The sequence below is a fragment of the Staurois parvus genome, unplaced genomic scaffold (genome assembly GCF_062004578.1).
Source record: "Staurois parvus isolate SC_StPar_1 unplaced genomic scaffold, SC_StPar_1.0 ptg001829l, whole genome shotgun sequence".
NCBI lineage: Eukaryota > Metazoa > Chordata > Amphibia > Anura > Ranidae > Staurois > Staurois parvus.
Genome location: NW_028319625.1, coordinates 1 through 65,074, shown reverse-complemented (window position 1 = coordinate 65,074; position 65,074 = coordinate 1). Strand labels below are relative to the sequence as shown.

The 65,074-nt window shown below is 50.9% G+C and overlaps 1 protein-coding gene across 1 annotated transcript; it reads left to right on the top strand.

The window, feature by feature from the left end:
- Window positions 1–32,747: 32,747 nt before the first annotated feature.
- Window positions 32,748–60,750, top strand: LOC149434125 (transcriptional repressor scratch 1-like). Its single transcript, XM_089664076.1, has 2 exons — window positions 32,748–34,944; window positions 53,300–60,750. The coding sequence occupies exons 1-2, from the start codon at window positions 34,833–34,835 to the stop codon at window positions 54,022–54,024; spliced, it is 837 nt and encodes a 278-aa protein (XP_089520202.1). The 5' UTR covers window positions 32,748–34,832; the 3' UTR covers window positions 54,025–60,750.
- Window positions 60,751–65,074: the final 4,324 nt, after the last annotated feature.

The window sequence follows — 65,074 nt, the reverse complement described above, 5'->3', positions numbered from 1 at the left end:
TGTCACTCAGGGGTCGCAACCTGGTCCTGGTCTGCTTCAAGTCCATCCCCACCATCAAGGGCTCTGGTGAACCAGCAGACCTGGGCTTAGACTCCGCGCCCTGGGGGACTCCGGCCAGTGGGCCACTAGAGGTCACCATCAGTGTTCGTGACAGCCATGGAGGCCACAAATATTTCATGGATGTAAATGCTAATGTCATTGTCCCAAATCATCTTCCAGTATGACATACCTGAGAGCTGACCCCACCAAACAGAGACCTATAAGTTACTGCCTTTTATCACGTTGGTTTGTGAGTATATATCCTCTTTCATTTAATAAATACGTGGTATACCACGGTAATGCACGATGGGAGCGCGCCCTTGTTTGTTCTTTTCCACTAGTGGTCAGATTCCCCGATCTTAAAAGGGCAGCACGTCTTCGGTTGGCATTTTGGCATCGCCTTGGTTGTATGAAGACTGGAGCTCTGGTTTAGTTCGTTCATCTTTTAGAGACCTATAAGTGGCAGAAGCAAAGACCAAATTGTCCATTGAATCCTTCTTCTTTTTTTTTAATTCATGTTTTATATTTTTGGAGACACAACAATTTAAAAAGCTGCTTCTCTCACTGCTGCCCCCATCTGGTGTTTGCAGAACATCAGTAGACACAGCCACATGTGTACGATGACCTTCCTTCCTTGCTGATGGTCAAGTAGGGACTAGAGGAGCGGTGCAAACCTGGGGCTGGTGTAAGGGGAGCTGTGCAAACCTGGGGCTGGTGTAAAGGGAGCGGTGCAAACCTGGGGCTGGTGTAAAGGGAGCGGTGCAAACCTGGGGCTGGTGTAAAGGGAGCTGTGCAAACCTGGGGCTGGTGTAAAGGGAGCTGTGCAAACCTGGGGCTGGTGTAAAGGGAGCTGTGCAAACCTGGGGCTGGTGTAAAGGGAGCTGTGCAAACCTGGGGCTGGTGTAAAGGGAGCGGTGCAAACCTGGGGCTGGTGTAAAGGGAGCTGTGCAAACCTGGGGCTGGTGTAAAGGGAGCTGTACAAACCTGGGGCTGGTGTAAAGGGAGCGGTGCAAACCTGGGGCTGGTGTAAGGGGAGCTTTATGGGGTTTTCATGAGCTGTAAGCCATAATCATCACAATGATGACAAATCACGGCTTGAACCATCTTGCTTTGCATGGAATGAGTCTCATATATTAGTTTCACCTTTTAAGTTGCTGCACTGAAATAAATAAACTTTTGCACCATATTCTCATTTTTCCAGTTTCACCTGTACACTTGTAAAATGTGGATTTAACAGGGAGATATGGAATACCGGATGGATCTTCATATTCTTTGGTAGTATTAATTCAAAAGGCACAGGGTTAATCCTTCTCTTAATTGTAAATGGTCCCAGGTACCTTGAAGCTTCCTTGAAGGACTGTTCAATTTTAGGTTTGTGGTAGATAACCAGACCTTATATCCTGGTTTCAGATTTAGGTTGCCCCTTCTTTTTCTGTCAAAAACGTTTTTGTTACTTGCTTGAGCCTCTAAAATAGTTTTTTGTAGTATTTGGCCATTCCTACTGAGGAAATCCATCCTTTCTTGTACTGCCGGGACAGCGGGTTCCACCGGTATTTCAGGAAGGAAGGAAGGGTGATATCCATAGTTGGAGTAAAGAGGGGACTATTTGGCAGCAGAGTGGATGGAATTGTACGCAAATTCAGCTAACGGAAGGAGAGACACCCAGTCATCCTGTGAATAAGATGAGAAACATTGGAGGTATTGTTCCAGAGTCTGGTTTGTCCTCTCCGTTTGTCCATGTGTTTGTAGATGATACGCAGAAGAGAAGCGAAGTTCGATGTCTAGTGCCTCACACAGAGCTTTCCAGCACTTAGAGGTGAACTGCACTCCCCGATCGGGCACGATATTGCTAGGAACAACATGTAATCTTACTATTTCTTTGATAAAAGCAGTCTCAACGGCAGAAGGAGTCCCTTTCAAGGGAATGAAGTGAGCCATCTTTGACAGACCATCAACCACGACAAAAATAGTGGTGAACCCTTCAGATTGGGGAAGCTCTACAATAAAATCCAGAGAAATCATACTCCATGGCTTTTCTGGTACCGGCAGAGATTCCAACAGGCCCCAGGTTTTGGCTTTATCAGACTTGTTTCCAAGACATACTGAGCAAGATCTAACATAGTTCTTACAATCCTTCATTAAGTTTGGCCGCCAGAAGGAACGGGAGACCAAATTTGAGGTCTTGTGGATCCCGAAGTGACCAGCTAAAGGATGATCATGACATCTTTTAAGGATGAGAGTTCTGAGTTGTTCTGGTATGTAAATTTGTTCCTTGTGAAGGTACAGACCGTCTCATAGCCGAAGATGCATCTCCAAGGGGGGTGGATGATCATCAACCACTTCCCTTATTTGTGCTACAAGGTCTGTTTGTAGGAGTAAAAAGTTCTTAGCTGGCAGAATCGTGTCAGGTTCGGATGGTATTATTGGGTCATGAAACATGCGTGAGAGCGCATCGGGCTTGCCGTTCTTTGATCCTGGATGATATGTCAAGTAAAACACAAAGCGGGAGAAGAACAGTGCCCATCTTGCCTGTCGTGGCCTTAGGCATTTTGCAGTTCTCAAGTACTCTAGGTTCTTGTGATCCGTAAAAATTAGGATAGGATGGGAAGCTCCCTCCAGCAAGTAGCGCCATTCCTCAAGTGCCACCTTGATGGCTAACAGCTCTCTGTCTCCCACATCATAATTCCTTTCAGGAGAGCTTAACTTTCTAGAAAAGAAAGCAACAGGGTGAAGGAGGGATTTGAGTCCCTCTCGTTGTGATAATATAGTTCCCACAGCATTTTCAGAAGCATCTACTTCAAGGACATTGGTTAAGGCAGGGTCTGGGTGCTTCAGGATAGGAGCAGAGGTGAACAAGGTTTTTAATTGTTCAAAGGCTGCTTGAGCCTCAGGAGTCTACTTGAAAGCAACATGTTGCCTGGTTAACTGCGTGACTGGTGCAATGATACCAGAAAGGTTCTTAATGAATTTTCTGTAAAAATTGGCAAATCCCACAAAATGTACTACTTTCCTGTCTCTTGGAACGGGCCATTCTAATATGGAGGTCACCTTCTGGGGATCAATAGCAGTGCCATCGGGGGTGATCACAAGTCCGAGGAACTGAATAGTCTGTTTCTCAAACTCACACTTTTCAGCTTTGGCATAAAGGTGATGTTGGCGAAATCTATCCAGAATCTTCTTCACATGATCCCCGTGTCGTTCAATTGAGCTGGAAAAGACTAGGATGTCATCCAAATAAACGATAATAAATAAATCAAGATAGTCCCGAAATATATAGTTCACAAAGTGTTGGAAGGTTGCTGGGGCATTACAGAGGCCAAATGGCATCACCAGGTATTCGAAATGCCCAAAGCGTGTTCGAAAGGCCGTCTTCCATTCGTCTCCTTCACGAATTCTGACTAAATTGTAAGCGCCCCTCAGATCCAGCTTTGAAAAGACACATGCCCCTCATAGCCTTTGTGTCAAGGTCCTACCTTTTCCCAGAGATTGTGCTGCTTCATGTGCTGGCGTCCATCTTGGGTTTCTGCAGAGCATGGTGGGAGTCTTTTATGCCTTCAGGCCTCTGAGGTCCATCCCCCAGAGGGGTGTGGCTGATTACATATAAGCCTGTGATCCGCACATGCTCTTTGCACTTGTGTCTGGTGTCTTTGTGTTGCTACAGCTCTGTGTATACTCTCGTGACTCTCCTGGAATCTGACTCGGCTTGTGACTAGACCATTCTCTGTGTTTTCCTTCGATTTGACCTTCCGTTGCTGAACCCGGCCCGTGACCTGTGATTCTTGTCCACTGTTTCTGTACTGTTTTGTCCCGTTGTTGTCGACCCAGCCTGCCTGACTATGCTATTGTCATTCCTACCAGCTACACGCCATTGGCGGCGGCCATTGCCCTAGCCGGGGTGTCTCGGGGGCCGCAACCTGGTTCCTGGCTGCGTCAAGTCCATCCCCACCATCAGGGGCTCTGGTGAAGGGCATCCTGGGACTTAGACTCCGTGCCCTGAGGGACTTCGGTCTGTTGGTGGTGGTTGTCGTCAGCCAGTGCGTTACCCTGCCACTAGGCCTACCTGTCCATTCCACAGCCCCTGCCCTGACACTTTGGAACAATTCGGGAATCAGGGGAAGAGGATAGCGATTCTTGACTGTTATTTTATTCAGATCACGGTAGTCAACACATGGTCTGAGGGTATGATCCCTCTTCTCGACAAAGAAGATGCCAGCTCCCGTTGGTGATGTAGAGGGCTGAATAAACCCTTTTTCCAAGCTTTCATCTATATAACTCCGGAGGACCTCTAGTTCGGAGAGAGGGTAAATTCGCCCAAAAAGGATCTCAGCACCGGGCAGAAGTTCAATAGGACAATCGTAGGGCCGGAGTGGGGGAAGAGCATTGGCACTCTTTTTGTTGAACACATCCAGGTAATCATGGTAAGCGACAGGAACGAGTTTCATCGTCTCAGAATCAGGATGGATACTAAGAAGAGGAGTCACTGTGCATGGTTCCTTAGGAATGCAATGATTCTGACAATATTCGGAAGGGAAAAGGATCTCCCCAGGAAACCAATTGATGGATGGGTTGTGCGCTCTTAGCTAGGGCATGCCGAGGATGACCAGAAATATTGGTGAAGTTATGACAGCCATACATAGAAATAGGAGGAGTGGCAGAAAATTGGCATAGTCTCTTATGTCACAGGACCAGAACTGATACCAGAGCCACCAGCCAGATGAACCGAAAGTCTTTGTGTCTTAGTACGGAGGAGGATCTTATTTTGGTTAGCGAAGGTCAAATCCATGAAGCAGCTACAGGCACCAGAGTCTATAATTGCTAGAACAGTAATAGTCTGTTAGCAAATTGTAATTGAAGAAGGAAGGAGAGGTGCGTTTGACTCGTTCCTTGTGGGTGCTTCATATGGAACAAGCTAGAGGAAGACTTATGAAGTCTCACTGGACACGTCAGTACATAGTGACCTGCATCACCACAGTATAGACAGAGGGTTGGAGTCTTGTCATCGAAGACGTTCAGCAGAGGATAATGGTGGTCTCCATAAGCTCCTTCTAGGAGAATTATGATGCCTTCTTTTACTGGGGAGTATGTCTGATGTGACAGCAGTGGTTGAGGGAACAGGAGTCTCCATCTCTGAGCATATCAAGACACCCCTGTTAGTTTTTTCATCCCGCCTTTCCCGGATCCGTCGGTCAATGTGAATGGCAAGGTTTATCAGGTCCTCTAGCCTGGTTGGTACCCCAACTCGGGCAAGCTCATCTTTCAAGATGTTCGAGAGACCAAGGCGTAACTGATGGCGGAGAGCAGACTCATTCTATTGAGTGTCAGAACTCCATATACGGAACTGGGTGACATATTCCTCTATAGGCCTTGGGCCTTGCTGTAGCATAGATTCTGCAGTCTGACGATGGAAGGTGTGACATAAATTGTACAGATGTGAGTAGCTGAGAGGTGACCTGTAGCAATATGTAATCCTAAATGTAGTTTCAGTCCTTGTCTTTGGGGAAATGAGGTGTTCAGAGACAGTCATCAATTAGCATCTGAAAAGTCTAGCTTCCTCTGGAAGTGACACCTGGGTGCTAATAAGATTTTGTCACCTTCTGAGGAAACCAGGAAGGAAATGGCTGGAGAAAGGTTGGCTTCATGACTAGAGATGAGCGAATCGAAGTAGGCGAAGTGGAATTCGAATCGAATATTGGAAAATTTTCGATTCGCGCCGAATCCGAAAAATAGCCTACTTCGGACGCGCGAATCAAAATTTTTCCTAAAATGGCGGCGGACATGTGCGGCGACGGAGCGGGGATGTCTGGGAAGGCGCGCAGACAAGGCGCGCTGACCCATAATGCATTCCTTAATGACATGTGATCGCATTAGCCAATCAGCAGCCAGCCAGCCAGCACTGTGTAATGGTCGAGCTATAAATGGCGGCCATCTTAGAATTCTTCATTTGCCTCCAGTCATTCAAGAGAGACAGACCTGGCTGTATTCAGGGAGAGAGTTAGGGCCACAGAAACGTTACTCAGGGACACAGAATTGTTAGTGAGGGCCACAGAATTGTTACTCAGGGACAGAGAATTGTTACTGAGGGCCACAGAACTGTTACTTAGGGCCACAGAATTGTTACTCAGGGACACAGAATTGTTACTGAGGGCCACAGAACCGTTACTTAGGGCCACAGAACTGTTACTCAGGGACAGACACAGAATTGTTACTGAGGGCCACAGAACCGTTACTGAGGGCCACAGAACCGTTACTTAGGGCCACAGAATTGTTACTCAGGGACAGACACAGAATTGTTACTGAGGGCCACAGAATTATTACTTAGGGCCACAGAAACGTTACTCAGGGACACAGAATTGTTACTGAGGGCCACAGAACTGTTACTTAGGGCCACAGAATTGTTACTCAGGGACACAGAATTGTTACTGAGGGCCACAGAACCGTTACTTAGGGCCACAGAACTGTTACTCAGGGACAGACACAGAATTGTTACTGAGGGCCACAGAACCGTTACTGAGGGCCACAGAACCGTTACTTAGGGCCACAGAATTGTTACTCAGGGACAGACACAGAATTGTTACTGAGGGCCACAGAATTATTACTTAGGGCCACAGAAACGTTACTCAGGGACACAGAATTGTTACTGAGGGCCACAGAACTGTTACTTAGGGCCACAGAAACGTTAGTTAGGGCCACAGAATTGTTACTCAGGGACAGACACAGAATTGTTACTGAGGGCCACAGAACTGTTACTTAGGGCCACAGAATTGTTACTCAGGGACACAGAATTGTTACTGAGGGCCACAGAACTGTTACTTAGGGCCACAGAAACGTTACTCAGGGACACAGAATTGTTACTGAGGGCCACAGAACCGTTACTTAGGGCCACAGAATTGTTACTCAGGGACAGACACAGAATTGTTACTGAGGGACACAGAATTGTTTCTGAGGGCCACAGAACCGTTACTTAGGGCCACAGAATTGTTACTCAGGGACAGACACAGAATTGTTACTCAGGGACACAGATTTGTTACTGAGGGACACAGAATTGTTACTGAGGGACACAGAATTGTTACTGAGGGCCACAGAACTGTTACTTAGGGCCACATAACTGTTACTTAGGGCCACAGAAACGTTACTCAGGGACACAGAATTGTTACTGAGGGCCACAGAACCGTTACTTAGGGCCACAGAATTGTTACTCAGGGACAGACACAGAATTGTTACTGAGGGCCACAGAATTGTTACTGAGGGCCACAGAACTGTTACTTAGGGCCACAGAATTGTTACTCAGGGACAGACACAGAATTGTTACTGAGGGCCACAGAATTGTTACTTAGGGCCACAGAAACGTTACTCAGGGACACAGAATTGTTACTGAGGGCCACAGAACCGTTACTTAGGGCCACAGAATTGTTACTCAGGGACAGACACAGAATTGTTACTGAGGGACACAGAATTGTTACTGAGGGCCACAGAACCATTACTTAGGGCCACAGAATTGTTACTCAGGGACAGACACAGAATTGTTACTCAGGGACACAGAATTGTTACTGAGGGCCACAGAACCGTTACTTAGGGCCACAGAAACGTTACTCAGGGACACAGAATTGTTACTGAGGGCCACAGAACCGTTACTTAGGGCCACAGAATTGTTACTCAGGGACAGACACAGAATTGTTACTCAGGGACACAGAATTGTTACTGAGGGCCACAGAACCGTTACTTAGGGCCACAGAAACGTTACTCAGGGACAGACACAGAATTCTTACTCAGGGACAGACACAGAATTGTTACTCAGGGACACAGAATTGTTACTGAGGGCCACAGAATTGTTACTGAGGGACACAGAATTGTTACTGAGGGACACAGAATTGTTACTCAGGGACACAGAATTGTTACTGAGGGACACAGAATTGTTACTGAGGGACACAGAATTGTTACTCAGGGACACAGAATTGTTACTGAGGGACACAGAATTGTTACTGAGGGACACAGAATTTTTACTGAGGGACACAGAATTGTTACTCAGGGACAGACACAGAACTGTTACTCAGGGACAGACAGAATTGTTACTGAGGGCCACAGAAATGTTACTTAGGGCCACAGAAACGTTACTCAGGGACACAGAATTGTTACTCAGGGACAGACACAGAATTGTTACTGAGGGACACAGAATTGTTACTGAGGGACACAGAATTGTTACTGAGGGACACAGAATTGTTACTGAGGGCCACAGAATTGTTACTTAGGGCCACAGAACTGTTACTTAGGGCCACAGAAACGTTACTCAGGGACACAGAATTGTTACTCAGGGACACAGAATCGTTTAATTAAAGAGTATGTCAGACAACATGCAGAGGAGTGGCAGAGGAGGCAATGTTTTAGGAGCGAGCAGACGTGGCAGCAGAGGAAGGGGTCGAGGCAGCACTAGTCGCAGCCAGAGGCCAGTGCTCCCGGTGTCATCCAGTACAGTGAGGAAGAGCTAACAGAGGGCGGTCAGGAACGGGGGGAGACATCCGCCTCTTCAGCAGCCAGGCGAAGAAGTAGTGGCGAGGAGAGTGGCTCGGTAGCCGGTCTAGAGACAGGTCTGTCTCCTGACCCACACGCAGCCGAGGGGGCTAGTAGTGAGGCGGAGACCCTAATTGATGATGATGAGGTTGATCGCACTTGGCAGCCTCGTCGTCATCAGGCTATTGCTTCCGCATCATCAGGAGAAGAGGGTGGCAGCTTGGCAGTGAGCAAAACAGTCGGTGGGTTGTCTCCATCGCCACACTCTGCCATGTGCCACTTTCAGGTCTCCTCACACTGCTGGTGTGTTCCATTTTTTGTCATAGGGTGCTGGCAGATTACGGGCCTCACATTGCTGCTGCCAGGCCCGTAATCTGCCATGGGCCCCTGTACCGCCTCTTCATGCTGCTGCCAGGTCCAGAGTGTGTCATGGGTCCCTGTACGGCCTCCCATTGCTGCTGCCAGGAGGCAGCAGGGTCGCAGCAGTGTCAGTGGAGGCAAACGGCCATGGAGTAGAGCACCAGCTCCACTGCAGCCTACCACCACGGCCAGTAGTGGTGCCGGTGTGCACGGAGGAAGTAGCAGTCAGCCAGTGAGGAGTATCGGGGGCAAAGTTTCCTACTCGGCGGTGTGGCAATTTTTCGTCAAGCCGCCCGAGGAAGTAAACGTAGCCGTATGTCGACTATGTGGCCAGAAAGTCAAGCGTGGCCAGGGGGCCCATGTTGGGACTACAGCGTTGCGTCAGCATATACAGCGTCGCCATTCGGTGGCCTGGGAAAACCGTGATAAAGATACGGCGGTTCTGCCTGCCCCAGCCCAGGGTTCCATTTTGTCATAGGGTGCTGGCAGATTACGGGCATCCCATTGCTGCTGCCAGGCCTTAATCTGCCATGGGCCCCTGTACCGCCTCCTCATGCTGCTGCCAGGTCCACAGTCTCTCATGCCATGTGCCACTTTCAGGTCTCCTCACACTGCTGGTGTGTTCAATTTTTTGACATAGGGTGCTGGCAGATTACGGGCCTCCCATAGCTGCTGCCAGGCCCCTAATCTGCCATGGGCCCCTATATACCGCCTCCTCATGCTGCTGCCAAGTCCAGAGTCTGTCATGGGTCCCTGTACGGCCTCCTATTGCTGCTGTCTCCATCGCCACACTCTGCCATGTGCCACTTTCAGGTCTCCTCACACACTGCTGGTGTGTTGAATTTTTTGACATAGGGTGCTGGCAGATTACGGGCCTCCTATAGCTGCTGCCAGGCCCGTAATCTGCCATGGGCCCCTATATACCGCCTCCTCATGCTGTGACGTTGCAACAAGGTGGAATTCAACCCTACATATGTTAGACCGCCTTTACGAACAGCGAAAGGCCATCACCGATTTCCTGATGTTACAAGCGGATAAAGGTACTCCCTGTGTAACTTCGATGTCAGCCATTGGCAGCTCATGCGTGACACCTGCCGCTTGCTCAGGCCCTTTGAGGAGGCCACGCTATTCGTGAGTCGGCAGGACTATGGGATGAACGACGTCATTCCTCTGTTGCACGTCCTGGAACAAATGCTGTTAATAATGGCTGGTCAGGGTGCGGTAGACGTGGCGCACAGATCTCAACGCCACATGACCCCTGTGGGGGCAGGACAGGAAGAAGAGGAGGAGGTAGAGGAGGACATTGGTGCTCAGGAATTATTGAGTGAAATGGGTGGTTTTTCCACTCAGCGGACAGGAGTGGAGGAGCAGGAGCATCTGGTAGAGGAGGAGGAGGAGGAGGAGACAGAGGACACAGACGCACCGTGGCAGTATGCTGTGGAGATGGAGGCAGGGAGTCCCTCGCATTCCTTGGCACAAATGGCCCATAGCATGCTCGCTTGCTTGCGTACCGACAGCTGAATAATAACCATCAGACAGAGGGATGACTTTTGGCTGTCCACCTTGTTGGACCCTCGCTACCGTTCCAAAATGGTGGCCTTTTTCACACCTGCTGAGAGGGAGGCCAAAATAACGTACTATAAAAACCACCTATGTAGTCAGCTGGTCTCTGCCTGTCTGCGCCAACGTCCATCCTCAGACACTGTGGGCCCTGTGCGCTCGCGTTCCGCTGCCATGGCAGCAGGGGAGGGGTGGGGTGGTAGGAGCAGTGGCAGCTCCACCAGCAGCAGCTGCCTCAGTCTGCAGTCGATGATGAGTAGCTTTCTTCACCAGCGCAGTGACGAAACTACTAACCAGCAGCAGCAGCAGCAGCATCAGGTGGACCTGGAGCAGGACCTCAAACAACAGGCTTGGGCCTACTTGGACAGCACCCTGCCAACCGAGGTAGACAATCCCCTTGACTACTGGGCAACGAAACTTGACCTTTGGCCCCAACTAGCTGAATTTGCCCTTGAAAGGCTGTCATGCCCGGCCAGTAGCGTGGCATCGGAGCGCGTGTTTAGTGCGGCAGGAGGTATTGTAACTCCGCGGAGGACACGACTGTCCACCCAAAGTGTGGAGAGACTCACGTTTGTGAAAATGAATCAGGTGTGGATTAGTCTGGATTTCAAACCACCAGTTCCTGACACAACTGACTAAATCCGCCATGAATCATGCCCCAAACATGTGCCACTTTCAGGTCTCCTCACACTGCTGGTGTGTTCCATTTTTTGTCATAGGGTGCTGGCAGATTACGGGCCTCCCATAGCTGCTGCCAGGCCCCTAATCTGCCATGGGCCCCCGTACCGACTCCTCATGCTGCTGCCAAGTCCAGAGTCTCTCATGGGTCCCTGTACGGCCTCCCATTGCTGCTGTCTCCATCGCCACACTCTGCCATGTGCCACTTTCAGGTCTCCTCACACTGCTGGTGTGTTGAATTTTTTGTCATAGGGTGCTGGCAGATTACGGGCCTCCTATAGCTGCTGCCAGGCCTGTAATCTGCCATGGGCCCCCGTACCGCCTGGTCACGCTGCTGCTGGGTCCACAGTGTGACATGGGTCCCTGTACCGCCTCCCATTGCTCCCACTCTGCCATGTGCCACTTTCAGGTCTCCTCACACTCCTGCTGGTTTCATTTTGTCATAGGTTGCTGGCAGATTACAGGCCTCCCATAGGTGCTGCCAGGCCCCAAATCTGCCATGGGCCCCCGTACCGCCTCGTCACGCTGCTGCTGGGTCCACAGTGTGACATGGGTCCCTGTACCGCCTCCCATTGCTCCCACTCTGCCATGTGCCACTTTGAGGTCTCCTCACACTGCTGGTGGGTTCCATTTTGTCATAGGGTGCTGTATGGCCTCCCATTGCTGCTGCCTCCACCGCCACACTGTGGCTCCACACTCTGGTTTTGGCCCCGTGACTGGCCAAATGAGTGAAGTGTGCGGTGATTCTAAGATCGACGGCACTCATCTGCATGTCATACTGACTGACAGTATTATTTCTCTTCCCCAGCAGACTCCAAGGGCATTTAAATTAAAGGTACAGTGTTCTGCACTAATATTAAGTCTCTCTGAAGCCTAGAAACACCCTTTTTTAAGTTAAATTCACAGCGAATATATTCGACTCGAATCGAATATTGTCCACGAATTCGCCGAATCAGTCGAATCGAATTTTTGAATACTTCGCTCATCTCTATTCATGACAGCGGGAGACCAGAGCTTTGAAGTATATCAGGGGATCAAAGGAGTATGTTTCATCCCTCATAAAAGCTAAAATATTAGTTGCAGAGAGATGAAAATACTTCCTTCTGATGGGGCACGCTGTGTGTCAAATCGACATATAAAAACCGTATTTGTGGTTTAGGTAGAATGCCAGGAAAATGCAAGAAATGGTTAGGTGGCGCTGGATTGCAACAGCCGAACAGTGATTGGTACTGTCGCGATCGGACTGATGCGCTGGTGTCGGAAATCCAATCCTTGACTTGGTGATTCAAGTCGGTCTTGGTCCGATTGACCTTGGGCAGTTCGGCACCCAAAACATCCTGTGGGCAGGTACAGGAACACCCCCCAGGGTCAATTGGCCGAGTACTAATGTCCCGCCTATGTCCATATCCCCATAAATTGAGGACATGGACATTTAGGCATGGTAATTCATATGGAGATGGATCCATTGACTAACGGATTACTGATTCTCCCTGACTTGCTCCAGTCGCAGGACAGATCTCGGTAAAAGTTTTATTTCTGTTTTTTATCCCTTTTTATTTTATAGTAAATAGTCATTTGTGTGTCTTCTTGTATTTTTTGTATTTCTGTAACTTTTTATATTTTGTACATATTTTATGCTCCGCCCACTTTTGGGAAATTAAATCTTAAAATTAATTAGTGACTTCTGGGTACTTAAGCTCGGGCTCATATCTTCAGAGAGATTAGATTGTATTGTATTTTAGTGCCTTTAAATGCTCGGTCAAGCTCATTGCCAATCTGTATGCAATTGCACTGTGTGTGGGCAGATTGTGTGCAGATTGTAAAAGGTAACAAATCGGCCAGATGGAGATCTGTGTGTGTGGGGTGTCCCAGCAGACCGTTCTGCGGATAAACTGCTGGGTGGTGGCAGGCTACCGTTTGTGGTGTGTCTGGTGTGGGGTTGTGTGGACAGTGGAAGGGTGATAACATCGGGGTTCAAGCTGTAGGTAGCTGGAGGGACTCTAGAAGGGTGTGCTTACTAAGCTGCTCCTCAACCCTAATCAGTGCACCAGATTGTATGTAAGATTTGTATCTGCTAGTGTGTGGTCAGCCCTCTGGATTGGAGTGGAGTCTCCATCTGCTGGCGGTGGGCAGAGGTAGTGCGGCTGTGGAAGGATATCACGGCTGATCTTTTATATGGTTTTATATATTCAAAGTTAAGTCCCCTTTATTCACTCTTACCCCAAGTCACGGCCGCACGTGCGCGTCTCGGTTAGCTAGTCGCTGTGGGCGTGGCATGTGGGGAACGCAAGACAGAAGGAATCAGCATAAAGTTGTGACATCGCTGAGAAAAAAGTGTTGATTGAAGTCAGAGCCGGATCATGTTGCTCACAAAGGTGGTGTGCCGAGGATTGGGGTTCATTCTGAAGGAGTGAAATAATGAATCCCACTCTGGTGCTTTGTGATGCAAAGGTTCTTGGGAGCAGCGAAAAATATAGCTCACAGAAGTTACAAAAGGTTCGGAATGTCCTGCGGTCTCCCGTGAAATACTCGGGTATTGGCACCCGGGATTCCAGTAGGGAAGAAGTTCCATGAATCATGCTGAGCTCTGTCTGGGTAGTTATGTCTGAGACTGCAGAGGGACCCATACCTGATGAGACATCTGACTCAGGTATTGGAACCCAGGGTTCCGGTGGAGGAGAGGTTCCATGAATCATGCTGAGCTCTGTCTGGGTAGTTATGTCTGAGACTGCAGAGGGACCCATACCTGATGAGACATCTGACTCAGGTATTGGTACCCAGGGTTCCGGTGGAGGAGAGGTTCCATGAATCATGCTGAGCTCTGTCTGAGTAGTTATATCTGAGACTGCAGAGGGACCCATACCTGATGAGACATCTGACTCAGGTATTGGAACCCGGGGTTCCGGTGGAGAAGTTCCATGAAACATGCTGAGCTCTGTCTGGGTAGTTATGTCTGAGACTGCAGAGGGACCCATAGCTGGTGAGACATCTGACTCAGGTATTGGAACCCGGGGTTCCGGTGGAGGAGAAGTTCCATGAATCATGCTGAGCTCTGTCTGGGTAGTTATGTCTGAGACTGCAGAGGGACCCATAGCTGGTGAGACATCTGACTCAGGTATTGGAACACAGGGTTCCGGTGGAGGAGAGGTTCCATGAATCATGCTGAGCTCTGTCTGAGTAGTTATATCTGAGACTGCAGAGGGACCCATATCTGATGAGACATCTGACTCAGGTATTGGAACCCAGGGTTCCGGTGGAGAAGTTCCATGAAACATGCTGAGCTCTGTCTGGGTAGTTATGTCTGAGACTGCAGAGGGACCCATAGCTGGTGAGACATCTGACTCAGGTATTGGTACCCAGGGTTCCGGTGGAGGAGAAGTTCCATGAATCATGCTGAGCTCTGTCTGGGTAGTTATGTCTGAGACTGCAGAGGGACCCATAGCTGGTGAGACATCTGACTCAGGTATTGGAACCCAGGGTTCCGGTGGAGAAGTTCCATGAAACATGCTGAGCTCTGTCTGGGTAGTTATGTCTGAGACTGCAGAGGGACCTATAGCTGGTGAGACATCTGACTCAGGTATTGGTACCCAGGGTTCCGGTGGAGGAGAAGTTCCATGAATCATGCTGAGCTCTGTCTGGGTAGTTATGTCTGAGACTGCAGAGGGACCCATAGCTGTTGAGACATCTGACTCAGGTATTGGAACCCAGGGTTCCGGTGGAGGAGAAGTTCCAAGAATCATGCTGAGCTCTGTCTGGGTAGTTATGTCTGAGATTGCAGAAGGACCCATAGCTGGTGAGACATCTGACTCAGGTATTGGAACCCGGGGTTCCGGTGGAGGAGAGGTTCCATGAATCATGCTGAGCTCTGTCTGGGTAGTTATGTCTGAGACTGCAGAGGGACCCATACCTGATGAGACATCTGACTCAGGTATTGGAACACAGGGTTCTGGTGGAGGAGAGGTTCCGTGAATCATGCTGAGCTCTGTCTGGGTAGTTATGTCTGAGACTGCAGAAGGACCCATAGCTGGTGAGACATCTGACTCAGGTATTGGAACCCAGGGTTCCGGTGGAGGAGAAGTTCCATGAATCATGCTGAGCTCTGTCTGGGTAGTTATGTCTGAGACTGCAGAAGGACCCATAGCTGGTGAGACATCTGACTCAGGTATTGGAACCCAGGGTTCCGGTGGAGGAGAAGTTCCAAGAATCATGCTGAGCTCTGTCTGGGTAGTTATGTCTGAGACTGCAGAAGGACCCATAGCTGGTGAGACATCTGACTCAGGTATTGGAACCCAGGGTTCCGGTGGAGAAGTTCCATGAAACATGCTGAGCTCTGTCTGGGTAGTTATGTCTGAGACTGCAGAAGGACCCATAGCTGGTGAGACATCTGACTCAGGTATTGGAACCCGGGGTTCCGGTGGAGGAGAGGTTCCATGAATCATGCTGAGCTCTGTCTGGGTAGTTATGTCTGAGACTGCAGAAGGACCCATAGCTGGTGAGACATCTGACTCAGGTATTGGAACCCGGGGTTCCGGTGGAGGAGAGGTTCCATGAATCATGCTGAGCTCTGTCTGGGTAGTTATGTCTGAGACTGCAGAAGGACCCATAGCTGGTGAGACATCTGACTTGGTTGGTAGTTGGTTTTCCATGGGCTCAAGGTTTCTTTGCAAACTCTGCACCAAGTAAGACAAGGCAGAGGTTGATTGACAGATGTCCCCATTGCAGAGGCCTCCCTTTCAGACTCCATCACTGGCTGACTGGTACTGTCACGTACCTGATTGGAGACTGAAATGATGAGGTCGGCCTCACTTGTGTCACTAGCCCTGACCCCACTGGAGGTGGAACAGAGGGTGTCTAGGGACCAGGGGGACAAGAGCGCCAGCAGATGTTGTTTGCAGCTCTTGCAGTTGGTGACCTTGGAAGGCTGATGAACCTCCAATTCAGGATCAGTAGTGATATGCAGAGCTGGTATGGTAGGTCGCCAGGTGTGCACCAGAGCAAGGCAGGGATAGGAGACAGGAGCAGTGTCATAGGAATAGCCGGGGTCATCAACGGGCGGACAGCGAGGTACCAAATCATAAACTAGCCAAAGTCAGGAGCAGAGCCGAAGTCAGGAACCAGTATCAATCAGGAGAGGAATCAGAGTCAGGTCAGGAACAAGCCGGGTCAGCAACAAGGAAATCACAGAGGAACAAACAGGACATGGGGAAGAGCTGAAGACCAGTCAGCACTCAGCACAGGCACCTTTTTAAATAGTCCATCTGGCGCCAATATTTGCCATGCGTCTGCACGTACGTGTGCGCGATCACGCATTTCTGTGCACATGCGCACGTCTATTCTCCAGCCGTCTCGTGGGAATTCCCTTACACCCTGATAGTGGGAACAGAGGGCGCAGAGCCAGGAGTGGTACGAGTGTCGTGTAGACCTGGAGCTGGTGGCAGGTAGCTGGGGACCCAGGAGATCCAGATGCAGGCCAGGTGCGGATGCAGGAATGTAGGTGCAGCAGAAGGCAGGTATGGCAGCAATCAGGATGCGGACTGGACTGGAGACAGGTGCGGGGATGAGGCAGCAGGCAGTTATGACCAGGATGCAGGCCGGATACAGGCCTGGGGGTGCAGCAGCAGGTAAGTATAGCGGTGACCAGGATGTAGGACAGGTGCAGGACCGTGGGTGCAGCGGCAGGTAAGTATAGCGGTGACCAGGATGTAGGACAGGTGCAGGACCGTGGGTGCAGCGGCAGGTAAGTATGGCCATGACTAGGATGTAGGCCAGGTGCAGGACCGTGGGTGCAGCGGCAGGTAAGTATGGCCATGACTAGGATGCAGGCCGGATACAGGACTGTGGGTGCAGCAGCAGGTAAGTATAGCGGTGACCAGGATTTAGGCCAGGTGCAGGACCGTGGGTGCAGCGGCAGGTAAGTATAGCGGTGACCAGGATGCAGGCCGGATACAGGACTGTGGGTGCAGCGGCAGGTAAGTATGGCAGGGATCAGGATGTAGGCCAGGTGCAGGACCGTGGGTGCAGTGGCAGGTAAGTATGGCAGCCGTCAGGATGCAAGCCAGGTGCAGGTATAGGTAAGTAGGTGCAGCAGAGTCAGACAAGCCAGGTCAGTATTAAGCGAGCAGATCAAGTACAAGGGAGCAGGCGAGCGGATGGTCAGGGATAGCCGAGGTCGGTGCAGGCGGAGTTCTTTATTAGTCATATCAGGATACAGGAAACAGAATCAGGTTATGGAGTGCAGAACGTTATAGACCAGAAGGCATTGATTTTACTGTTCTGCAGGTTTAAATAGCCAACCTTGCGGTGACGTGTACGCTACTGCGCATGCGCACTCGCACCAACACGGTACAAGGGGATCCATCGCCGTCACACAGCTGCACGGCGACAGGATCCCTGACAGGTGGGGTGCAGCGTCTCCATCTGGTCTCGGCTCTGAGCCGCATATACAAGTGTTTGGTGGGACGTTGGTCTGGTGGGGTGCAGCGTCTCCATCTGGTCTCGGCTTTCAGTTGCAGATACAAGTGTTTGGTGGGACGTTGGTCTGGTGGGGTGCAGCGTCTCCATCTGGTCTCGGCTCTGAGCCGCAGATACAAGTGTTTGGTGGGACGTTGGTCTGGTGGGGTGCAGCGTCTCAATCTGGTCTCGGCTCTGAGCCGCAGATACAAGTGTTTGGTGGGACGTTGGTCTGGTGGGGTGCAGCGTCTCCATCTGCTCTCGGCTCTGAGCTGCAGATACAAGTGTTTGGTGGGACGTTGGTCTGGTGGGGTGCAGCGTCTCCATCTGGTCTCGGCTCTGAGCCGCAGATACAAGTGTTTGGTGGGACGTTGGTCTGGTGGGGTGCAGTGTCTCCATCTGCTCTCGGCTCTGAGCTGCAGATACAAGTGTTTGGTGGGACGTTGGTCTGGTGGGGTGCAGCGTCTCCATCTGGTCTCGGCTCTGAGCTGCAGATACAAGTGTTTGGTGGGACGTTGGTCTGGTGGGGTGCAGCGTCTCCATCTGGTCTCGGCTCTGAGCCGCAGATATAAGTGTTTGGTGGGAAAAAGGTCTGGTGGGGTGCAGAGTCTCCATCTGGTCTCGGCTCTGAGCCGCAGATACAAGTGTTTGGTGGGACGTTGGTCTGGTGGGGTGCAGTGTCTCCATCTGCTCTCGGCTCTGAGCTGCAGATACAAGTGTTTGGTGGGACGTTGGTCTGGTGGGGTGCAGCGTCTCCATCTGGTCTCGGCTCTGAGCTGCAGATACAAGTGTTTGGTGGGACGTTGGTCTGGTGGGGTGCAGCTTCTCCATCTGGTCTAGGCTCTGAGTTGCAGATACAAGTGTTTGGTGGGACGTTGGTCTGGTGGGGTGCAGCGTCTCCGTCTGGTATCAGCTCTGAGCCGCAGATACAAGTGTTTGGTGGGAAAAAGGTCTGGTGGGGTGCAGCGTCTCCATCTGGTCTCGGCTCTGAGCTGCAGATACAAGTGTTTGGTGGGACGTTGGTCTGGTGGGGTGCAGCGTCTCCGTCTGGTATCGGCTCTGAGCCGCAGATACAAGTGTTTGGTGGGACGTTGGTCTGGTGGGGTGCAGCTTCTCCATCTGGTCTAGGCTCTGAGTTGCAGATACAAGTGTTTGGTGGGACGTTGGTCTGGTGGGGTGCAGCGTCTCCGTCTGGTCTCGGCTCTGAGCTGCAGATACAAGTGTTTGGTGGGACGTTGGTCTGGTGGGGTGCAGTGTCTCCGTCTGGTCTAGGCTCTGAGCCGCAGATACAAGTGTTTGGTGGGACGTTGGTCTGGTGGGGTGCAGTGTCTCCGTCTGGTCTCGGCTCTGAGCTGCAGATACAAGTGTTTGGTGGGACGTTGGTCTGGTGGGGTGCAGCGTCTCCATCTGGTCTCGGCTCTGAGCTGCAGATACAAGTGTTTGGTGGGACGTTGGTCTGGTGGGGTGCAGCTTCTCCATCTGGTCTAGGCTCTGAGTTGCAGATACAAGTGTTTGGTGGGACGTTGGTCTGGTGGGGTGCAGCGTCTCCGTCTGGTATCGGCTCTGAGCCGCAGATACAAGTGTTTGGTGGGACGTTGGTCTGGTGGGGTGCAGCTTCTCCATCTGGTCTCGGCTCTGAGTTGCAGATACAAGTGTTTGGTGGGACGTTGGTCTGGTGGGGTGCAGCGTCTCCGTCTGGTCTCGGCTCTGAGCTGCAGATACAAGTGTTTGGTGGGACGTTGGTCTGGTGGGGTGCAGTGTCTCCGTCTGGTCTAGGCTCTGAGCCGCAGATACAAGTGTTTGGTGGGACGTTGGTCTGGTGGGGTGCAGTGTCTCCGTCTGGTCTCGGCTCTGAGCTGCAGATACAAGTGTTTGGTGGGACGTTGGTCTGGTGGGGTGCAGCGTCTCCATCTGGTCTCGGCTCTCAGTTGCAGATACAAGTGTTTGGTGGGACGTTGGTCTGGTGGGGTGCAGCTTCTCCGTCTGGTCTCGGCTCTGAGCCGCAGATACAAGTGTTTGGTGGGACGTTGGTCTGGTGGGGTGCAGCGTCTCCGTCTGGTCTCAGCTCTGAGCCGCAGATACAAGTGTTTGGTGGGACGTTGGTCTGGTGGGGTGCAGCGTCTCCGTCTGGTATCGGCTCTGAGCCGCAGATACAAGTGTTTGGTGGGATGAAGGTCTGGCAGGGTGCAGCGTCTCCTTCTGGTCTCGGCTCTGAGCCGCAGATACAAGTGTTTGGTGGGACGTTGGTCTGGTGGGGTGCAGTGTCTCCGTCTGGTCTCGGCTCTGAGCCGCAGATACAAGTGTTTGGTGGGACGTTTGTCTGGTGGGGTGCAGCGTCTCCGTCTGGTCTCGGCTCTGAGTTGCAGATACAAGTGTTTGGTGGGACGTTGGTCTGGTGGGGTGCAGCGTCTCCGTCTGGTCTCGGCTCTGAGCCGCAGATACAAGTGTTTGGTGGGACGTTGGTCTGGTGGGGTGCAGCGTCTCCGTCTGGTCTCGGCTCTGAGCCGCAGATACAAGTGTTTGGTGGGACGTTGGTCTGGTGGGGTGCAGCGTCTCCGTCTGGTCTCAGCTCTGAGCCGCAGATACAAGTGTTTGGTGGGACGTTGGTCTGGTGGGGTGCAGCGTCTCCGTCTGGTATCGGCTCTGAGCCGCAGATACAAGTGTTTGGTGGGATGAAGGTCTGGCAGGGTGCAGCGTCTCCTTCTGGTCTCGGCTCTGAGCCGCAGATACAAGTGTTTGGTGGGACGTTGGTCTGGTGGGGTGCAGTGTCTCCGTCTGGTCTCGGCTCTGAGCCGCAGATACAAGTGTTTGGTGGGACGTTTGTCTGGTGGGGTGCAGCGTCTCCGTCTGGTCTCGGCTCTGAGTTGCAGATACAAGTGTTTGGTGGGACGTTGGTCTGGTGGGGTGCAGCGTCTCCGTCTGGTCTCGGCTCTGAGCCGCAGATACAAGTGTTTGGTGGGACGTTGGTCTGGTGGGGTGCAGCGTCTCCGTCTGGTCTCGGCTCTGAGCCGCAGATACAAGTGTTTGGTGGGACGTTGGTCTGGTGGGGTGCAGCGTCTCCGTCTGGTCTCGGCTCTGAGCCGCAGATACAAGTGTTTGGTGGGACGTTGGTCTGGTGGGGTGCAGCTTCTCCAACTGGTCTCGGCTCGGAGCCGCAGATACAAGTGTTTGGTGGGACGTTGGTCTGGTGGGGTGCAGCGTCTCCGTCTGGTCTCGGCTCTGAGACGCAGATACAAGTGTTTGGTGGGACGTTGGTCTGGTGGGGTGCAGCGTCTCCGTCTGGTCTCGGCTCTGAGCTGCAGATACAAGTGTTTGGTGGGACGTTGGTCTGGTGGGGTGCAGCGACTTTATCTGGTCTCGGCTCTGAGCCGCAGATACAAGTGTTTGGTGGGACGTTGGTCTGGTGGGGTGCAGCTTCTCCAACTGGTCTCGGCTCTGAGCCGCAGATACAAGTGTTTGGTGGGATGTTGGTCTGGTGGGGTGCAGCGTCTCCGTCTGGTCTCGGCTCTGAGCCGCAGATACAAGTGTTTGGTGGGGCGTTGGTCTGGTGGGGTGCAGCGTCTCCATCTGGTCTCGGCTCTGAGCCGCAGATACAAGTGTTTGGTGGGACGTTGGTCTGGTGGGGTGCAGCGTCTCCGTCTGGTCTCGGCTCTGAGCCGCAGATAAAAGTGTTTGGTGGGACGTTGGTCTGGTGGGGTGCAGCTTCTCCGTCTGGTCTCGGCTCTGAGCCGCAGATAAAAGTGTTTGGTGGGACGTTGGTCTGGTGGGGTGCAGCGTCTCCGTCTGGTCTCGGCTCTGAGCCGCAGATACAAGTGTTTGGTGGGACGTTGGTCTGGTGGGGTGCAGCGTACATGGAGGAGACCGAATCCCCCCACTGCTCTGTATATGGAGGAGAACGGATCCCCCCACTGCTCTGTATATGGAGGAGACCAGATCCCCCCACTGCTCTGTATATGGAGGAGACCGGATCCCCCCACTGCTCTATATATGGAGGAGACCGGATCCCCTCACTGCTCTGTATATGGAGGAGACCGGATCTCCTCATTGCTCGGTGTCGGCACTTTCCTGTCCCCCCATCTCAGGGTCAGTCTATGGTATGACCCAACTGGGCCAACTGCTCTTATCTCAGCAATGTCGGACAGACACGCCCACTTCGCTTTGCTCCCAATGGGAATTCGCCTTATTGGGATGTAAACGACGAACAAAAATCAACCCACCAGAAATACCAACATAAGGCGTGGGTGTGTCCCTGACCTATTTCCACTGTAAAATGACCAGTGGGCGGGACTCTGTCATTCTGGGTGTCATGTGACACCCTCCCAGAAGGCACTTCATGCGCAGCCACGTTGTTGCACGATCTGTTATTGGCTACATCCACCGGACACAGCCGAGGACAGATCAGTGTACCGGGCCACTGCCAATACCATGTGATCGCTGTGACCAATCACATCAGATCACATGAGAATTGTCAACCGTGAATGGCTTCCTTCCTCCTGCCGGTGACCCCTCTAGTGACAGGATCAGTATAGAGGAATCGGGACCTCCTTCCTCCTGCCGGTGACCCCTCTAGTGATAGGATCTATATAGAGGAATCATGACCTCCTTCCTCCTGCCGGTGACCCCTCTAGTGATAGGATCTATATAGAGGAATCAGGACCTCCTTCCTCCTGCCGGTGACCCCTCTAGTGATAGGATCTATATAGAGGAATCGGGACCTCCTTCCTCCTGCCGGTGACCCCTCTAGTGACAGGATCAGTATAGAGGAATCGGGACCTCCTTCCTCCTGCCGGGGACCCCTCTAGTGATAGGATCTATATAGAGGAATCGGGACCTCCTTCCTCCCGCCGGGGACCCTTCTAGTGATAGGATCTATATAGAGGAATCGGGACCTCCTTCCTCCTGCCGGTGACCCCTCTAGTGATAGGATCTATATAGAGTAATCAGGACCTCCTTCCTCCTGCCGGTGACCCCTCTAGTGATAGGATCTATATAGAGGAATCGGGACCTCCTTCCTCCTGCCGGTGACCCCTCTAGTGATAGGATCTATATAGGGGAATCGGGACCTCCTTCCTCCTGTCGGTGACCCCTCTAGTGACAGGATCAGTATAGAGGAATCAGGACCTCCTTCCTCCTGCCGGTGACCCCTCTAGTGACAGGATCTATATAGAGGAATCGGGACCTCCTTCCTCCCGCCGGTGACCCCTCTAGTGATAGGATCTATATAGAGGAATCGGGACCTCCTTCCTCCTGCCGGTGACCCCTCTAGTGACAGGATCAGTATAGAGGAATCAGGACCTCCTTCCTCCTGCCGGTGACCCCTCTAGTGATAGATCTATATAGAGGAATCAGGACCTCCTTCCTCCTGCCGGTGACCCCTCTAGTGATAGGATCTATATAGAGGAATCAGGACCTCCTTCCTCCTGCCGGTGACCCCTCTAGTGATAGGATCTATATAGAGGAATCAGGACCTCCTTCCTCCTGCCGGTGACCCCTCTAGTGATAGATCTATATAGAGAAATCAGGACCTCCTTCCTCCTGCCGGTGACCCCTCTAGTGATAGGATCTATATAGAGGAATCAGGACCTCCTTCCTCCTGCCGGTGACCCCTCTAGTGATAGGATCTATATAGAGGAATCAGGACCTCCTTCCTCCTGCCGGTGACCCCTCTAGTGATAGATCTATATAGAGAAATCGGGACCTCCTTCCTCCTGCCGGTGACCCCTCTAGTGATAGGATCTATATAGAGGAATCGGGACCTCCTTCCTCCTGCCGGTGACCCCTCTAGTGACAGGATCTATATAGAGGAATCAGGACCTCCTTCCTCCTGCCGGTGATCCCTCTAGTGATAGGATCTATATAGAGGAATCAGGACCTCCTTCCTCCTGCCGGTGACCCCTCTAGTGACAGGATCTATATAGAGGAATCAGGACCTCCTTCCTCCTGCCGGTGACCCCTCTAGTGATAGGATCTATATAGAGGAATCAGGACCTCCTTCCTCCTGCCGGTGACCCCTCTAGTGATAGGATCTATATAGAGGAATGTTTCGGGTCAGCCAGCAAAAAACAGGTAATTTGAGGAAAGCCCCAACTACTGCAGAGTGGTGTCATGTGGCTCCCATTAGGCAGCAGCCAGTCACAGCCTGTGACACGGGACAGACACACAGAACACGTGTAATATGTATTTAGAGAAGCCGTGGCCAAGAAACATCACCTATTATAGACCCTGGACTGGTCCTGGAATACAGGGACCACATCATGCTGTAGGTTCCCATTATCACTGACTATGTAATAGCCAATTCAGTGACCTCCATGTGTTATAGTGGAACGGATACCCCCAATGCATGTCCCCCCCCTCCCAATCATGTGATTCAGGTGCCCCCCCCCCTCCCAATCATGTGATTCAGGTGTCCCCCCCCCTCCAAATCATGTGATTCAGGTGTCCCCCCCCCTCCCAATCATGTGATTCAGGTGCCCCCCCCCCTCCAAATCATGTGATTCAGGTGTCCCCCCCCCTCCAAATCATGTGATTCAGGTGTCCCCCCCCCTCCAAATCATGTGATTCAGGTGTCCCCCCCCTCCAAATCATGTGATTCAAGTGTCCCCCCCTCCAAATCATGTGATTCAGGTGTCCCCCCCTCCAAATCATGTGATTCAGGTGTCCCCCCCCTCCAAATCATGTGATTCAAGTGTCCCCCCCCCCTCCAAATCATGTGATTCAGGTGTCCCCCCCCCCCTCCAAAATATGTGATTCAAGTGTCCCCCCCTCCAAATCATGTGATTCAGGTGTCCCCCCCCCTCCAAATCATGTGATTCAGGTGTCCCCCCCCCCCTCCAAATCATGTGATTCAAGTGTCCCCCCCCTCCAAATCATGTGATTCAGGTGTCCCCCCCCCTCCAAATCATGTGATTCAGATGTCCCCCCCTCCATATCATGTGCTTCAGGTGTCCCCCCCCCTCCAAATCATGTGATTCAGGTGCCCCCCCCCCCTCCCCATCATGTGATTCAGGTGTCCCCCCCCCTCCATATCATGTGATTCAGGTGATCCAATCCCCTCCATATCATGTGATTCAGGTGTTCCAATCCCCTCCATATCATGTGCTTCAGGTGTTCCTATCCCCTCCCCATCATGTGATTCAGGTGTCCCCCCCCCTCCATATCATGTGATTCAGGTGATCCAATCCCCTCCATATCATGTGATTCAGGTGTTCCAATCCCCTCCATATCATGTGATTCAGGTGATCCAATCCCCTCCATATCATGTGATTCGGGTGTTCCTATCCCCTCCATATCATGTGATTCAGGTGTTCCAATCCTCTCCATATCATGTGATTCAGGTGCTCCAATCCCCTCCATATCATGTGATTCAGGTGTTCCAATCCCCTCCATATCATGTGATTCAGGTGTTCCAATCCTCTCCATATCATGTGATTCAGGTGTTCCTATCCCCTCCCCATCATGTGATTCAGGTGTCCCCCCCCCCTCCATATCATGTGATTCAGGTGTCCCCCCCCCTCCATATCATGTGATTCAGGTGTTCCTATCCCCTCCATATCATGTGATTCAGGTGTTCCAATCCCCTCCATATAATGTGATTCAGGTGATCCAATCCCCTCCATATCATGTGATTCAGGTGTTCCAATCCCCTCCATATCATGTGATTCAGGTGTTCCTATCCCCTCCCAATCATGTGATTCAGGTGATCCAATCCCCTCCATATCATGTGATTCAGGTGTTCCAATCCCCTCCCCATCATGTGATTCAGGTGTTCCAATCCCCTCCATATCATGTGATCCAGGTGATCCAATCCCCTCCATATCATGTGATTCAGGTGTTCCAATCCCCTCCATATCATGTGATTCAGGTGTTCCAATCCCCTCCATATCATGTGATTCAGGTGTTCCAATCCCCTCCCAATCATTTGATTCAGGTGTTACAATCCCCTCCCAATCATGTGATTCAGGTGTTCCAATCCCCTCCATATCATGTGATTCAGGTGTTCCAATCCCCTCCATATCATGTGATTCAGGTGTTCCAATCCCCTCCATATCATGTGATTCAGGTGTTCCAATCCCCTCCATATCATGTGATTCAGGTGTTCCAATCCCCTCCCAATCATTTGATTCAGGTGTTACAATACCCTCCCAATCATGTGATTCAGGTGTTCCAATCCCCTCCCAATCATGTGATTCAGGTGTTCCAATCCCCTCCATATCATGTGATTCAGGTGTTCCAATCCCCTCCATATCATGTGATTCAGGTGTTCCAATCCCCTCCATATCATGTGATTCAGGTGTTCCAATCCCCTCCATATCATGTGATTCAGGTGTTCCAATCCCCTCCATATCATGTGCTTCAGGTGTTCCAATCCCCTCCATATCATGTGATTCAGGTGTTCCAATCCCCTCCATATCATGTGATTCAGGTGTTCCAATCCCCTCCATATCATGTGATTCAGGTGATCCAATCCCCTCCATATCATGTGATTCGGGTGTTCCTATCCCCTCCATATCATGTGATTCAGGTGTTCCAATCCTCTCCATATCATGTGATTCAGGTGCTCCAATCCCCTCCATATCATGTGATTCAGGTGTTCCAATCCCCTCCATATCATGTGATTCAGGTGTTCCAATCCTCTCCATATCATGTGATTCAGGTGTTCCTATCCCCTCCCCATCATGTGATTCAGGTGTCCCCCCCCCTCCATATCATGTGATTCAGGTGTTCCTATCCCCTCCATATCATGTGATTCAGGTGTTCCAATCCCCTCCATATCATGTGATTCAGGTGATCCAATCCCCTCCATATCATGTGATTCAGGTGTTCCAATCCCCTCCATATCATGTGATTCAGGTGTTCCTATCCCCTCCCAATCATGTGATTCAGGTGATCCAATCCCCTCCATATCATGTGATTCAGGTGTTCCTATCCCCTCCCAATCATGTGATTCAGGTGTTCCAATCCCCTCCATATCATGTGATTCAGGTGTTCCAATCCCCTCCCAATCATTTGATTCAGGTGTTCCAATCCCCTCCCAATCATGTGATTCAGGTGTTCCAATCCCCTCCATATCATGTGATTCAGGTGTTCCAATCCCCTCCATATCATGTGATTCAGGTGTTCCAATCCCCTCCATATCATGTGATTCAGGTGTTCCAATCCCCTCCATGGACACAGGTGTATTCAATCAAGCCCCTAGGCATGCAGACGGCTTCTACAAACATTGGTGAAAGAATGGGTCGCTCTCAGGAGCTCAGTGACTCCAAGCGTGGTCCCGTGATAGGTGGCCACCTGGGCAATAAGTCCATCCGTGACATTTCCTGGCTACTAAATATTCCACGTTCAGCTGTTAGTGGGATTATAACAAAGTGGAAGCCACTGGGAACAACAGCCACTCAGCCACCAAGTGGTAGGCCGCGTCACATGACAGGGCGGGGTCAGCGCATGCTGAAGCGCACAGTGCGCAGAAGTCACCAACTGTCTGCAGAGTCAATAGCTAAAGACCTCCAAACTTGGTGTGGCCTTCAGATGAGCCCAACAACAGTGTGTAGAGAGCTTCATGGAATGGGTTTCCATGGCCGAGCAGCTGCATCCAAGCCTTCCATCACCAAGTGCAATGCAAAGCGTCGGATGCCGTGGTGTAAAGCACGCCGCCACTGGACTCTAGAGCAGCTCATCCAAGCCTTCCATCACCAAGTGCAATGCAAAGCGTCGGATGCCGTGGTGTAAAGCACGCTGCCACTGGACTCTAGAGCAGCTGCATCCAAGCCTTCCATCACCAAGTGCAATGCAAAGCGTCAGATGCCGTGGTGTAAAGCACGCTGCCACTGGACTCTAGAGCAGCTGCATCCAAGCCTTCCATCACCAAGTGCAATGCAAAGCGTCGGATGCCGTGGTGTAAAGCACGCCGCCACTGGACTCTAGAGTAGTGGAGGTGTGTTCTCTGGAGGGACCAATCACGCTTCTCTGTCTGGCAATCCGATGGACGTGTCTGGGTTTGGTGGTGGCCAGGAGAACGGTACTTGCCTGACTGCATTGTGCCAAGTGTAAAGTTTGGTGGAGGGGGGATTATGGTGTGGGGGTGTTTTTCAGGGGTTGGGCTTGGCCCCCTAGTTCCAGTGAAGGGACCTCTTAAGGCGACATTTTGGACAATTTCATGCTCCCAACTTTGTGGGAGGAGTTTGGGGATGGCCCCTTCCTGTTCCAACATGACTGCCCCCCAGTGCACAAAGCAAGGTCCATAAAGACATGGAGGAGCCAGTTTGGGGTGGAGGAACTTGACTGTCCTGCACAGAGTCCTGACCTCAACCCCATAGAACACCTTTGGGATGAATTAGAGCGGAGACTGCGAGCCAGGCCTCCTCCCCCGACATCAGTGCCCCTCCCCCGACATCAGTGCCCCTCCCCCGACATCAGTGCCTGACCTGACAAATGTGCTTCTGGAAGAATGGTCCAACCTTCCCATAGACACCCTCCTAAACCTTGTGGACGGCCTTCCCAGAAGAGTTGAAGCTGTTATAGCTACAAAGGGCGGGGCCAACTCAATATTGAACCCCACGGACTAAGACTGGGGGGCCATTAAAGGTCATGTGCGTGGAAAGGGCGGGGCCAACTCAATATTGAACCCTACGGACTAAGACTGGGGGGCCATTAAAGGTCATGTGCGTGGAAAGGGCGGGGCCAACTCAATATTGAACCCTACGGACTAAGACTGGGGGGCCATTAAAGGTCATGTGTGTGGGAAGGGCGGGGCCAACTCAATATTGAACCCTACGGACTAAGACTGGGAGGCCATTAAAGGTCATGTGCGTGGAAAGGGCGGGGCCAACTCAATATTGAACCCTACGGACTATGACCGGGGGCCATGAAAGGTCATGTGTGTGGAAAGGGCGGGGTCATCTCAATACTGAACCCTACAAACTAAGACTGGGGGGCCATTATAGGTCATGTGTGTGGGAAGGCCGGGGCCAACTCAATATTGACCCCTACGGACTAAGACTGGGGGGCCATTAAAGGTCATGTGTGGGGGAAGGGCGGGGCCAATTCAATATTGACCCCTACGGACTAAGACTGGGAGGCCATTAAAGGTCATGTGTGGGGGAAGGTGGGCGGGACAATACTTGGGGCAATATCGTGTGTGAAGTTCAGGTGTCCATGAACTTTGGGACATTAATTGTATGGCTGTGGGGGAGGGGCCTGCTCCCTATTATTGGCCCTGTTCTGGAATGGGATGTCCACCAAGCTCCTATGTACGATGGTGGGGGGGGGTCACTCTTGGTCATGTAGTGTATTGGATGGCAGATGGATAGACAGATATAGATTGGTGTGTGTATGGTGGCGCAGGGATCACTCGTTTCCGGCAAGAACATTTATCACGTTGTTTTATACTTACACCAGAAAATGTCTCCATTTCACTATAAAAAATAGCCGTTTATTTTTACCGTAAACCTAATACCGGTCATACACAGGCCAATTTTCCGGCAATTTCACCGACTTTCAGACACAAAAAGAAGCTGTTGGCGTTCCCTTGCCTTCATCTCTTTGGCCATGATGGAAATGGCGGCACATCACCAGGGCAGCCTGACCACACACATCGCAATCTGATTGTATGATCTCCTAGTGCGGGGGCCTATCGTATCATCAGACTGCTGAGGCAGACCTGAGAGACAGAGATTGTCCAATGTGATTGTGATGTGTATGGCCAATGTAAGCCTCCATGTGAATGAAGTCCCACACACTGAGGGGGTGATGGAGGCTCTGATGTGATAGCGATAGACACCAGGGGCGGACTGACCATTTGGAAACTGAGGGCCCGGGGTCAGAAGGGGGCCCCATGAGATGCCCCTGGTACCTTTTTCATAGGCTTTCTTGAGTTTGGTCAAGGACACAGGGGCCCCATGATCCTCTATTGCCCGGGGGCCCCATGAGTTGTCAGTCCGCCCCTGGTTTGGGCAAGGACACAGGGGCCCCATGATCCCCTATTTCCCAGAAGCCCCATGAGTTATCAGTCCGCCCCTGGTTTGGGCAAGGACACAGGGGCCCTATGATCCCCTATTGCCCAGGGGCCCCATGATCCCCTATTTCCCAGGGGCCCCATGAGTTGTCAGTCTGCCCCTGGTTTGGGCAAGGACACAGGGGCCCCATGATCCCCTATTGCCCGGGGGCCCCATGAGTTGTCAGTCCGCTGCTGGTTTGGGCAAGGACACAGGGGCTTCATGATCCCCTATTGCCCAGGGGCCCCATGATCTTCTATTGCCCAGGGGCCCCATGATCCCCTATTGCCCAGGGGCCCTATGATCCCCTATTGCCCGGGGGCCCCATGAGTTGTCAGTCTGCCCCTGGTTTGGGCAAGGACACAGGGGCCCTATGATCCCCTATTGCCTGGGGGCCCCATGATCCCCTATTGCCCAGGAGCCCCATGAGTTGTCAGTCCGCCCCTGGTTTGGGCAAGGACACAGGGGCCCTATGATCCCCTATTGCCCAGGGGCCCTATGATCCCTTATTGCCCGGGGGCCCCATGAGTTGTCAGTCTGCCCCTTGTTTTGGTAAGGACACAGGGGCCCCATGATCTCCTATTGCCCCGGGGCCCTATGAGTTGTCAGTCTGCCCCTGGTTTGGGCAAGGACACAGGGGCCCCATGATCTCCTATTGCCCAGGTTCCCCATGATCTCCTATTGCCCAGGGGCCCCATGATCTCCTATTGCCCAGGGGCCCCATTATCCCCTATTGCCCAGGGGCCCCATGATCCCCTATTGCCCGGGGGCCCCATAAGTTGTCAGTCCGCCCCTGGTTTGGGCAAGGACACAGGGGCCCCATGATCTCCTATTGCCTGGGGGCCCCATGAGTTGTCAGTCCGCCCCTGGTTTGGGCAAAGACACAGGGGCCCTATGATCCCCTATTGCCAAGGGGGCCCCATGAGTTGTCAGTCCACCCCTAGTTTGGGCAAGGACACAGGGGCCCCATGATCCCCTATTGTCCGGGGGCCCCATGATCCCCTATTGCCCAGGGGCCCCATGATCCCCTATTGCCCAGGGGTCCCATGATCCCCTATTGCCCAGGGGCCCCATGATCTCCTATTGCCCGGGGGCCCCATGATCCCCTATTGCCCGGGGGCCCCATGAGTTATCAGTCTGCCCCTGGTTTGGGTAAGGACACAGGGGCCCCATGATCCCCTATTGCCCGGGGGCCCCATGAGTTATCAGTCTGCCCCTGGTTTGGGCAAGGACACAGGGGCCCCATGATCCCCTATTTCCCAGAGGCCCCATGAGTTATCAGTCCGCCCCTGGTTTGGGCAAGGACACAGGGGCCCTATGATCCCCTATTGCCCAGGGGCCCCATGATCCCCTATTTCCCAGGGGCCCCATGAGTTGTCAGTCTGCCCCTGGTTTGGGCAAGGACACAGGGGCCCCATGATCCCCTATTGCCCGGGGGCCCCATGAGTTGTCAGTCCGCTGCTGGTTTGGGCAAGGACACAGGGGCTTCATGATCCCCTATTGCCCAGGGGCCCCATGATCTTCTATTGCCCAGGGGCCCCATGATCCCCTATTGCCCAGGGGCCCTATGATCCCCTATTGCCCGGGGGCCCCATGAGTTGTCAGTCTGCCCCTGGTTTGGGCAAGGACACAGGGGCCCTATGATCCCCTATTGCCTGGGGGCCCCATGATCCCCTATTGCCCAGGAGCCCCATGAGTTGTCAGTCCGCCCCTGGTTTGGGCAAGGACACAGGGGCCCTATGATCCCCTATTGCCCAGGGGCCCTATGATCCCTTATTGCCCGGGGGCCCCATGAGTTGTCAGTCTGCCCCTTGTTTTGGTAAGGACACAGGGGCCCCATGATCTCCTATTGCCCCGGGGCCCTATGAGTTGTCAGTCTGCCCCTGGTTTGGGCAAGGACACAGGGGCCCCATGATCTCCTATTGCCCAGGTTCCCCATGATCTCCTATTGCCCAGGGGCCCCATGATCTCCTATTGCCCAGGGGCCCCATTATCCCCTATTGCCCAGGGGCCCCATGATCCCCTATTGCCCGGGGGCCCCATAAGTTGTCAGTCCGCCCCTGGTTTGGGCAAGGACACAGGGGCCCCATGATCTCCTATTGCCTGGGGGCCCCATGAGTTGTCAGTCCGCCCCTGGTTTGGGCAAAGACACAGGGGCCCTATGATCCCCTATTGCCAAGGGGGCCCCATGAGTTGTCAGTCCACCCCTAGTTTGGGCAAGGACACAGGGGCCCCATGATCCCCTATTGTCCGGGGGCCCCATGATCCCCTATTGCCCAGGGGCCCCATGATCCCCTATTGCCCAGGGGTCCCATGATCCCCTATTGCCCAGGGGCCCCATGATCTCCTATTGCCCGGGGGCCCCATGATCTCCTATTGCCCGGGGGCCCCATGATCCCCTATTGCCCGGGGGCCCCATGAGTTATCAGTCTGCCCCTGGTTTGGGTAAGGACACAGGGGCCCCATGATCCCCTATTGCCCGGGGGCCCCATGAGTTATCAGTCTGCCCCTGGTTTGGGTAAGGACACAAGGGCCCCATGATCCCCTATTGCCCGGGGGCCCCATGAGTTATCAGTCCGACCCTGGTTTGGGCAAGGACACAGAGGCCCCATGATCCCCTATTGCCCAGGGGCCCCATGATCTCCTATTGCCCGGGGGCCCCATGATCCCCTATTGCCCGGGGGCCCCATGAGTTATCAGTCTGCCCCTGGTTTGGGTAAGGACACAGGGGCCCCATGATCCCCTATTGCCCGGGGGCCCCATGAGTTATCAGTCTGCCCCTGGTTTGGGTAAGGACACAGGGGCCCCATGATCCCCTATTGCCCAGGGGCCCCCTGAGTTGTCAGTCGGCCCCTGATAGACACCATTAGAGCGATTCCTGAGGCCTGCACCGCAGATCCTGCCCAGCTTTGCACCCCATTTACAGTGCGGCACGTAATCCTCGGGGGAATGTCGGGATCAGAAGGACACACAGATGTCGGGCCGACAGAGGAGACCACGAGACGGGAGAAGCCAAGACAAAGAGACGGAATGGTTCTTCGGGGAAATCTCCCCCCCGTTGGAGCTCCTCTTCCTCCCCTGGGCTCATTTTTGCCCCCTTCTGTTTTCCAGGGAAGATCCGTCTGCAGAGATGGGGAGGAAGATAATAAAGACGTGGGGCTCCCCGGGGATTCTGGGATATTATGGCAGGCCATCCCGCAGCAGCACCTGATCACAGCCCTTTAAATGGAGCAGCTGAAGTGGAAAGCCTTCACACATCCTGAGCACTGGAGCAGGAAGGTAGGAGAGGAAAACGCCTCGGAAAGGAGGGATGGAGCCGTGTGAGGGGATGACAGCTCTATAGAAGGAGAGATCACTGGAAGGAGGAGGAGCTGAGAGAAAACAGAAAGCCAGGAGGGGGAAAGACAGCAAAAAAAAAAGGAATGATGCAGAATTGATGAAGAGAGGCACAAATAGCAACAGACTGACAAGGATACCGAGACACAGCAACACCAGAGAGACAGACCCCCAACCAGGCACCTGGGAGACCACCAGGAAGGTGCAGGACACCACAGGTTCAGAGCAACACCAGAGAGACAGACCCCCAACCAGGCACCTGGGAGACCACCAGGAAGGTGCAGGACACCACAGGTACAGAGCAAGACCAGAGAGACAGACCCCCAACCAGGCACCTGGGAGACCACCAGGAAGGTGCAGGACACCACAGGTACAGAGCAAGACCAGAGAGACAGACCCCCAACCAATACACCTGGGAGACCACCAGGAAGGTGCAGGACACCACAGGTGCAGAGCAATACCAGAGAGACAGACCCCCAACCAGGCACCTGGGAGACCACCAGGAAGGTGCAGGACACCACAGGTACAGAGCAAGACCAGAGAGACAGACCCCCAACCAGGCACCTGGGAGACCACCAGGAAGGTGCAGGACACCACAGGTACAGAGCAAGACCAGAGAGACAGACCCCCAACCAAGACACCTGCGAGACCACCAGGAAGGTACGAGACAGCACAGGTACAGAGCAAGACCAGGGAGACAGACCCCCAACCAAGACACCTGCGAGACCACCAGGAAGGTACGAGACAGCACAGGTACAGAGCAAGACCAGGGAGACAGACCCCCAACCAAGACACCTGGGAGACCACCAGGGCACACAGCAAGGTGCGAGACACCACAGGTACAGAGCAATGCGGGGCTTGCTGGTCCTGGGAACTGTCCAGTGCTGAAGTCTGGAGGAGCATCAGGGCTGCTGTCCAGTGCTGAAATCTGGAGACATGTCCAAACTGCCGGCCAGTGCTGACATCTGGGGGAACATCCAGGCTGCTGGCCAGTGCTGACATCTGGGGATTATCAAGACTGAAGTCCAATGCTAACATTTGGGGGATCATCAAGGCTGGCCTCCAGTGTTGACATCTGGGGGACCATCAAGCTGCTGTCCAGTGCTGAAACCTGGGGGACCAGCAAGCTGCTGTCCAGTGCTGAAACCTGGGGGACCATCAAGCTGCTGTCTAGTGCTGAAGTCTAAGAGTCAATCAAGACAGGTGCCCAAAGCTGAAATCTGGGGTATCATCCAACAAGCTCCTGTCCAGTGCTGAAATCGTGGGGATCATTGCAGCTGCTGTCCCTTCCCAAGATCTGGGGGACCATTCAGACTTCCAGTCCCATGTTGGAATCTGGTGTACCATCCAAACTACTCTCTCTTACCAGAATCTGGGGGGCAATCCAAACTCCAGTCCAGTGTTTAAGTCTAGAGGGTCTTCCAGGCTGCTGTCCCATGTTGGAATCTGGTGGACCATCCAAACTACCCTCTCTTGCCAGAATCTGGGGGGCCATCCAGACTCCTGTCCAGTGTTGAAATCTAGAGGGTCTTCCAGGCTGCTGTCCCTTGTTGGAATCTGGGGGACCATCCAAAGTACTCTCCCCTGCCAGAATCTGGGGGGTCATCAAAGGTCCTGCTGGTATCTGGAGAAGCATCTAAACTACTGTCCAGTGCAGCCTTCCAGAGACCTGATGGTGCCCAGCAGAGGTTCTCCTTATTTTGAGGGCTGGGACTCTACCCCTTTCCCTCCACTGGTTCCATCTCTCTGACCCAGCAGAACATTTGGTGTCCCATTCCGGGGAGCGTGGAGGAGGAGAACTGCAGTTGATGTCCCTCTTTCAGCATCGTTCTTCATTCTTCTTTTCACTTCCATAACCCTCTCCTCCTCCCTGACCCTGCACTGACCTTTCACCTCTGGAGGGGAAGAGGAACAATGCCAAGGTCCTTTCTGGTGAAAAAGGTAAAGGACGGCTTCTGCTCGACTGACAGCGAGAGTGCTTATGTCAGGCATCGGTCAGACTTCACTGCACACATCTCCGACAAAGGTGAGCTCCATCCCTGGTCTCTAGACCTCATAGACCTTCAGGGGCCAGTACTGGGCATTGGTAGATGGGTGACCCTCAGGGGCCAGTACTGGGCATAGTGACCCTCATGGGGCAAACAGCTTTACATGTATGTGACCTAGAAGGACCAAGTAGAGGGCTTCACCTGGAGGAACCCAACACACCATGCCACATACACAGCAAAGGGGTAACTAAGTTCACACACATGAATGAGCATGAGATCACACAGTTGGGGGGACCGCGGCGGGGGGGGGGGCAGATATCCGACACAGCCTTTACCCCATGTGGTGATAATTGGGGGTCATCCCCGTGGAGCAGCAATGACCCCAAGCACCAGTTGTGCCCTCATTAGTGGATCTCCCCCAGGTCTGCCAGCACTGATTGGTGTTCTGAGGGACAGTCCATAATGACCAATGTTGGCCAATGGCCCTTACTGGACCCAACAGTGCTGATCACTCCCGGCCTAAAGTCCCCGCACTGCACATGTGAGAAGACAACTCTGCAGTCCCCAGCAAACAGCTGACTGCAGCATGTCCCGGGATCCACACACCATGTGCGCAAAGATATTACTCTGCAAACACACGCAGTGCTCTGCAATCCCTGACACATCCAGAAATCTACAGTCACTCCTACACCCGCACAGTCCTCCGCAGTGTTCTACATACCCCACCGCCTGCATACTCCACCGCACATGCAAAGCTCCGCCATGGGGCTCCTCTACAGAGAATACTCCGCCATGGGGCCCCTCTACAGAGAATGCTCCGCCATGGGGCTCCTCTACAGAGAATGCTCTGCCATGGGGCTCCTCTACAGAGAATGCTCTGCCATGGGGCTCCTCTACAGGGAATGCTCCACCATGGGGCCCCTCTGCAGAGAATGCTCCGCCATGGGGCTCCTCTACAGAGAATGCTCCGCCATGGGGCCCCTCTACAGAGAATGCTCCGCCATGGGGCTCCTCTACAGAGAGTGCTCCGCCATGGGGCTCCTATACAGAGAATGCTCCGCCATGGGGCTCCTATACAGAGAATGCTCTGCCATGGGGCTCCTATACAGAGAATACTCCGCCATGGGGCCCCTCTACAGAGAATGCCCTGCCATGGGGCTCCTCTACAGAGAATGCCCCGCCATGGGGCTCCTCTGCAGAGAATGCTCCGCCATGGGGCTCCTCTGCAGGGAATGCTCCGCCATGGGGCCCCTCTGCAGAGAATGCTCCGCCATGCGGCTCCTCTACAGAGAATGCTCCGCCATGGGACTCCTCTACAGAGAATTCTCCGCCATGGGGCCCCTCTACAGAGAATGCTCCGCCATGGGGCTCCTCTACAGAGAATGCTCCGCCATGGGGCACCTATACAGAGAATGCTCTGCCATGGGGCTCCTCTACAGAGAATGCTCCGCCATGGGGCTCCTCTACAGAGAATGCTCCGCCATGGGGCACCTATACAGAGAATGCTCCGCCATGGGGGTCCTCTGCAGAGAATGCTCTGCCATGGGGCTCCACTACAGAGAATGCTCCGCCATGGGGGTCCTCTGCAGAGAATGCTCTGCCATGGGGCTCCACTACAGAGAATGCTCTGCCATGGGGCTCCTCTACAGAGAATGCTCCGCCATCGGGCTCTCTACAGAGAATGCTCCGCCATGGGGCCCCTCTACAGAGAATGCTCCGCCATGGGGCCACTCTACAGAGAATGCTCCGCCATTGGGCATCTATACAGAGAATGCTCCGCCATGGGGCTCCTCTACAGAGAATGCTCCGCCATGGGGCTCCTCTACAGAGAATGCTCCGCCATGGGGCTCCTCTACAGAGAATGCTCCGCCATGGGGGTCCTCTGCAGAGAATGCTCTGCCATGGGGCTCCTCTACAGAGAATGCTCCGCCATCGGGCTCTCTACAGAGAATGCTCCGCCATGGGGCCCCTCTACAGAGAATGCTCCGCCATGGGGCCACTCTACAGAGAATGCTCCGCCATTGGGCATCTATACAGAGAATGCTCCGCCATGGGGCTCCTCTACAGAGAATGCTCCGCCTTGGGGCTCCTCTACAGAGAATGCTCCGCCATGGGGCTCCTCTACAGAGAATGCTCCGCCATGGGGCTCCTCTACAGAGAATGCTCTGCCATGGGGCTCCTCTACAGAGAATGCTCTGCCATGGGGCTCCTATACAGAGAATGCTTCGCCATGGGTCTCCTATACAGAGAATGCTCCGCCATGGGGCTCCTCTACAGAGAATGCTATGCCATGGGGCACCTATACAGAGAATGCTCCGCCATGGGGCTCCTCTACAGAGAATGCTCCGCCATGGGGCTCCTCTACAGAGAATGCTCTGCCATGGGGCTCCTATACAGAGAATGCTCTGCCATGGGTTACATATCCCTGCAATGCTCCACCATGGTTCATATACTGCAGCCGGTGACATACACACGCAATGCTCTGCAGCCGGTGACATACACACGCAATGCTCTGCAGCCGGTGACATACACACTCAGTGCTCTGCAGCCGGTGACATACACACTCAGTACTCTGCAGCCGGTGACATACACACGCAATGCTCTGCAGCCGGTGACATACACACTCAGTGCTCTGCAGCCGGTGACATACACACGCAATGCTCTGCAGCCGGTGACATACACACGCAATGCTCTGCAGCCGGTGACATACACACGCAATGCTCTGCAGCCGGTGACATACACACGCAATGCTCTGCAGCCGGTGACATACACACGCAATGCTCTGCAGCCGGTGACATACACACGCAATGCTCTGCAGCCGGTGACATACACACGCAATGCTCTGCAGCCGGTGACATACACACGCAATGCTCTGCAGCAGATCTGAGGCCTGTGTATTGAATGCAGAACTATATTTAGAGCTGAGTGAGGAGGAGGAGGTGGGGGGAGAATGTGCATCCATTGAAGGGCACAGGGAGTGTGTATGGGGGGGGGGATCCTGCCCCCCAGTAATAATGGGGACAATGACATCCCGGTCCCCGGCCAGGTGTTGTGTGTGGACATGGGGGGTCCCACCATTCTTCCTCTGACCTTGAGATATTCCGGAGGGGGGGATGGGAGGGAGGCGGAGGAGGGGGCTCACAACTGCTGGAATTTCATTGTTTTGGAGAGCCAGGCGAGATGCTATTTTGGGAAATTCGCTGATTGCGCAGCTTTGGGCATTGCAGAACAAACGTCACATGACCATCCAGATCCCGGAGCCGAGACCCCCTCCACCCCCCACTGGGGGGTAATACAAAGGGGACAGGGATTGCCTTTTGTGTCTTTTATGGAGAAGGAACAAAGATGGATGCCAAGGCAAGCAACAGGGCTCTGCTCTTCCTGCCACCCCCCCCCCCCAAGCCAAGGTCACCCCTTCCCCGGCTCTGCCTGTGTGTGTCCTGATTGCCCTCTGCTCTGCAGTAGGTGGACACAACACACCCCATGCAGACCATACATGGCGCACCCCTCCATCACATCTGGGGGGTGCATGCCGAAGTGGGTCATGGATGAAGGAGGGGACACCACTAGGGTACACGGCAGAGACGATCTGCTGAGGTGAGGGAAATCGAGAAGCAGCAGAGAGATTGAGGAAGGATGGGGGGGGGGAGCCAACATCTGCTGAGAGAGGACACCAGGGGGCAGTAGTGAGTGCGTTACATAAAGGTGCATCACACTGAGCCAGGCCAGGAATGTATGGATGACAGAAGAAATGTTCAGCTTCCTATCAAATTCAATCACATCGACCCCCATGTGTGTCCTCCTATAGGATGCCGTGTCACCGATAATACCGCCACGCATTGGGCCATGTGGGCGGCTCTACAATGCAGCCTAACCATTTCCAGATGTTCCACAGTTTTGTGGCCACTTGTCCACTTCTCAGGGTGTCGTGTGTCTACACAGCAGGATCTGTAGGATTCATCATCGGCAGGAAGGACATAGATACGGTCATTGAGCACACAGGGACCTCACAAGACTGTGACAACCACAGGACAGATCCCAGAAATGTCCCCAGAGAGGAGCACAACGCCTGATCTGGCTCTAGGTGATACTGCGCCTCTTGGATCTGTAGGATATGGGAGGAACAACTCAAAGGGAAAACGGCTTCAAAGATGACCGCCAACCAGGAATATTTACTGAGATGACAACCAACCATCCGAGATGACAACCAACCATCCGAGATGACAACCAACCATCCGAGATGCCACCAACCATCCGAGATGACAACCAACCATCCGAGATGCCACCAACCATCCGAGATGACAACCAACCATCCGAGATAGCAACCAACCATCCGAGATGACATCCAACCATCTGAGATAGCAACCAACCATCTGAGATAACATCCAACCATCCGAGATGACAACCAACCATCCGAGATGACAACCAACCATCCGAGATGACAACCAACCATCCGAGATAGCAACCAACAACTCAAAGGGAAAACGGCTTCAAAGATGACCGCCAACCAGGAATATTTACTGAGATGACAACCAACCATCCGAGATGACAACCAACCATCCGAGATGACAACCAACCATCCGAGATGCCACCAACCATCCGAGATGACAACCAACCATCCGAGATGCCACCAACCATCCGAGATGACAACCAACCATCCGAGATAGCAACCAACCATCCGAGATGACATCCAACCATCTGAGATAGCAACCAACCATCTGAGATAACATCCAACCATCCGAGATGACAACCAACCATCCGAGATGACAACCAACCATCCGAGATGACAACCAACCATCCGAGATGACAACCAACCATCCGAGATAACATCCAACCATCCGAGATGACAACCAACCATCCGAGATAACATCCAACCATCCGAGATAGCAACCAACCACCTGAAATGACTATCACCCATCTGAGATGACAACCAACCATCCGAGATGACAACCAACCATCCGAGATGACAACCAACCATCCGAGATGACAACCAACCATCCGAGATAGCAACCAACCACCTGAAATGACAATCACCCATCTGAGATGACAACCAACCATCCAAGATAGCAACCAACCATCCGAGATAGCAACCAACCACCTGAAATGACTATCACCCATCGGAGATGACAACCAACCATCCGAGATGACAACCAACCATCCGAGATGACAACCAACCATCCAAGATAACAACCAACCATCTGAAATGACTATCACCCATCTGAGATGACCACCAACCATCTGAGATGATCACAAACCATCTGAGATAACAACCAACCATCTGAGATAACAACCAACCATCCGAGATAACAACCACCCATCTGAGATAACAACCAACCATCTGAGATGACCATCAACCATCTGTCACGTGCCTTAGATAGTGAGCCTCACGTGAAGAGGCAGGCCTCCCGTACAGCTCCAGCTCGAGGGCCACTGGTGGAGGGACAGTAGCCACAGGAGCACGGTGTGGTATGAGTGCCTGTGATCAGTCCAGTAGTATGTGCGTGAGTTAAAGTCCACAGACAGGTGAAGAAGCAGGACAGGTTGAAGGTGGACAGCTAGTTACAGATCTTGCTGGATGGCAGGTTATAGGTTACAGCAGGAAGCAGAATCCAGATGCGGACTTGCCAGACTGATGGACTGTAGCCAGCATGATGACAGATGCGAAGTCAGACGAGCCGGGTCGGTAACAGTCGGGCAGATCAGGCATAGACAGCAGAAGGCAGAGAAGTCAGGCCAAGTCAGCAGCAGAGGTACAATCGGACAAGATCAGGAGACAGAAGAGTAGTCAAGACAATCGGGGGTCGGGGCAGGTAGCAGACAAGCGAAGATCAGGAACAAGCTGGATAATATCAGAGGTCGGGCACAAGGATCAGGAACACTCAGAAGCTGCAGACCAAACGGCAATGAGACAAGACTGCAGCCAGTTCAAATAGCCCTTTTGGCACCAGCATTAGTGACAGGCGCGAGCCTGGATGCATGTGTGTGCATACGCGCGCGCATTTGTGCACGCTTTTGCCCAAAACCATGCACATCTATGTGGCCCGTTATTGTTCTGCACATGCGCATATTTATGTGCCACGAACCCTCACTTGCACTATGGATAAGCCTTTCCTGACACCATCTGAGATGACTGCCAACCAGGACTATTTACTGAGATGACCACCAACCATCTGAGATGACCGCCAACCAGGAATATTTACTGAGATGACCACCAACCATCTGAGATGACCGCCAACCAGGAATATTTACTGAGATGACCACCAACCATCTGAGATGACCGCCAACCAGGAACATTTGCTGAGATGACCACCAACCATCTGAGATGACCGCCAACCAGGAATATTTACTGAGATGACCACCAACCATCTGAGATGACCGCCAACCAGGAATATTTACTAAGATGACCGCCAACCAGGAATATTTAATGAGATGACCACCAACCATCTGAGATGAGTGCCAACCAGGAACATTTGCTGAGATGACCACCAACCATCTGAGATGACCGCCAACCAGGAATATTTACTAAGATGACCACCAACCATCTGAGATGACCGCCAACCAGGAATATTTACTGAGATGACCACCAACCATCTGAGATGACCGCCAACCAGGAACATTTGCTGAGATGACCACCAACCATCTGAGATGACCGCCAACCAGGAATATTTACTGAGATGACCACCAACCATCTGAGATGACTGCCAACCAGGAATATTTACTGAGATGACCACCAACCACCTGAGATGACCGCCAACCAGGAATATTTACTGAGACCACCAACCATCTGAGATGACCGCCAACCAGGAATATTTACTGAGATGATCACTAACCATCGGAAGTGACCACCAACCAGGAATATTTACTGAGATCACCAAAACAACTCTATAAAAGTGGGACTATGTCCCTCCTCTGTTCTAATTTTCAATGGGAAAAGTATAACAAACTCCATAAAATATACCCCACCAGGGTGAATTCTAGAGGGTCATGGGTCCACTAATATAGTTCATAGTAACCATTCTCAACCAGGGTTCCATGGGATTTTAGGGTTCCTCCATAGCAAGGGTGGGCAACTGCAGCCCTCCAGCGTTTGCAGAACTACAATTCCCATCATATTTTTGCCTCTGGGAGTCAGGCTTGTAATTGTCAGTTCATGGGACATGTAGTTCCACAATAGCAGGAAGGCCACCGTTGCCCATCCCTGCTCCAGAGGTTTCTTGGGGTTCCTTGACCTGTGGCTGCCTGGCCTTTCTTTTGTTGGTGACTACACCAACAAAACCACATGGCAGGGTCAGCGGCATGACACCAATGATCTTTTCAGCTATCTGTAAGGGGGGCATTCTTCTCAATGTCCACCACTGTAAGGGGGGCATTCTTCTCAATGTCCACCACTGTAAGGGGGGCATTCTTCTCAATGTCCACTACTGTAAGGGGGGCATTCTTCTCAATGTCCACTACTGTAAGGGGGGCATTCATCTCAATGTCCACCTCTATAAGGGGGGCATTGTTCTCAATGTCAACCACTGTAAGGGGGGCATTATTCTCAATGTCCACCACTGTAAGGGGGGCATTCTTCTCAATGTCAACCACTGTAAGGGGGGTGTTCTTCTCAATGTACATCTCTATAAGGGGGCATTCTTCTCAATGTCATCCACTGTAAGGGGGGCATTCTTCTCAATGTTATCCACTGTAAGGGGGCATTCTTCTCAATGTCAACCACTGTAAGGGGGGAATTCTTCTCAATGTCATCCATTGTAAGGGGGGCATTTATCTCAATGTTATCCACTGTAAGGGGGGCATTTATCTCAATGTTATCCACTGTAAGGGGGGCATTTATCTCAATGTTATCCACTGTAAGGGGGGCATTCTTCTCAATGTCATCCACTGTAAGGGGGGCATTCTTCTCAATGTCATCCACTGTAAGGGGGGCATTCATCTCAATGTCATCTACTGTAAGGGGGGCATTCTTCTCATTGTCAACCACTGTAAGGGTGGCATTCTTCTCATTGTCAACCACTGTAAGGGGGGCATTCTTCTCATTGTCAACCACTGTAAGGGGGGCATTCTTCTCAATGTCATCCACTGTAAGGGGGGCATTCGTCTCAATGTCATCCACTGTAAGGGGGGAATTCTTCTCAATGTCCACCACTATAATGGGGGCATTCTTCTCAATGTCATCCACTGTAAGGGGGGCGTTCTTCTCATTGTCAACCACTGTAAGGGGGGAATTCTTCTCAATGTCAACCACTGTAAGGGGGGCATTCTTCTCAATGTCCACCACTATAATGGGGGCATTCTTCTCAATGTCATCCACTGTAAGGGGGGCGTTCTTCTCAATGTCCACCACTGTAAGGAGAATTTTTTCCACTGACTCCCAATTAATTAGTTTTATTATGCCAATCTATTTATTACAGTTTCCACATATACAGGGAAAGAAACAACATTGCCTGACCCTAAAGAGTCCCTTAAGAACAAAACAACACACAAGAAAATATAACAATTGACAATAGTCAATCCAATGGGGGGGACAAAAGACAGCTAGTAGTCCATTACCTCCTGGTATGGTAGAGAAATAAACAGACCACGCCTCTCCCCCCCTTCCCCCACCACTCGCAAGGTGATTTCTCAGAGCAGAGCGTTCCATGTGGTGGGGAGGGCCAAAGTTGTTTCCTTGGTTATACCAACTAGCATCAATAAACTCGTGGTGTTCTTGAGAGACCAACAGTAATGTGAGGCATGAAAACACCATAACATAATGTCCATTGCTTCATACTGTAATAAAGAGAAATAAAAGGAAAAAGAAAAGGCAAGAGAAAAGTGAGGTCACCAGGAGTAAGGAGGGAGGTGTCTCCCAGGCCCTTTAAATCTGGTGAGAGATATCTAATTTGTGATAGACGTAATCCATTTGTACCACAGCAGTCCGTTTCCATCACCTCGTTATAGCGATTTTAGCAGCCAATAATGTATACGGGATTAGTCTTGAGTGTAATTTCTGAAACAAGGCCATGTCCGGAGATGGGGGAATATTTGTGCCCGTAACTGACCAGATAAACGTAAAGACTTTTCTCCAGAATCTGCCTACTTTGGGGCATTTCCACCAGACATGGTGCATGGAACCCTGCTGATCGCAATGTCTAAATCGGGCTGAAGATGTCGATAAATGCATTCAAGCAATCCTGACCAGTACTAGATACCATCGTAGGAGAGTTTTAGAATTAGATTCTATAAGGGTTGTATTAGTAGAGACTTTAGATTGTTGGCAATATCCTGCCATTCTGATAAGTTCCTTTTCCCAAAGTTTCATGTAGGAATGTTGACAATTCTGGACGGCTAGTAGGTTACATACTATAGAAACTTGCCCCTTCACCAAGAATCCAGATTGGCAGATTACTTTAAACAATGTCAAAGTCAGGGGGACCATCAAGAGGCTGAAGTTTGGTTCTGACATAGGACAGAAGTTGTGTACATCAAAACGTTTCTTCAGGGGCATTTGCAGGGCCTCTCGATAATGAGCCAGGGTGTATATTATTACCATTGAGGAAGTCACCTATGCATAAGAAGCCTTCAGTTATCCACCATTGGAAACAAGAGGGTCCCAAACCTGGCACAAACTCCGGGTTTCCAAAGACAGGATCTAGGGGGATATGTGGGGAAGCAAGGAGCCTTCTGGCTTTCTGCCTATCCCATATAGAAAGGGAGAAGGATTAAGTAGGACAAAGGATAGGGGGGTGCAACCTGCTAGGAATCCACACTAATGTGCCAATAGAGCAAGGGGAGCAAGAAAGTGCTTTGATAGTTACCCAATGTGGCGTTGGGCCAAATAATTAGTTTTAGCAGGGCTTGCCCAAGACCTGAAAAAAAATTCAAGGGTTCCTCAAGGGTAAAAAGGTTGGATAAAGTAACACAGGCCCACTTTTATAGTTTATAGCAGCAATTCTCCAATAGTGTTCCATGGAACCTTAGGGATCCCCCAGAGGTTTCTTGGGGGCCTTTGAGCTGTGGCTGCCTGGCCTTTCATTTATTGGTGCCTGCATAGTCCTGAGACGTACAACACTTGGAACCTGACCACTAATGTAAAAGCAGCAATGGCCACCACTGCAGGGGGGAATTCTTCTCAATGGCCACCACTGTAAGAGGGACGTTCATCAATGGCCACCGCTGTAAGCAGGGCAATCTTCTCATTGCCACCAATGTAAGGGGCATTCTTCTCAATGGCCAGCGCTGTAAGGGGGGAGGTACTCTTTTTTAATGGCCACCACTGTAAGAGGGGCATTCTTCTCAATGACCCCCACTGAAAGAGGGGCATTCTTCTCAATGGCCATCAATGTAAGGGTCATTTTTTTCTCAATGACCACCACTGTAAGGGGCTTTCCTTCCAATTGGTTTTATAGGGGTTCCCTAAGACCTGAAAATTATTTCAAGGGTTCCTCAAGGGTAAAAAAGTTGGGAAAGGCTGGTTTATGGTGTTGACCTTTCAGTATATATTTCTGCTTTGTGGTAATCTTTGAAGCGGTATACATTTTTCCTTTGCGTTGTTTCTAAATGTTGTTTTTTGGGCACCCTGGAGGAGAGTGTTGGGTTTGTAGGTTCAATGTTCGTCAGGTCCTGTGAGGACACAGGAGGACATAGTTCTGTACACTATACTTTATTATTAGCACTGAGGTCAATTGAGTCCATTATTTATTGTGTCAAGTTCAATTCTTCAGTTCTCATTCTTACTTTTCCTTCCTTAGATAGTATTGAAATTCCCTTTAAGAACTCTATAGAATATGGGTCAGAAGAAGATCCTTCCAGAAAGAATAGTTTTAAAGCTTTTTCTATGGTTCCGGCCTGCAGAACGATTAAAGAGATATATTTCATATGTCCACCTGAAGTTAGAAGGATCAGCATGATGAAACCTTCCTTTTGAGGTCCGGGAAACTAGGATATGCACCAACAGACTTCACCACCCTCAGGTCCCCAGAGACATAAATCTTCTGACTTCACCACCTGCAGGTCTTCTGAGACATAAACCATCAGACTTTACCACCATCAGGTCTCCCGAGACATGAATCATCAGACTTCCCCACCCTCTGGCTCCTGAGACATGGACCATCAGATTTCACCCCCCCCAGGTCTCCAGAGACATAAACCATCTGACTTCACCACCCACAGGTCTACTGAGAAGCAAACCATTAGACTTCACCACCCTCAGGTCTCTTGAGACATGAAACATCAGACTTCGCCACCCTCAGGTCTCCACAGACATGAACCATCAGACTTCACCACCCTCAGGTCTCCAGAAACAGGAATCATCAGACTTCACCCCTCTCAGGTCTCCTGAGACACGAAACATCAGACTTTACCACCCTCAAGTCTCCAGAAACAGGAATCATCAGACTTCACCAACCACAGGTCTCCTGAGACACAAACCATTAGATTTCACCACCCTCAGGTCTCCTGAGACACAAACCATTAGACTTCACTGCCCTCAGGTCTCCTGAGACACAAGCCATTAGACTTCACCACCCTCAGGTCTACTGAGATACAAACCATTAGACTTCACAGCCCTCAGGTCTCCTGAGACACAAACCATTAGACTTCACAGCCCTCAGGTCTACTGAGACACAAACTATTAGACTTCACCACCATAAGGTCTCCAGAGACATGAAACATCAGACTTCACCACCCTCAGGTCTCCAGAAACAGGAATCATCAGACTTCACCATCCTCAGGCCTCCTGAGGCACAAACCATTAGCCTTCACAACCCTCAGGTCTCCACAGACATGAACCATCAGACTTCACCACCCTCAGGTCTTCTGAAATACAAACTATCAGACTTCACCACCCTCAGGTCTTCAGAGACATGAACCATCAGACTTTATGACCCTCAGGTCTCCAGAGACATAAACCATCAGACTTCACTATCCTCAGATGGTTCCCAGTTTTAGGGACCCCAAAGGGAAGGTGGTCCTTTCTTCGGTGACATGACCTCGATCTCTTCCATCAAGCTGGTTCTTCTATCTTTAGGTGGACATAGGAAGTATATCTCTTTAACCATTCTGCAGACTGAAACCACAGACTAAGCTTTAAAACTATTCCAGTCTCTCTGGAAGGATCTGGAAGGTCTCATGAAACATAAATCATCAGATTTCACCACCCTCAGGGCTTTTGAGACATAAACCATCAGATTTCACCACCCTCAGGGCTTCTGAGACATAAACCTTTAGATTTCACCACCCTCCAGTCTTCTGAGACATAAACCATCAGATTTCACCACCCTCAGGTCTTCTGAGACATAAACCATCAGATTTCACCACCCTCAGGTCTTCTGAGACATAAACCATCAGATTTCACCACCCTCAGGTCTTCTGAGACATAAACCATCAAATTTCACCACCCTCAGGTCTCCTGAGACATAAACCATCGGATTTCACCACCCTCAGGTCTCCTGAGACATAAACCATCAGATTTCACCACCCTCAGGTCTCCTGAGACATAAACCATCAGATTTCACCACCCTCAGGTCTCCTGAGACATAAACCATCAGATTTCACCACCCTCAGGTCTTCTGTGCCCATTGTCCTTTTCTCCATAATAAATCAGGCTGGACTGGAAGTGACCAATCTACACTGGTGGCAGATCATTGCTCGAGGTCAGGGAAAACTTCTCCATACAACATATGACATTTTCTCTCTTTGGGTTTAGATTTACTTTTATTATTATTATTATACAGTATTTATAAAGCGCCAATAGTTGTCTCAGCGCTGTACATTACAAAGGGGGACAGAACATGTGACAGAACAATACCAATACAATGCGATACACGAGGGGATCGAAGGCCCTGATCCTAGGAGCTTACAATCTAGGAGGGAGGGGATAGTGGTACGGGAGGAAAAGATGTGGGTTTTCAGGGTGCGCCTAAAGGAGAGGAGAGTAGGTGATAGTCTGATGGATTGGGGTAGGGAGTTCCAGACGATGGATGATGCCCTGGAGAAGTCCTGGAGGCGGGCATGAGAGGAGGAGACCAGGGAACTAGAGAGTAGGAGGTCTTGTGAGGAGCGGAGTGTGCGTTTTGGGTGGTACTTGGATATCAGGTCGGTGATGTAGTTTGGGGCAGAGTTATGGACAGCTTTGTACGTCAGTGTTAGGATTTTCAATTTGACCCGTTAGGCAATCGGAATCCAGTGGAGGGATTGGCAGAGAGGGGTGGAGGACACTGAGTGGAGGCCAGTGGAGGGATTGGCAGAGGGGGGTGGAGGACACTGAGTGGAGGCCAGTGGAGGGATTGGCAGAGGGGGGTGGAGGACACTGAGTGGAGGCCAGTGGAGGGATTGGCAGAGAGGGATGGAGGACACTGAATGGAGGCCAGTGGAGGGATTGGCAGAGGGGGGTGGAAGCCAGTGGAGGGATTGGCAGAGGGGGGTGGAAGCCAGTGGAGGGATTGGCAGAGGGGGGTGGAAGACACTGAGTGGAGGCCAGTGGAGGGATTGGCAGAGGGGGGTGGAGGACACTGAGTGGAGGCCAGTGGAGGGATTGGCAGAGGAGGGTGGAGGACACTAAGTGGAGGCCAGTGGAGGGATTGGCAGAGGGGGGTGGAAGCCAGTGGAGGGATTGGCAGAGGGGGGTGGTGGAAATGAAGCGGTTGGTAAGGTGGATGAGTCTGGCTGCCGTATTCAGGATGGACTGAAGTGGGGATAGCCTGTGGCGAGGCAGGCCAGTGAGGAGGGAGTTGCAGTAGTCCAGTCGTGATATGATGAGGGAGTGGATGAGCTGCTTAGTGGTTTCTGGGGTTAGGAATGGGCGGATTATGGAGATGTTGCGGAGGTGGAGTCTGCATGAGTTCATTAGCGACTGGACTTGGGGCTGGAAGGATAGATTGGAGTCAAGAATGACACCAAGTACTCTGGCCTGCAGGGCGGGCCTGATGGTGGCATTGTTGGACGTGATGGAGAAGTCAGTGGGGGAAGGGGGGGTGCGTGTTGGGGGGAAGACTAGGAGCTCAGTTTTGGAGAGGTTCAGTTTGAGGAAGTGGAGCGACATCCAGTCTGATATGTCGCTCAGTAGGCTAGTGATTCGGGCGGAGACTGAGAGGGTGAGGTGAGGGGTGGAGACTAAAGGGGTGAGGCGAGGGGTAGAGAGATAGATTTGTGTGTCGTCGGCATAGAGGTGGTAGTTGAAGCCGTGAGAGTGTATGAGTTGGCCAAGGGAGGAGGTGTAGATGGAGAAGAGAAGGGGCCCGAGGACAGAGCCTTGAGGGACCCCAACAGAGAGGGGGAGTGAGGGGGAGGTGGTAGCATTATAGGTAACGCTGAAAGAGCGTTGTGACAGGTAGGATGAGAGCCAGGAGAGGGCAGAGTCTCTGAGGCCGAGGGAGTGTAGTTTTTTGAGGAGGAGGGGGTGGTCGACTGTGTGGAAGGCCGCGGAGAGGTCGAGGAGTAGGAGCACTGAATGGTGGCCATTAGCTTAGGCAGTTAGCAGGTCATTGGTGAGTTTGAGTAAGACAGTTTCGGTGGAGTGTTGGGGACAGAAGCCGGAATGGAGGGGATCGAGGAGGTTGTTGTCCGTGAGGTGAGAGCATAGGCGATTGTAGACTAAGCGCTCAAGGAGTTTGAATGTAAATGGCAGCAAGGAGATGGGTCTGAGGTTTTTCAGATCGGTGGGGTCCAGGGAGAGATTTTTAAGTATGGGGGTGATGTGCACGTGCTTCAGAGGGGAGGGGAAGGCGCCAGTAGAGAGGGAGAGATTAAAGATGTGGGTGAGGGAGCGTAGGATGGAGGAGGAGGGAGGTCGTAGGAGTTGTGAGGGGACAGGGTTGAGGGGGCAGGTGGTGAGGCGGGCTTCAGAGAAGACCTTAGTGACCTTCTCAGTGGTAGTAAGGTCAAAGGGGTGGAGTATTGAGGGGGCTTCAGTGTGAGGGATGTTAGGTGGGGTGGAGGTCTGGACAGTGGTGAGGATAAGGGAGAGGGGTGTTGAGGGGGTTACCGTGTGAGAGGTGATAGGTGGGGTGGAAATCTGAGCAGCAGCGATGTCCCTGTGAATTGTGTCAATCTTGTTTTTGAAGTGATTGGCAATCTCGTGGGCGGTAAGGTGCTGGGTGGAGGTGGGGCGGAGAGAGTAGAGAGTTGAAGGTGGAGAAGAGTTGGCGAGGATTGGAGGAGAGGGTATTGATGAGGGTCAGAAAGTAGACTTGTTTGGCAGCATGGAGGGAGGAGGTGTAGGTGTGGAAGGCAGATTTTATAACGGGTGAACGCTAATTGGTTTTGCGCCATAGTCGCTCCAGCGCTCTAGCGCACGACTGCGTTGTTTGAGAGTTTTGGTGTGATCAGTCTGCCAGGGCTGAAGCGGTCGGGGTCTGAAGCTTCATGTGGTTAAAGGCGCTAGCGAGTCTAGAGCGGTTGACAGCAAGTTGTTGTAGGCAGTCGTGGCCAGGACGGGGCAGGACAGGGGGAGGATGCTGTCGTAAAGTTGATCAGCTGCAGAGTGGAGGGGGGCAGGGTTCAAGTTGCGGAGGTTACGGCTGGTAGTAGTGTGACATTTGGAGGGGTAGGCGTTGGAGGACGAGGAGATAGAGAAGGTAATCAGGTTGTGGTCAGAGAGAGGGAAGGGGGTGTTAGTGAGGTTGTGGGGAGCGCAGAGATGAGAGAAAACAAGGTCCAGGATGTTCCCGTTGGAGTGGGTGGTGGATTGTATACACTGTGTGAGTGCAAAGGAGGAGGTTAAGTGGAGGAGTTGGGATGTGGCCGGGTTATTGATGTTGACAGGGATATTGAAGTCTCCAAGGATGATGGTGGGGAGCTCGGAAGAGAGAAAGAAGGGTAGCCAGGCGGAGAAATCATCAAGGAAGCGGGATACGGGTCCCGGAGGCCGATAGATTACAGCAATCCTCAGGGGGGTTGGGGAGAATAGTCAGATGCAGTGGGCCTCGAAGGAGGAGAAGGATAGAGAGGGGGGTTTGGAAGGACTTCTATGAGAGAACACCTCACCCATCCCATGACTTGTTTCTCTGTTGTGGTTGATGGTGGAGGAGGGGAGGGGGTGATACAATCTGTAAAGTGTTCCTTCCAAACAGAAGTCGTAAAATTCAAATGTTCAATTCCATCATGAAGAGAAAGCCTTAACCTTGGCTTCTCCTTCTCCTCATCAGAGGAAGAGATATGGAGCCCACCATCACCCAAGACAGACCAGGCCTCTATCCTCCGGGCATTCTGTATATAGTATTGTTATAAAGGAAGGAGCCCCTTGGTGTGACATGTGGACCCCATGGAGGCCTCTTCATTGGTGTCCTGAGAAGAATTTGGGGACCCAATAATGGAGAACTTCCTTTCTCTATTCCAGATAGAATTTCCAGTTACTGCGCCCTGTAGTTGTGCAAAGTCATATAAAAGATTTGGTGTTTTTAATAAAAGCACATCATACGTATCTGTTCTGTGATGGTTTTGTACAGAGCAGCCTCCATCCTCCTCTTCTCGGGGCCCCCACAGGCACTTCTGGCCCTTGCCCCTACCTTGTGCCCCCCATAGCAACCAGCTTGCAATGAGGGCACCCGAACAGGCTCGCTCCTGAGCCACAGCTCTGTGTGTCTATTCACACACGTAGTGCAGCTTGGCCCCACCCCCGCTCTCTCCTCATTGGCTCACTGGCTGGGAGGTAATGTTGCTGTCTAAGCTATTGTCCCCAGAAGTGTTCCCAGAGAGCTGAGGCTCTCGTACACATCGCTGGATGGTGATGTATTTAGGGGCTGGAGGGGGGCTGTATTTAGGGGCTCAGGTGAGTATTTAGGGGGCTGGAGGGGGGCTGCACACACAAGGATATTTATCTTCATGCAGAGAATGCAGAATTACAAACACTGAAGGTTTCTTCTTGTTCTGGAAACAATTTAAACTCAGATCAGCCTTTACCAAACTTTATACCCCCCCCCCAGGGACCTAGGGGTGGGGGAGGGGAGATCTATCTAATAATGGTGTCCAGTAGGGGTGGGGGAGGGGAGATCTATCTAACAATGATGTCCAGTAGGGGTGGGGGAGGGGAGATCTATCTAATAATGGTGTCCAGTAGGGGTGGGGGAGGGGAGATCTATCTAATAATGGTGTCCAGTAGGGGTGGGGGAGGGGAGATCTATCTAATAATGATGTCAAGTAGGGGTGGGGGAGGGGAGATCTATCTAACAATGATGTCCAGTAGGGGTGGCGGGAGGGGAGATCTATCTAATAATGGTGTCCAGTAGGGGTGGGGGAGGGGAGATCTATCTAATAATGATGTCCAGTAGGGGTGGGGGAGGGGAGATCTATCTAATAATGATGTCCAGTAGGGGTGGGGGAGGGGAGATCTATCTAACAATGATGTCCAGTAGGGGTGGGGGAGGGGAGATCTATCTAATAATAATGTCCAGTAGGGGTGGGGGAGGGGAGATCTATCTAATAGTGATGTCCAGTAGGGGTGGCGGGAGGGGAGATCTATCTAATAATGGTGTCCAGTAGGGGTGGGGGAGGGGAGATCTATCTAATAATGGTGTCCAGTAGGGGTGGGGGAGGGGAGATCTATCTAATAATGATGTCCAGTAGGGGTGGCGGGAGGGGAGATCTATCTAACAATAATGTCCAGTAGGGGTGGGGGAGGGGAGATCTATCTAACAATGATGTCCAGTAGGGTGGCGGGAGGGGAGATCTATCTAATAATGGTGTCCAGTAGGGGTGGAGGGAGGGGAGATCTATCTAATAATGATGTCCAGTAGGGGTGGGGGAGGGGAGATCTATCTAATAATAATGTCCAGTAGGGGTGGGGGAGGGGAGATCTATCTAATAGTGATGTCCAGTAGGGGTGGCGGGAGGGGAGATCTATCTAATAATGATGTCCAGTAGGAGTGGAGGGAGGGGAGATCTATCTAACAATGATGTCCAGTAGGGGTGGGGGAGGGGAGATCTATCTAACAATGATGTCCAGTAGGGGTGGAGGGAGGGGAGATCTATCTAATAATGGTGTCCAGTAGGGGTGGCGGGAGGGGAGATCTATCTAATAATTATGTCCAGTAGGGTGGCGGGAGGGTAGATCTATCTAATAATGGTGTCCAGTAGGGATGGAGGGAGGGGAGATCTATCTAACAATGATGTCCAGTAGGGGTGGGGGAGGGGAGATCTATCTAATAATAATGTCCAGTAGGGGTGGGGGAGGGGAGATCTATCTAATAATGGTGTCCAGTAGGGGTGGCGGGAGGGGAGATCTATCTAATAATGGTGTCCAGTAGGGGTGGCGGGACGGGAGATCTATCTAATAATGATGTCCAGTAGGGTGGCGGGAGGGGAGATCTATCTAATAATGGTGTCCAGTAGGGATGGAGGGAGGGGAGATCTATCTAATAATGGTGTCCAGTAGCACTTGTTTTGCTTGAATGACCCTCGCTCAATTTTCTATTCCAGGTTACATCACTGAATATATTACCCCCTCCGTATACGACGGGGACAGCGATGGAGCCATTAAGGTCCCCTCTCCAGACACCCTTTATACAGCAGTGCAGAGTGAATATGGAGCTCCTGACTCAGAACCACCGGACAGCCCGCGCTCAGAGATCACAGGGGGCTACATCAATGGAGATGCAGCAGTCAGTGAGGGTTACTCAGTGGATGCCTTCTTCATCACAGATGGCCGGTCACGTCGCAAGGTTTTGGCCGGGGGTCGTTCCATACAGAGGCACAGCTGTAACGAGTGTGGGAAGAGTTACGCCACGTCTTCCAATTTAAGCAGGCACAAGCAGACTCATCGCAGTCTGGATAGTAAGCTCGCCAAGAAGTGCCCCACCTGTGGCAAAGTATACGTGTCCATGCCGGCCATGGCCATGCATCTACTCACCCATGACCTCAAGCACAAGTGTGACACGTGTGGCAAAGCCTTCAGCCGACCATGGCTTCTCCAGGGCCATATGAGATCCCACACCGGGGAGAAGCCCTTTGGTTGCGCCCATTGTGGAAAAGCCTTCGCTGACCGCTCCAACCTCCGTGCACACATGCAGACGCACTCCGCCTTCAAACACTACAAGTGCAAACGATGCAGCAAGACCTTCGCACTCAAGTCATATCTCAACAAACATTACGAGTCAGCCTGCTTCAAGGGGGTAGTGCCTCCACTCAGCCCAATGGAAGATTGAGGGTGGTTTCTGTCATCACCATTCCACACTCAACATTGTTACTGCATCCTCTGGTCGCTTCTTTCTCGTTACATCCTTCCCTTTCAGTGGCCACGTGCAAGATCTGATGCTGCCCACTTCTGTCACTTCTTTGTGTGGATTGGATGATGATCGTTCCTCCTATTCCACTCTGGTCACCAAACGAGTTGGTTTTATTCAAATGTTCTTCCAAGGCTGGTGGAAACTTCCCACGTGTGAAGTGTGGAGAAATCCTGAGCAATTGTTTTACAAAGTCATGCACAGAACCCTTATGATTAATATTTAATATTATATATCATTTATCCAATCATTTTTAAGTATAAACTCTCAGTCATGGAAGCTAGGAAGGGGACGGGGTAGGGTGTGATGTGCTACTCCTGTTTTTAGGATGTGAGGACAGGCAGCTCAGAGGCCTTCATTGGGTGGTCTGGAAGATCCCCCTTTTTGTAGGGTTGAATAGAGGTGCGTTCTCAGCGTTTACTTCCACAGATATGTTTTCTTTTCCTATGTGTGATATCCATCCACATAGTGCCGTAGAATTAAGACGAAGCCATTCATCTCAACTAACATACATATGCTACCTGCAGCAATAAGACGAATGGGTGGTACGAGATATGGAGTAATAAAACGGAAGGTTGGAGGATTCTAAGGAGCAATAAGGATCTCACTCCGGGAGTTGTAGCTCAGCGATGGAGCAGAGGGGTTTTATGGTTGAGTCTCATGACTACCGCTGGCCCGTGGGCCCAGTTGTGTCTTGTACATACTATATACAATTCTATTTCTTTTTTAACGCACACTAGACACCTCCTTGTTTTTAGTCATTGAGGAGCGTGTCTAGAGCAGCATTATGTCGGCCCATTAAGTGATTGTATCTGCGAGAAGTCTGAACAATAGTTTTTTTTAGCGGTAACCTTATGCTGTTGGCACTCTACAAGTCATTATGGAGTCTGGTTCATCTTTGGCTCATCACATATTATCACACACATCGGAAAGGAGGAGACCCAGTCACATTCATACTCACATAGAGTACTCAGACTTTGATAGTATTTCCAGTCCTTGGTGGAGGTCCATGTCCAGATAGCTTGTTGGAGAACAGCTCAAATGTCACATAGTCCAGGTCATGATGGAGACCATATGTCTGGAGATCCAGTTGCCAATCTTTTACATGACATTTTGGTTTCTTATTACATTGCTGGGGCCCCTACTTACATATCTGTACATCTAGGTATATCAAGTCCTTGGTGGAGATGCACATATTGCCAGGGACAGTTTTAGGTTCTGTATCCCATATCTTTGCTGAGGTTCCCAGTCATGTTGGTGGAAGCCCACATTTCTCAAATAACCATTGGACAACAATGTCACAGCACAGTTTGGGGTGTCTTGTTTTTATAGTTTATTGGACCCAATCTATGTATTCCATTCTATCGTTGGGTATCCATGTTTTACACCCTGGGGTTGTGTTCACTGAACTCTATTGGTGAAAACACAATAACTCCATTTAGAATTGGAAACATGAGGTTGACTCTCTCAGGCAGCCTTTTTCAACATTTTTACTCCAGAGGAACCCCTAATTTTCAAGTCTTGAGGAACCCTTATTAAAACCAATTTAATGGGATTCAACGGGAGCATTAGTGGTTAGTACACATAATGAAACCATTACAGACAGTTTAATAGATCGTTGGTGTCATGCTGCCAAGTGGTGTTGGTCCAGGAACTATGCAGGCAGCATCAAACGGTAGGACAATCAACCACATCAAGGAACCCCAACAACCTCTGGAGGAACCCTGGGGTTCCACTGAACCTTGGTTGAGAATGGCTGCTCTGAGAGGTGACTGCAAGCCAAATGTAGAACCCTCATTTCTGACCAGTACTCATGATCACAGTCTGTAAGGGTCACAGAACAATCACAACTAAACCAAAGATCAAAAATGTCCTACTTGCCACTTACCAGTGCTTAGATGTGGTGGCTGCATTCATTTTCCTTTTTACTTCAGCCAATACAAATAATAGCAGTTGATCCTGCCAGAAATGTTGCGTCTTTATCATTTCCTGTGAGCCGAACTCAAAGCACAAGCAATGTTATCTTCCTTCTGTAAACCACTAATCTCCCCACACCCCATGTAATGGAGATGAACAAAGGCAGACGCATTGAGAGTTCAGCCTGGGTGACCATTATGGCTTCCTCCATAGATACAGATTGATTGCTGTCATCCTACGATGGGAGGTGTGTTACTGGCAGGATCACCAGGAGAAAATAAAGGAACAAAAGCCACCTCTAAGCACTACTAAGCTTCAGCTTATCACATTTTTGTTCTTGGGTTCAGATACGCTTGAGCAGAAATCCTTGTTTGTTGGTAAAATGTCTCATTTTTCTGCATTTGACAACAATCCTGGTGTTTGGGGATAATTGGGATCCCATCCAAAGCCTGACCCCGGAATGCAGCACTACATCCTTTTACCAATAAATGAAGATGTTGGTTTCATTACGTCAGGAGCACCATGGATTTCCTTGGTGTCGGTCTACCTCGAATTTTACAAGCCTGCTCATCTTTCATATCAGTCTACCTCCAAGCTCCACCATGTTCATTTCTTCTACTTCCACCAAGACAATCCTCCACCTGCTCCATGGCAATCCTCTACCTCCACACAGACAATCTGTCACCTCCATCCCACCATCCCACCTTCGTAGGGTCATGGCTACCTCTCACAATGAAGCAGTTACATCACCAATCCAAGCAGCCCTAATTCATTCCTAGTGATGATGGCTTCCATTGCTTACCTCCTCTGCTTGTATAGAGAGACAGTTTCCAGATGGCCTCAGTGCTGAGTCACGTGACCATTTCTCCATCCAGACAGAGGTGCAATGCAGAAGAAGTCAGTGGATCATGGGAATGGTACAGTCAAGATAAGGCTATATTGCATCAGGGATTTGTCTCCTCCTGCACCTCTCACAATTCCATTCCTAGTGTTTTGAAAGGGTTGACCTCAGTCTACATTGCATGCACAGCAGACAATTTCCAAATATCACAGGATTGCATGCGAGTGGCAGCAAGTAGGTTACGTTCCATTTGCAATAATAACATATCAATCCTTGCCATCCATAGTCATATCAATAGCATGGTGACCAGATGTTTTCTTGGCTCCCAGTCCTTTCTTTTAGTCTTTAACATGCTGCTTGCTGTGGGGGGTCATATCTGATGCAGACGGAAGTCTTGAACATCAGTCCTTGGGCCAGCGTTTGGTTAGGCTTTGAGGTCATGACTTATCAGTGTTAGAGTCTGCAGATCTGGAGCGTCATTGGGATTTAAAGACTGTTGTTGACCAGAACTATATATGTCAGTAAAACAGTCAGCATCTACCTAGCTTAATCTCTTTGAACATCTTGTAGGTATTATAGGTCAGTCTGTCAATGATGGACCATCGTTGAAGGAATGTGGTATTGACCAGTACTGCAGATCTGCAGAGACCAATGACGAACCCATACTGCAGTGTTGGAAGACAGCAGGGGTGGGGAGTGTCTGGGCAGGTGTGGAGGACACCAGTGATTTACAGGTCTAGAAAGGCCATTATTATAGTTATGGGGGGGGGGGGTGCAGGGATTAGCCATGTTTGCAGATATGGGGATCAGTCTATTTTGCATATACATGTATCATTGACCACACCTACAGTTTTGGGCAGTGACTAACCAAATTTAAATATAGAATCTGACCGGAAGTGGAGGTATGGAAGTCAGTGATTGATCAATATTCTAGGTAGATGGTGAGCTTTAGGGTGGACCAGTATTTGACATCTGGAGGTCAGTGACTTACCAATATTCTGCAAAGAGGGTGTCATCAGGGGCTGGTGGGTATTGAATGTGTAGAGGTCAATTACAGTACTGTAGGTGACTGTGACTATTGGAGTTAAAGCATGGAGGTCAGCAACTGATCAATATTCTAGATAGGTGGTGACCTCAGGGGTCAACCTGTATAGGAGTTCTTGTAATCAGTGACTGTCCAGTAGTCTAGGTGGGTGGAGGTCCTAGGGGTTAGCAAGTATTGGAAGTGGCAGGTCAGTTACTGGACATTACTTTAAGAGGATGGTAACATCAGGAATTGACCTACGCATGAGGTCCATACTCTAGGTGGGTGGTGGTCTTAGAGGCTAATCGGTATTGGATGTGAAACATCAACAACCGACCAGTGCTGTAGGTAGGTGGTAACCTCAGAGGTTGACCTGAGTAGAAAGTCAATGGCTGACCAGTGCTCTGGGTAGAGGGTGACTTCAGGGGTTGAGCAGTATTTGAAGTTTGGGGGTCAGTGACCTACTAATATTATAGATAGGGTGTCCTCAGGGGCTGACAAGTACTGGCTGTGTAGAGTAAGTGATTGACAAGTACTGTAGATGAATGTGACCACTGAGGTTAACCAGTGTGGGAGACCTGGAGGTGAGCAACTAATCAATATTCTAGATGGGTCATAATTTAAAGGAGTTGACCTGTATTGGATGTGAAAGGTCAGTGACTAACCAGTACTGTAGGTAGATGGTAACCTCAAAGGTTGGCCTGTGTTGACAGTCACTGGCTGTCCAATACTGTAGGTTGGCGGTGGCCTTAGTCGCTGATCAATATTGGACGTGAAAGTCCAGTGACTGACCAATACGGTAGGTAGATGATAGCCTCAGGAGTTCACCTGTGTAGAAGGTAAGTCACTGACCAATACTGTAGGTGGGTGGTGGTCTTGGGGGCTGAACAGTATTGGACGTGAAAGGCCAGTGAATGACCAGTACTATAGGTACATGGTAACCTCAGGAGTTGGCCTGTGTTGAAGGTCAGTGGCTGAGAAACACTCTAGTTGGATGGTGGCCTTAGGGGCTAGCCAGTATTAGACATGAAATGTCAGTGACTGACCAGTACTATAAGTAGATGGTAACCTCAGGAGTTGTTGACGGACAGTGGTTGACCAATACTGTCGGTGGGTGGTGGCCTTAGGGGCTGACCAGAATTAGATGTGAAAGGTCAGTGACTAGCCAGTACTGTAGGTGGGGGGTGGTCTCAGGGAATGACCAGTGTTGGATGTGAAAGGTCAGTGACTGGCCAGTATGTAGGTAGATGGTAACCTCAGGAGTTGGTCTGTGATGAAGGTCAGTGGCTGACCAACACTCTAGTTGGATGGTGGTCTTAGGGGCTAGCCAGTATTTGATATGAAATGCCAGTGGCTGACCAGTACTGTAGGTGGGTGGTGGTCTCAGGGGATGACCAGTGTTGGATGTGAAAGGTTAGTGACTGACCAGTACTATAGGTAGATGGTAACCTCAGGAGTTGGCCTGTGTTGACAGACAGTGGTTGACCAATACTGTAGGGGGGTGGTGGTCTTTGGGGCTGACCAGTATTAGATGTGAAAGGTCAGTCACTGACCAGTACTGTAGATGGGGGGTGGTCTTAGGGAATGACCAGTGTTGGATGTGAAAGGTCAGTGACTGACCAGTACTGTAGGTAGATGGTAACCTCAGGGGTTGACCTGTATTGAAGGTCAGTGGCTGAGAAACACTCTAGTTGGATGGTGGCCTTAGGGGCTAGCCAGTATTAGACATGAAATGTCAGTGACTGACCAGTACTATAAGTAGATGGTAACCTCAGGAGTTGTTGACGGACAGTGGTTGACCAATACTGTCGGTGGGTGGTGGCCTTAGGGGCTGACCAGAATTAGATGTGAAAGGTCAGTGACTAGCCAGTACTGTAGGTGGGGGGTGGTCTCAGGGAATGACCAGTGTTGGATGTGAAAGGTCAGTGACTGGCCAGTATGTAGGTAGATGGTAACCTCAGGAGTTGGTCTGTGATGAAGGTCAGTGGCTGACCAACACTCTAGTTGGATGGTGGTCTTAGGGGCTAGCCAGTATTTGATATGAAATGCCAGTGGCTGACCAGTACTGTAGGTGGGTGGTGGTCTCAGGGGATGACCAGTGTTGGATGTGAAAGGTTAGTGACTGACCAGTACTATAGGTAGATGGTAACCTCAGGAGTTGGCCTGTGTTGACAGACAGTGGTTGACCAATACTGTAGGGGGGTGGTGGTCTTTGGGGCTGACCAGTATTAGATGTGAAAGGTCAGTCACTGACCAGTACTGTAGATGGGGGGTGGTCTTAGGGAATGACCAGTGTTGGATGTGAAAGGTCAGTGACTGACCAGTACTGTAGGTAGATGGTAACCTCAGGGGTTGACCTGTATTGAAGGTCAGTGGCTGAGAAACACTCTAGCTGGATGGTGGCCTTAGGGGCTAGCCAGTATTGGATATGAAATGCCAGTGGCTGACCAGTACTGTAGGTGGGTGGTGGTCTCAGGGGATGACCAGTGTTGAATGTGAAAGGTCAGTGACTGACCAGTACTATAGGTAGATGGTAACCTCAGGAGTTGGCCTGTGTTGAAGGCAAATCACTGTCCAATGCTCTAGGTCAGTGGTGGCCCTAGGGGCTAACCACTATTGGATATGAAAGGTCAGTGGCTGTCCAACACTCTAGGTGGATGGTGGATGGTGGCCTCAGGCGTTGACCAGTTGTAGGTCTGGGTTACATTTAATGGACTTCCCCAGTATTCTATAACTATGCCAAAGCATAAGTCACTTTTTTGTTCAGAACATTTTTAAATTTAGGCAAAAAATGAAATGGTCACATGGTAAAAAAAACAGAAATGACTTGACAAAAAAAAATAAACAAACTTAGGGACTGAACATGGATTTGGGGATTTTCGATCCATGTCACGTTATTTTGTGGGGTTTTGCATGCCAGAGTTTTGAATCTATGCCAATTTTGTAGGGTTTTTGGGGGGTTTCTGCCAAATGTTAGAGCTTAGTTGCAATATATTCCTGCAAGGAATCCTATACTTAACGTAAAGCAATAATAATAATGATGATATTAATAATCACAGATTAATGCATGCTGTTTCTAGGAGATGTGGCGATTCTGAGTAATCAGGTACTGCCTCAATTATTCTTGTATCAGGGATTTACTGAATGATATTGTGTTTTGGGGAATATTACTCTTCGGCTCAGCACTGCATGTTCCCCGGGGAGGAGCGAGCCTGCAGCGGGGGTTTATCTCCGGGCACAGTGCAAATGTTCAGTAACCTAAGGCAATAAATCCCTCCACTTGTTCCAAGATGGACACCATGGCATAAACCCGACCATTAGTGACACCATCACCCCATCAGATACAATAAATGTGTCCCTGTAATATATGGGTCAATGGGCAGTACTGACCTTGGTCCGCCCCAGTGGAGCCATGGGGTCACATCGGACATTTAGCTCCTAATCTTCCCTCCGATGATGTCATGTATTCCTCATTCATCCATACTATAGCACTCTGTAGTACGTTCATGAAGCTGAACCATACAGGTGCACAGGACCTATCTTTCCGAAATGTGTGGCCTCCTGGAAGAGGTCTTCTTCACGCCATATCAGGTGTTATTTGCAGAGCCAAAGAAAAAGGAAACTATAACCATCACCCGCAAAAGTCTAATTTATCATCGGGTCTTCAGACAATTCAATCTTTTAGATACACACCAAAGTTTACTGACCACCCACCCCCCCCCCCCATCAGGGAGGGTACATTGGTTCTCTGTGACAGGAGACCGGAGCAGGAAAGTCCTAAAGCTGCCACTTATCTCCACCATACCTGAACTCTTAACCTGAGCCCTAAGAGAAACCAAACCTTAGCCTATCCCTACCTTCACCCTAAACTAGAATCTCGACTAAACACTAAGCTAACCTCCGCACTGGTCCCTACCACTAGAGGAGCCCAAGTGGCAGAATGGCAACCTCATCCCACATGTGGAATACATGGCCACAAATGTAACGTTTCCTGCTAAGGAACCTTTGACTTGTGTGACTGCCCATTGCACTGATCTCAATTTCAAGCATCACATTTTGACTTCTTGTCTCCACTGAAAATTCGGTCTGAGAGAGGAGAAAAGTCTGAGTGATGTTTTGAAGGTAGGTGGACTTAATCCTAGGGCTTCTTAAAACTCTTTGAGGACTAGCAAGCTTTCCTTGCCACCCCATAGATCCTGGCTCTTTCTTGTTCCCTCTGGCTGTTCCAAATTACAATTACAGTCCAACTTCAGGTTGAGCAGACCGCCCCCCCCCCTCCCCCAGAACAGCCGTCCATCATGAACCCCCCCACTTACTTTTTATGCAGCTGTCTGTGACTTCTGAAGGTCCTCTTCTTCCTGTGGCAACAATCAGTGGTCTTTAATGATGCAGAGGATGGTGTCATGTAATGACATGGGTTCTGTTCTCTGCATCATTTGCCTATGAGTCCTTGATGGCTTCATGATGTTCCCCAAGGGGGTGAGTCTTTGATACCCTGGGCTCACCAAAGGTGGGTTGAATGATGCTGGGCATCATGCAACCCAGAAGAGAAGTAGCAACCAGGACTAGCAGCATGGAGAAGGTAAGTATCCTTTTTTTTTAAATGGAGATTTTTTAACTAAACCTCTATAGAGTTAAGCCTGTTTTCGTGGCCAGTGGGTGGTCTTTAATGATGCAGAGGATGGTGACATGTAATGGCATACACTTGTTCTCTGCATCATTCACCTCCATAAATCCATGGTGACTGGATGATGCTTCCCAAGGGGGTGAGTCTTTGACACCCTTAGTTCACCAGAAGTAGGTTGAATGATTCTGGTCATCATGCAACTCAGAAAAGGAGCAGCAGCCAGGACTGGAGGAGGATAAGTTATGCAGTGCTGAATTTTGGAGAAGGTGAGTACTGTGTTGGGACGCTTCTTTAAAGAAGGGAGAGAACCTCTATAAAGTTGGGCTTTAAAAATCCAAGAGACAGACACCCACCTCCTTCCCCAAGGGCAGATATGAAGATCCGGGAACTCAGCAGAGGCTTCACTACCAGTTCCAAGAGCCAGCATCCAACAATCACTAAAACATACATTCTGGGTGGGCCAACTCTTCAATATCCATCTTGGGTTGACTGACTCTTGGGTGGGTCAACTCTTCAATATACATCTTGGGTGGACTGAATCTTGGGTGGGCCAACTCTTCAATATCCATCTTGGGTTGACTAACTACTCCATATCCCTCTTGGGTTGACTGATTCTTGGATGGGCCAACTCTTCAATATACATCTTGGGTGGACTGACTCTTGGGTGGGCCAACTCTTCAATATCCATCTTGGGTTTACTGACTACTCCATATTCATCTTGGGTGGACTGATTCTTGGGTGGGCTGACTCTTCAATATACATCTTGTGTGGACTGACTCTTCAATATACATCTTGGGTGGGCCAACTTTTCAATATACATCTTGGGTGGACTGATTCTTTAGTGGGCTGATTCTTCAGTATTCATCTAGGATGGGCTGATTCTTCAGTATTCATCTTGGGTGGGCTGACTCTTCAATATTCATCTTAAATGGACTGACTCTTGGGTGGACTGACTTTTGGGTGGACCGACTCTTCAATACTCATGTTGAGTGGACTGACTCTTGGGTGAAACAACTCTTCAATATTCATCTTGAGTGGACTGATTCTTGGGTTGGCTGATTCTTCATTATTCATCTTGGGTGGACCAACTCTTCAAAATACATCTTGGGTGGACTAACTCTTTAATATTCATTTTCGGTGGGCTGACTCTTCAATTGTCATCTTGGGTGGACTGATTCTTGGGTGGGCTGACTCTTCAATTGTCATCTTGGGTGGACTGATTCTTGGGTGGGCCGACTTTTCAATATTCATCTTGAGTGGACTGACTTTTGGGTGGACTGACTCTTCAATATTCATGTTGAGTGGACTGACTCTTGGGTGGGCCAACTCTTTAAAATACATCTTGGGTGAACTGATTCTCTAGTGGGTTGATTCTTCAATATTCATCTTGAGTGCACTGATTATTGGGTGGACTGACTCTTCATTATTCATCTTGGGTGGGCTGACTCTTCATTATTCATCTTGGGTTGGCTGACTCTTCATTATTCATCTTGGGTGGGCTGACTCTTCAATATTCATCTTGGGTGTGCCGACTCTTCATTATTCATCTTGGGTGGGCCAACTCTTCATTATTCATCTTGGGTGGGCCAACTCATCATTATTCATCTTGGGTGGGCCGACTCTTCATTATTCATCTTGGGTGTGCCGACTCTTCATTATTCATCTTGGGTGGGCCGACTCTTCATTATTCATCTTGGGTGTGCCGACTCTTCATTATTCATCTTGGGTGTGCCGACTCTTCATTATTCATCTTGGGTGTGCAGACTCTTCATTATTCATCTTGGGTGGGCCGACTCTTCATTATTCATCTTGGGTGGGCCGACTCTTCATTATTCATCTTGGGTGTGCCGACTCTTCATTATTCATCTTGGGTGGGCCAATTCTTCATTATTCATCTTGGGTGGGCCAACTCTTCATTATTCATCTTGGGTGGGCTGACTCTTCATTATTCATCTTGGGTGTGCCGACTCTTCATTATTCATCTTGGGTGGGCTGACTCTTCATTATTCATCTTGGGTGGGCTGACTCTTCATTATTCATCTTGGGTTGGCTGACTCTTCATTATTCATCTTGGGTGGGCCGACTCTTCATTATTCATCTTGGGTGGGCCGACTCTTCAATATTCAACTTGGGTGGGCCGACTCTTGGCTGGACCGACTCTTGGCTGGACCGACTCTTGGCTGGACCGACTCTTCAGCATTCAGTGCTTCAATACACATAATAGTATAGAATGTCCAAGCAGTGACCCAGTTTGGTAGCTCGGTGATTGGTGGTCCTCATGTCCACCTAGCTGTTACTGAATATTTGCACTCATTGGCTCCTCGGAGCTGGAGGGCCTCCTTAGAGCCCAGACGGAAGGATGGACACCCCCTTATCTAATCACCTATCTAGCAATAGAAGCCACCCACGTACAGGGACTCCGGGCGGACACATGCAGTGCTGAGCTCCCCTTTCTGTGGTGGGAGCGGTCCTCGCCTCGCCAGGAAAGCGGCCATCTTTTTCCTCTTCTTTTTCTTCTCTTCCATGTAATGCATTGCCTGCATAGTAGCTCAGCTTAGACATA

Excerpts from the sequence above, each read along its gene's own strand:
- LOC149434125 (XM_089664076.1), top strand. The coding sequence starts at position 34,833 with ATGCCAAGGTCCTTTCTGGTGAAAAAGGTAAAGGACGGCTTCTGCTCG. Across the intron at positions 34,945-53,299 it reads TGCACACATCTCCGACAAAG|GTTACATCACTGAATATATT; the intron begins GTGAGCTCCATC and ends TTTCTATTCCAG.